Source organism: Phragmites australis, chromosome 11 (genome assembly GCF_958298935.1).
Source record: "Phragmites australis chromosome 11, lpPhrAust1.1, whole genome shotgun sequence".
In the NCBI taxonomy this organism is placed as follows: Eukaryota; Viridiplantae; Streptophyta; class Magnoliopsida; order Poales; family Poaceae; genus Phragmites; species Phragmites australis.
In genome coordinates this window covers 5,332,449-5,404,537 of record NC_084931.1, presented here as the reverse complement: position 1 = coordinate 5,404,537, position 72,089 = coordinate 5,332,449, and the positions used below count along the sequence as shown (strand labels likewise).

The following is a 72,089-nucleotide window of genomic DNA, read 5'->3' as shown; positions in this document are numbered from 1 at the left end:
AAACTCTTCTGATAATACTAATATGGAAGATGCTATGTAGGAGGATAATTCAAATGCCGAGCATGCTGCAAAAAGATGATGAGCACGTTAGAGCAATGGATGAAAATATTATCGACAAGGTCATCAATAATCTGTTATTTGTGCTTGCGGACATGATTATTGCTGAAGATAATACATATACAGTAGATGGGAAGAACAAGCTAGAATCATGTCACACCGAAGCTCTCTCTGGCTCTCTGGGGCTGGGCTCGACTGAGCTGCTTGTCTACCAATCGATGATGGCTGAAAAGGAGGTGGAATCGTCAATGTTCAATGCGGAGACAACCGATGTGCATAGGTCTTTGGCCATGGTTGATGCTCTGACTGTGGTTCCGGGCCTTGCAGTGACGGTGGAGCACGATGCGGTGGCCAACACGCTGGACCGGGGGACTGAGGTGCAGGCTACACGCATGAATGTACCATGCGTTAATGTTGCAGAGGATCAAGATGGTGTGGCCGCCTGTGGGGCAGTGGAGGCGTCCGATGCTGCTCAAGGGATGTCGGAGGGTCCGGAGCCTCTGGTGCACTGGGCGTCGGATGCTCCGATGCCACATGAACAATGGAGGCCGGTGGGTCTGGTGCTGCCAAGTGAGGAGGTGTTTGGTGATGAGTGTGACACGCTGGAGGTGGCCACGAGTGGCATGGTCGCGGAGTCCAGTGCTGCGCGAGGCGTGCGCGGATAGTGATATCACTATCTCTGGAGCGATGCTCCATGCGGCTGCGGAAGAGATGACGGTAGTAGCGATTATAGCCTTGGCCGGGAAGGAAGAGTACAGCCGGCCGGGTATGGGTGTAGCTGCTACAGGAGGCTGCCTTGCTGCGCTCGGTGTTGATGCGGAAGAGATCACGGCAGAGGCAATTATAACCTCGGCCGGGAAGCAAGAGAATGGCCAGCCAGGTGTAGGTGTGCCTGATGTGGGAGGCTGCCTTGCTGCGCTCAGAGGTGTGCATAATCCTGCACTCACGGAAGTGAATACTCATGCTGTGCCAGATCTCAGTATGCTACCTCGCTGGAGGCTGCAGGCCTTATGCAAGTGCAATGGAGTTAGAGCTAATATGACTAACAAGGCCATGGTAGCATCGTTTCAGGATCTTCCTGCGATTGATGGATTGAAGGAAATCCTTGCTAGGGCTAAGGATGGGACAGATGATGGAACTAATGACAGTACAGAGACTGTGTCGATCTTCACCACCCTGGATGATAACAAGGGAGGAGTGCGGTCAAGCAACAGAGCTGTTACTGATGAAGGTACAATGGCCAACGCTAAGAGATTTGTGGCAAAGCATAATTTGGAGGAAGGTACGCATAATTCATATTTTCTTTCTTTACCTTTGCCAGTTATTTTCTCCAATATTAAGAACCTAGGAGTTACTATGGGTAGAGATGATAGAGCTATCAATCAATCTGTTATTTCTATTAAAAACATAGAAGTGGATAGGTTATCTGTGTCAGCTAAAACTCCTAGTTCTAAGGTTACTAAGAAATACAAGGATTCATCACCACCCTCTCATAATCTTTAGGATGATTATGTGATCGACAAACTGGGCGCAACCCTTAGACAATGTCTTGATTTAACTGATGTCCTCAATGAAGAGGGTTTAGATCAAATATGGTACGATCGAAATGCAGTGACTAGAAAGAAAAAGTCCAGCATCAGTAATAGTAAGGGGAAGGTTTCTCGCCTTCTCAAGAAGCCAAACACTCCATCCAACGTAGTTATATAATGAAAGGAATTTTTGGAATAACAAAGGTCTAGGAGATTTGGCTAAGCATAATTATATTTCGAACATAGTCAAAGAACAACACCTTTATTTTCTCGCCATCATGGAATCAGGTAGAAGTAATTTTCCCACCTCTACTCTTAACCATCTAAGTAGTGGTATGGATTATCTGTGGCATACTATGCCTCGAAGGGGTAGATCAGGTGGAATGATTATGGGGGTAAACACATCAGTTTTTGATATTGGTTCCGTTGTAGAGGGAGATTTTTACTCAAAATTTCTTTTAAAAAACAAAGATGATGGGTTCACTTGGGCATTATATGCGGTTTACGGACCAACCCAAGATGAAGATAAAGCTGAATTTTTTACAGAGATGGCTCATGTGTGTAGTTTGGAATCTAACCCAATGATTATAGGGGGGATTTCAATATCATGAGACGATCTAAGGACAAGAATAATGATAACTTTGATCCTAGATGACCCCGAGTATTCAATGCAATCATCGATTCATTGGATCTAAGGAAAATTGAAATGATTGGAAGACAATATACATGGGCAAATGATTTAGTCCCCCCAAATTTTGAAAAGTTGGATCGGGTCCTAATGAGTACGGAGTGGGAATTGAAATATCCCAAGGTTAGAGTTGAGGCACTTGATAGGTCCCGATCTGATCATACTCCATTATTACTCAATGCAGGGGTTGCCTTCCATCATGGTAAACAACCTCTCTTCAAATTTGAATTAGGGTGGTTGATCTGTGAACCAATATGGCAATTAGAGCAGCGAGGAAATAATTCTATCGAAAGATGGTAGAACAAAATCAAAGCACTGCGACAATACTTGCGGGGTTGGGCTAAACATACCTTAGGCATACTAAAAAAGGAGAAGAAACAGCTTATTATGAAAATTGATGAGCTTGATAAGAAGGCGGAGCATAATCCTTTAACGCACAATAAGATAGCTTTCAAGCATTATCTTAATGAAATGTTAGCTCACATCCTAAGAGAAGAAGAGCTCAAATGGTATCAACGAGACAAGGTCCAAGAGCTACTAGAGGGAGATGATAATATTAAATATTTTCAATTAGTAGCTAGTGGAAAACATAGGAAGAAGAGAATTTATAAACTGGAACAAGATGAGGGTGTTATTATTGGAGATGCCAACCTCAAAAGATATATCACAAAGTATTATAAGGGTTTGTTTGGTAAACCTGAACAGAATAATTTTGCAATGGATGAGTCAATAAGCATGATATTCCTCAAGTTTGTGATAATGAAAATGAAATACTTACTGCACCATTCGAGGAGGAAGAGATACGAAGGGCAATTTTCCAAATGGAGCATAATAAAGCTCCAGGCCTGGATAGTTTCCTGGCTGAATTTTACTAAGTCTTTTGGGAAGTCATTAAAAACGATCTCATGGATATGTTTAGAGACTTTCACTAAGGAGATCTCCCTCTCTTCAGCCTGAATTTTGGTGTGATTACGCCTTTCCCTAAAATAAGTAATGCGTTAAAAATTCAAGAGTATCGTCCTATATGTCTCCTTAATGTCAGCTTTAAATATTTTACTAAAGCTGTCACTAATCGAATAAATATTGTGGCTGCAAAAATAATCCGTCCTACGCAAATAGCCTTCATGTCTAGTCGCAATATAATGGAAGGGGTCATAATGCTTCAGGAGACCATTCATGAATTGCATAGGAAAGAGCAAAATGGGGTGATACTTAAGATTGGCTTGGAGAAGGCATATGATAAAGTGAAATGATCCTTCCTCCAACAGACTCTGAGAATGAAAGGATTTTTAGCACAATGGTGTGACTGGATCCATAATATTGTGTCTGGGGGGTATGTAGGAATTAAGGTCAATGATGAAGTTGCACATTATTTTCAAACTCATAAAGGACTTAGACAGGGTGACCCCCTCTCACCTATTATTTTCAATATTGTGGTAAATATGCTAGCAGTAATAATATCAAGAGCTAAAGAGGATGGGGAGATCACTGGAGTTGTTCCACACCTAGTGGATGATGGATTATCAATTCTGCAATATGCGGATGATACTATCATCTTCATGGATCATGATCTCGAAAAGGCAAAAAATATGAACCTTATACTTTGTGTGTTTGAACAACTCTCGGGCTTGAAGATTACCTTTCGTAAAAGTGAACTCTCCTGTTATGGTGGCGCTAAAGAATGCGAGGACCAATACACAAAATTATTTGGTTGTGATATTAGGATACCTCAATATTCCTATGATACATAGGCAACTAAGGAATAGTGATTGGAGAGGGGTTGAAGAGAGGTTCGAGAATAAATTAAGCAGTTGGAAGGGAAAACTTATGTCTGTTGGGGGCCGATTAGTGCTCATCAACTCTGTCTTAAGTTATCTTCACATCTTCATGATGTCTTTCTTTGAGGTTTCCCTGTGGTATGCTTAAAAGATTGGACTATCTTCGATCCAGATTCTTTTGGCAAGGGAACAATCATAAGAAGAAATATAGACTAGCTAGATGGAACATTCTATGCCAGCCAAAAGACCAGGGAGGACTAGGCATCGTTGATCTCTCGGTTAAGAATATATGCCTCTTTAGTAAGTGGCTTTATCGGCTACTTAATGAGGATGTGGTTTGGCAAAAAATGCTTAGAAATAAATATCTCGGTGGTAAAATGCTTACCCAAGTGGAAGGGAAACTAGGTGATTCTCATTTCTGGTCAGAGCTCATGAAAGGTAAAAATGACTTTCTCAAATGTGGCTCCTTCTAAGTTCACAATGGCTGTTAGACTAGATTCTGGAATGATAGATAGTCAGGTAATACTCCTCTCAGTGAGCAATATCTGATATTGTATAATGTGGTTCGAAGAAAACAAGCCACTGTGGCGGATGTTATATGATCTCTACCGCTAAACCTTTCCTTTCGCAGACCGATTGTAGCGGATAAATTAATTGCTTGGCAACATATGGTGTCACAAATAGCTTCTGTTCAATTATGTAATGAACAAGACATATTTAGGTGGGACTTGCATGCACATGGACTATTCTCTGTTCATTCCATGTACAAGCAAATGATATCAAGATCTACCATTATCATTGCCAAAAGTCTATGGAAACTCAAGATTCCGCTTAAGATTAAGATTTTCTTATGGTACTTAAGTACAAGTGTTCTTTTGACCAAGGATAATCTGATCAAAAGAAAATGGGATGAAAACAAAAAGTGTTGTTTTTGCAACCAGAATGAAACCATTAATCACCTTTTCTTTCAATGCCACTTTGCTAGAACATGTTGGCAAATTATCTCTATTGCCTTAGGTATTAAAAAGCCTAGCAATACGGGTCACATTATGGGTAGTTGGCTAAGAGAAAAGGGTATGAGAACTAAAAAACAAGATGTTAGTGGGGTAGCTATCATCTTTTGATCAATATGGCTCTGCCGAAATGATATCGTATTCAATCATACTTCTAATATATCCTTATTGCACGCAATTTTCAGGGGGGGGGGGGCTATTGGTTGCAGTTCTGGAGGATCAAAGAGAAGACTTTTTGAAGACCAGTCAAGCTTTAGAGGTGGTGGCTATGGAAATATTCATCAAGAATGGGTGGCAACTTAATTATACAATATGTGGTTAATCATTATGTCAAACTTCTATTTTTTCCTTTATCCTCCGATCTTATCAATGTTCCAGGATAAGACTATGTAATAATGATCAAGAAGCTCTATGCATCGGAAGATGCAAAATGCCAAAATTAATTCCTTTATCTAAAAATAAATAAAATAAAATAGGGCTGTCAAGCGAAATAGGAAAGGAATGGAGGAGAGAGGTGCTGCCTCCTTAGGAGAAAATTCTATGGAGCAGTGCTCCACTGCTCCCTCCTGCAGCACCGCTCGGATCCTGATGCACATACCTCTAATAATTCAAACTTTCATAATGTCATTCGAGTGTCCTGCAGTCTGAAACTTCTGTCGAGGAAAAAAAAAACCCTGAGCCATCTAAACAAAGGACAAGCCATGATGACCTTGCTACAAAACTTCAGATGACAACATAGGATCATTTGTATCCATACCTCACCATCAATCTATGACACAAGTTGATTGAGTGATGCATTTCCGAAATCAATTACACTGTGTAACATATGAGAGAAACACAGATGAGTAACGAACCAGAAAATGAATAAAAATCAAAATGAAAATGTTTCAGCATGAGTCCATGAGAACAGAACATGCTTGTATGTTTCAATTTCCTATAATCACCCTACATGAGCTATTTAAGGCTATATTGCACTCTATTTTCTTTTTATCAGTGCGACATTTTAAAGCAAAGCCCAGTTACTATCAGTCTTACGAGTTACTAATTACACTGCTGTCAGCAGATTGATTTGATTTGGACATACAGATGTAGTTTCATGAATGATTGTTTAGTACTTGCCCTGTGGAGTAGCAAGCTAACCCATCTAGGTAGCATGTAGTTCTGGCTGCCCACTGTATTCCCCTCCTCTCAAACGAAGTTAAGACTAAATATTGCAGCAGAGCATGACACACAGATAACACCTCCATTTTCGTTATCACGTCGTGAAGCACAATCAAATCATGCAAACATACAAACATACAAGGATCGCACCTCCATTTTCGTTCAACGGCTATGACAAAGGGAGACTCCGTCCTCACTGCTTAGGCGTAATCACACTCTACAACAAAGTATAACAGCAGAATTGCTACCGCCCTCAAATCACCGTATTGTCACCATCCTTGAAGCCGTTCCTATTACTGAAAAGCAAAAAAATTCAGGGTGATGGCACCTGAGTAGGTGGTGATCGGCTCTTGGTAATTTCAGCGATCGCCTGACGTACCTGATTAAACTTGATTCACCATCCACCATGGAGAGACCGCTAGTCACCATGGAGGAGCCGATGGTCGAAGTTGAGGCAGGAGTCCATTGAGGGTTAGGTGCTTGCCACGTAGGGTCTGTGGCTGGCAGACCTCTCATGGAGTCATAGGCGCAAGGTGGACTGTGGATGGGAGCGGGGCGGCGGGAGGGTAGTGAACTAAGGACGGTGGCGATTGAGCAGATATACCGTGGGCGTGGCGTGGGCTGTGGTGTGGGGAGCAGCGGTGATGGCGAGGGCGATGTGTGGGTGGAGGCTGCCAGGTGAGGAGGGCACTGCCGGTGGATCCCATCCATGGAGACCCGCAGCGATTGCTCGGCACGGGCTCCCGAGGCAGTGGCGAGGGCACTTGAAGGTGGCGGCGATAGATCGGTGTTGCCTCGTCCAACACCCCGCATGACGCCCACCCGTTACAATGCCGCCATGCCACCCACACATCGGCACAATCACTCAATATGAGCTGGTGCGGCCAGCAAGGGTGGTGGTCCTCCATCTAGGGATGGCAATGGGTCATGTCGGGTGCAGGTTTAGCCAAAACTCACCCGTCATGAAACCCAAAAGTCAAAACCCCACCTGCACCCGATTTGCTAATCGAGTTAAATTGTGCCCCCACACCCGAACCCGTAGGGGACCCGAAACCTAGCGGGGACCCGTCGGGTCTTATCAGAGGAGGAGCCGAGGAGGCGGATGAATGGTAGAGGGGGCGGAAGGGCGGAGGGGCGGCTGGGAGGCGGCCGCATGGCCGGGCACGGAGGGGCGGTCGAGCAGCGGCGGCGGATTCGCGGAAGGGCGGAGGGGGCGGTGCAGCCGAGCATGGAGGGGCGGAAGGGCAGAGGGGGCGACGCGACCGGGTGCGGAGGGGCGGAGGGGTGGTGTGGCAGGGCACGGAGGGGGCACCTCGATGGCGTGAAAGTGCGGAGGGGCGGCGCCGTGTGTGGAGGGGGCGACGCACCGGCACGGAAGGGCGGAGGTGCGACACGTCGGCGTGGAAGATGCGAAGAGCGGAGGGGCGACGTCGGCGTGGAGGGGGGCAGTGCGGAAGGGTGGACCGGTGGAAGGGTGGACCGGTGGAGGGGCGACACGACCGATGGCGGCGCGGTCGATGGCGGCGTGGAGGTCGAACGGCAATCGGATTGAATGGAGTGGGCTGTTTGGGCCGTGTTTGGCTGATATTTCAAAGTGGATAGTGGCCCGTTTTGCTTTTTTTTTTTCACCGGTGGGCACCTATAGGTCAAAACTTAAACCTACCCCCGACCCACACAGTATCGTGCCCCCAACTCGTCAAACCCACGGGTGCAAATTTACACCCGCACTCGCCCCCACCGGGCGTAGAACCCACTAGGGACCTACACCCACCTGGTTCATTGCCATCCCTACCTCCATCTTGGCGACAGGGGTGGGGTGGGCAATGGAAAGAGACGTTCCAGTATGGAAGACAATTAAACAGTGATTGATATTATTTTATAAATAAAAATGGGATCTAGCTTTGCATGTAGACCATTAGGATGATGTTGATCTTCTGGATCAATCACAACTGGTGAATTATATATGAGTATAGAAGTATAGAAGCAAACATTGACATCCTAATTAACTGCAACGCTCCTTTTCTCCCCTACTGCCCTCACCACCCTTCCTTGACCTGTGGTATTGGCGGCACTACCGCTGGGCCTTCGGTTTGCCACCATATTTCCTCCTGAAAAATGCTCCGGTGTGAACATATTGCTGAGCACCAGACCATCCAGTGTGTTCTTTATTTTTTCCTTTGAGCTGAAAAATACTCTTGTGTGCATAACTTTCAGAGCACCGGACCATCCGGTGTTAACAACTTTTCTGAACTCATCCAATTCAAATTTCTTGAGTTTGGTTTTAGTGGCTTCTTCATGTATAGTATCCATGAGACCTACTAAAACATATACTTGACAAACATGTTAGTCCCATTGACTATGTTATTAATCACCAAAATCACATACATACCCTAAAAGGGCCATATTCGCTACAATGTCCCCCTTTTTGGTGATTGATGACAACACGACCAAAACAAGTGGCAAAACATAACTGATACCAAATGTAAAGTGTATAAATAATGAATGACACCAATTTATGAAGTGTGCAATGCCTTACCACTTTTCTTAGATGCATGGTAAGAACAACCAATGATACCAATTGTAAGGAAACTAATAATACCAATTGAAAGTGCACCAAAGATATCAACTGAAGATTGATCAATTGTAAAGGAAAGATCCCATCTTGTCATACCTTGTTCTTACCTTCACTTTGTCCCCCCTTTGTTGTGACTATCATGGAGACAATTCTTCCCCTTTCTCCATCATCACTATCTCCCTTGATCGACCCATGCAAGAACTCTTTGCTTTGTGCGCTTTTTGCATTGATACTTGTAATTCTTCCATGTGCACTTCTTGCATCATACTTCTCCATTTGTCAATAATCTTCAACAATCTTGCATCATGCAAACTGAACTTGCTTTGGTTATCAAAATTCTCTCCCTTTCTCAACAATCTCAAAAAGGCTACAAACACATTTTGAACTCAAGGGAAAACATTAGAGCATATGGGAGAGAGCTTCATGAACCATGATCTAATAAGAGGATACCACTTGTAGAAATCCAATTGAAAGGAATGATACCAACTATATGGTAAATGATACCAATCGTAGGTATGCATGCCAACTAGAGGGATGCAATTGAAATGAGTTACGAGGATACAATTTGAAATGAAAACACATGGATCACAATTCATGAAACTCACATAATATATGATCTAAACTCCTCCTATATGTTTGCATACATATGATAAAGGTGAAACATATGCACAACTAGACAATATGTAGAGATAGGAAGTTTAAGCCATATCATGTATGTTGGTAGCTTAAAAGATCAAATGAATTGACAATAATACCAATTAATGAATAAGCATTGCATACCTCTGGGGACTTGTAGATTTCTCCATAAGACTACAAAAGATATCACTTGAAATATATGTTAGTCTCAAAATCACAACCCATAGGATATACTCACCCTAAATGTGTGCATACAAGTGTCGACTACTTGTGAGAGACATGCACTTGTCATTGACAACAATGGGAAAATTATCCTATAGATTGGACTTATGGCACATTAAAAAAAATTGAAAATAAGTGCCATTAAAAGAACCTACAACTGATAAACCATGTAGGTTGCTCATGGGTTAGAGAGAAACACAAGCAACATACCATATGAAAAACTTATACTAGACATTGCAAGGAAATAAAATATGCACATGCAATCCTAGAAAAGACAAATGTACTAGATGCAAAACAAAAAGCATAAAAAAAAAATCTAGCTACCATTACTTCTTTTAGCTTTGAATGGGTATTTGTGTATACGATGATCAATGTTTTCATCAATGCACACAATCTTGTACACTTGGCTTTTTGCTTGAACATTCACTTCACCTTGTGCGCCAAGTCTCTAAATCCCCCGAGCCGACTCATGGACTTCAAGTTTTCTATGGAACCCAAACCGATTGGGGCCCCTTCATGTTGGTGATGACTTCCTTAGACACCCAAATGGGTTGGTTCCACCTTCAATCCTTTCTCCCAAGCATGTGTGCAACTACTTTGCCATTGTCCTTCTTCTTGAGCTTGTAATGGTTGCTCTTGGTCTTGATCTAATTGAGCTTGGTGTAGAAGTTGGAGGTCTTGTTTGAGAGGTTCATCATCTTATTCTTCTCCTTGTTCTATTTCTTGACTTGCTTGTATTGGAAGGACTTGTGGCCTTCTTGATGACACTTGAAACATATCACGGTGGACCCCTCCGCAAGCTTGTTCACCATGTTATCACGGTTATCTTGAGTAGGTTTGACATGATTCTTGCCCTTCAATCTTTCTAAGTCCTTCTTGAGCTTCTCTACTTCTTACCAAAGCTCATCATTCTTTTGTGCAATGAGATCGTTATATGATTCTACAACATTCTCAACACATGTCTCATTGTAAAAGGGTGAGCTAGATAGATCAATCAAATCATCACAAGAAGTGAAAGCATCTACCTTAGGATTAAAATCAAAGAGAGAGGTAGATTGCTTCAAAGGGACCTTAGGTTGAGATTCAATGTCCTCAAGTTTTGCTTTAAGCTCTTCATGCTCCTTGTTTAGCAATTCAAATTTACTCAACAATTGTTTATAATTACAAAACAAAATAAACATGGGTATTATTAAGGGCATTGAATTTCTTAAGTTCTTTAGCTTGTTTCTTAAAGGCTCTTTGTTGCTCATTGATCAATTCAAGTTCTTCTTGAGAGGGTGAATCCTCATCGGATTCATCATCACTTACATAGCTATCAATACCTTTGGCCATAAGGTACTTGTGTGATGACGACTTACATGATGACGACCTTGAGGAAGAGCTTCTCTTGGAGGAGTTGATGGTGAAACTCTCATCACTTGAGCTTGAATCCTTATATTCACTCACCCATCTTCCTATGCTTACAAATGCTTTGCCTCTTCCCCTTGTCTCCCTCTTGTTCTTAGTCTTCTTCTCCTTCTTGATATGATTAATTGTGTTGACCAATTTTTTCATAGAGATTGGATGATCAATCTTAGCATTGATCCTCTTGAGGTCCTTCTCCAATCTTGAGATGAGCTTGGTGATCTTGAGATCCATTTCTTCATCACTTGAGGTGTTTTGCTTATCTTTTTCATCGCTCTCTTCATCTTTATCACCATCATCTTCGATTGAGCTTGACTCTTACTCTTGCCTTATCATCTTCTCTTTCATGTGTGGGCAATACACTTTCTTGCTTGTGAGGGCATAGTTCTTGGCATCGGATGAGGATGAGCCTTTAACCTTCATGTTCATGGTCATCTCATGCGCGGTGATCTTGACGAAAAGTTGGCTTGAAGTCATCTTGCTAATATTGTTGTTGTCGTAGATGATAGAGACTATCAACTTGTATTTTGAAAGAAAAGTTTGAAGTATTCTTCTCACCACTTGATCATCTCTAATTCGCGTCAAACCTAGCCCATTGATCTCATTGGCAAAAATAGTCAAACGTGAGTACATGTCGTTAGCACTTTCATGGGCAAGTTGTTTAATGCTATTGAGTTGAGAGACTAGCACATGATATTTCTCATTGCGTACATCCTTTGTGCATTCATGTATTTCAATAAGGCTAGTCTAAATATCATGAGCATTGGTAAGAGAATAAACTCGATTAAATGCATCAATGCTTAGAGATAATAAAATAATACTCTTCGCTAAAGCATTGAATTGTCTCTCCTTGTTTATAACACGTTGCTTCATACCTTTTTCGGTGACTCTCCAAACATCTAAACCTTTAGCTTGCAACTAACAAGTTATTAGAATTGTCCAACGGAGGAAATGAGTGTCGTCAAAACATGGAGCACTACCGGTATCCATCCCCACCCTGGACGTCACAACTCACTAGGCGATGAAGCCTAACCGATCAAAATGAGAATACGACTCAAATGCCACTTGAATTGGTATATCCTTGTGAAAGGTTTGAGCCCCAGCTCTGATACCAATTGAAAAGGTCAGTGACATCCTAAGGGGGGGGGGTAAATTAGGACACCTAAAACTATTTGGCTCCAAAAACTTCACAAGATAAACCTATATCAATTTCTATCTAAATGTGATCTAGATTCATCTAGTGTGTCTACTCTACCGTTAAAAAGTTTTGCAACCTATAGCCAATCCTAGCAAACTACTTAGGAAGGTAAATATGCAATGATAGATTGCAAAAAGTTAATACGGAAATGTAAAGATGGTAGAGAGAGTAAACTCGACACAAGGGATTTTTATCCCGTGGTATCGATGGCATAAACGCCACCCCTACTCCACGTTGGAGCAGCCACATAGGCTCCCAAACAGCACCCGATCATGGCCCTTGAGCCACATAGGCCTCAAGTAGGTTAAGCCACCAAGCCACCAAGGCAATGCCTCACTACAAGCCTCTCTCCAGGTCACTTGTTGTCGTCTTCACTTTGGAGCTGGAGCTACCAAAGTAAGGGTCTCCGTGTCCCCATACAAGAGTCTTGCCACCGCTCCACACCAAGTCGGAGGGTCAACAAGTATGAGCCACCAAGGCTCACGGTGCCGGCGAGTCACCAATGCTCCAAGGTGCCAGCGTACAACTTGGTACAATGTAAGATCACTTTTTGATCCCCTCTCTACGCAGTAACACCTAGCAACAACTCTTTCTAGGCCTATTAGCACTAATCACTCCCTAATCTTGTGCTTAATTGCCTTGGATGATCATTTTTAGCACTTTGGTAGCTTGGATATCTTCTCAAGTATCTATGAGCTTCCTTGAATTCCAGCACACTCGAATGACCGAGTAGGGGGTATTTATAGCCTCAAACCCGTGTACTAGCCCCGTTGCTCCAACGGTCACAAAAGACTATGAACACCGGATGATCCGGCGTTAACAACAGTACAAACACCAAACCATCTAGTGTGTACAGTAGTAGAAAACTAGCCGTTGGAACTCCACTCAAACACATTATGAACACCGGATATTCCGGCGTTAATTTGAACTCCATCACCGAACTATCCGGTGTGTATACTTCAGCCAAACGAGCCTCTTTTTCGACACTGTTCATTGTCTGGTAGGTAGATCTTCATGACACCGAACCATCCGGCGTGTACAATTATGCCAAGCTAGCCATTGAGATCTTCTCTTGGAAAATGCTCCGGTGCAACCATCCGGCGTGTACACCTTCAAGCACCAGACCATCAGACGTGTAGATCTTTAGTCTTCAATAGTTCTCTGGAGAAATGCTTCAATGTGTGTATCCTCTCTGAGCACTGGACCATCTGGTGTGTACAAATCTTCTGCATAAAAAATTCATCCTGAAAAATGCTCCGGTGTGAACATCTTGCGGAGCACCGGACCATCCAGTGTGTTCTTCATTTTTTCCTCTGAGCTGAAAAATACTCTGGTGTGTATAACTTTCAGAGCAACGGACTTTTTGGTGTTAATAACTTTTCTGAAGTCATCCAATTCGATCTTTCTTGAGTTCGACTTTGGTGGCTTCTTCATGTATAGCATCCATGAGACCTACTAAAGCATATATTTAACAAAGATGTTAGCCCCATTGACTATGTTGTCATTAATCACCAAAATTACATACATTCCCTAAAAGGGCCATATTCGCTACAGAGGACCCACCTGAACAGGCACAACAGGTACGCCTCCAGGTGCCATCGCACTCTCCAGTCGTGTCACTCACATGTGAGGTGGTCCGCCTGGAACTGCTCGACCCAGGCCTTTGACAGACTGTGCTTCAAGTTGAAGCCCACCTGCTCAGGCTGCTAACCCTCAGGGATGACTCCATTGAACCTAGCAAGGAGCTCGTCACTCCACCCGGCGTGCTTGTTAGGCCCGTACACAACAGTCCCCAGTGCAGGCAAACCCAATAGCATGGAGACGTCCTACAACGTGACAGTCATCTCACCTACGGGCAGGTGAAAAGTGTGCATCTCCGGCCTCCAGCAGTCGACTAGTGCAGTCAGCAGTGTCTGGTCAAGGGGAATCCAGGGGGCCCGATCCCTAGTCGGGTCGAGGAGACGCACCACCGGAAGGAGACTCAATTCCCTCAACCTACGAAAAATAAAGAATGAAAAGAAAATATCGGGTGATTTATAGCAACAAACATATAATGAATAAACTTATTACCTCGGGATCCAACGCTAGTCAAGCCTCCAGAAGTGGTCCGGATTACGTAAACGCAAGGTGGGGTACAGCTTGGTGCCCTCCAAGTGTGATCGATGCATCGATCACCGGGTCAATGATCTCCATACCTAGAAGCACAAAAGATTGTAATGCATAACATAATCAATATGACAAGCACATAGTAATGCAACGCAGAATATGCAAAATAAAAATTAAACTCGGATGAAATATAACTTAAAGAGTAGTGCATAAATCAAACACAATATTACAAGAAACGTATCAGCTTGTTCGAAAAATCATATACTACAACAAATTATGTACAACAAATTAGGAATAATTACAACAGTTCATATTATTACAACAAACAGTCAAATAGTCTGAATATTACATAACACAAACAATCCAAATATTACAACATGATCCGAATATTACATAATACAACAATGTGTCAATATTTCAAGAGTTGAACACAAAGTCTAATGAATATTACAAACTTAGGGCACCATCCAATTAGGAATACAACATGCAAACAATCACGCCGTGCTTTTAATACGAGTCTTGTTCGAAGGGTTTTTCTTCTTCTTCGGCTTGCGGACCGGGACACGCCTAACCTGCTCGCCTGACGCCAGAGTGTCCATCAGATACTGATTGCACTGCCCCCTCGAATGCGGACTCTGCATACTAGGCACTTCTTGCAGGCTCATGCTCCCTCAGCATCATCCATATCGTTCCTGATACGCCGAGTCTTGCGTCGCCCCTTTGTGTCAACCTTGCTGTTTGGATCTGGAATCTAAAACGGACCATTTTCAGGCATCTTCATAATGTCCTTTACCGCTAGCCACTGAAGCAACTCGTCGACCCAAGTACTTTCTATTGCTTCCTTGCGGTAATACGACGACACGAAATACTCTGACTCTATGTTGCCCTTCACGTAACAAGCTAGCACATGAGAGCAAGGCAAATGCATCAGTGATGGCTTGTTGCATGTGCACTCACACTTGTTGTCCGCTAACCACAACCTGCATTCCATTGTAATTTCATGCCTTTCGATACCCAGTCTGCCCTTGTCATGCAACATCACCTCGAACACGTGCTGATGGTTACCAACAACATCCATGTAAGACGTTACCTTCTCCGTGTACAACCTTTACAGGTTGCCCATATGTAGCGCGGCCTTGCTGTAATGCTCTTGGAGATAGCGTTGCGTTCCACGAGTGAATTCCTCCACAATTGCGACCAATGGTAGTGACCTATTCCCCTTCATTACCCAACTGTAAACCTCAATGAGGTTAGTTATCATAATTCCATAATGTGTACCATCTGTGTCCGCAATGAGTGTCCATTTCTCCAATGGTTCCTGTTTGATCCAGTCGAAGAAACACTTAACCCTCCTTCCACCCTTTCTCCTCCTGGTCACACTCTGCGGCTCAAGTGGTAAAGGCTCTAAGCCCTTGTGCTCGTCCTCCCTTAGTACAACTAGCTTCTTAAAAACTTCATCCATGTGCCTACCAGTTAGTCTATTAAGCTCTTCCCACAGAGCATCAAACTTTCTCCTTTGGTTCTGTTTGCACAACTTCTTAAAAAGATCCATCAACATCCTACTCCAAGATGGCGCTTGCATCAACGGCTATGCAAATCTGGTCACAGCAAGACCCCGCCTGCACCACCACTCTGTAATGTGTTGATTGTGTTCAACAAGCCTGCATGCCGATTGTGAAGGACACATACGTTCGGCCTGTTACCAACAACACCGCCCTTAACCCACTGCAAGAACCACAACCAACTATCCGTAGACTTGCATTCGACATATGCAAAAGCCAAAGGCACAACTTGGTTCTCACCATCTACCCCGATAGATGTGAGTATCTGCCCCTTGTATTTGCCTGTGAGAAATGTCCCATCCACAAACATCACCGGCCTGCAATGTTGGAATGCCTCGATCATAGAGCTGAACGACCAGAACACCCACTGAAGGACTCGATCTCCATCCTAATTGACAAAATCATGAGTACCAATGTAGGTTCCTGGGTTCCTCCCCTAAATAACATCTAGCAATGAAGGTAGGTTGTGGTATGAGTCCTTATATGTGCCAAACCTCTTCTCTAACACCTTCTGTTTCGCTGTCCATGCCATGTCATACGAAATGTGGTACCCAAATCTATTGTTGATAGTATGCATAATTCTAAACGGGGACATACTACTCTTCTTCACAATCTCTAGGTACATCTCCTTTGCAACAAAATTAGCAGTCATGTTCCTGTGTGCGCAGAGATCGATTCAGGTTGCAAGTATGCGGCTCAACAATGGACGCTACCCATACAGTCTCACACCTCGGCAAGAAGCCATGGACTCACCACGTGCAACCTTCAGCTAAACATTTTATGTCGTATGTTTGAGGATTCGAAATAACCACCTTAAACTCTCTCTTCTCCGAGAAACTCCATCTCTTCACTGCATGCTACAGATGGACCTTGTCATGAAACATTTGGCCTTTGGTCACCATGATGAAATCATACTGTCATGAAGAATCGTGTCCATTGTTCACCGTCAACTTCTCCAATGCAAAATTCGGCTATTCCTCAGGAATTCCAGCACCCGAGTCCACAAAGGTGCGGAACTCATCGTCATCTGACTCTATTAGGTCTACAAGTGCCTCGCCCCACTCCCCCTGATCAGCAAGCATTGTGGCCTGATTATATTCCCCATCGTTACGTTCTTCTCTTGTGGTTTGTACCTCAACTGGTGCACTAGTCCGCAAGATTTTCACCAACAGCTTCAACGGTACTAGGGTCGGCTTCTGTCGAACCAAGATCGCTCGCTTCTACAAGGATGCAATAGGAAAAACTTTGTCTCAACCCCAGTGACACAAATTGCCACCATTTCTTCGAACATGTAAGCTCCCAGAGCTCCCACTGCCACCCGGTTTCATGACATCTAGGAATCAGAACTTTCACTGTTAGCTACTGATGTGCCGGACTAAGTTGCAACAGATTATACAGGCAACCTAACACTTGGGCTCGCCGTATCTCTCCCGGACTATTCAATTCCGTGTCCACATACTGGAAGTTACTCAAATTCACGTCACTATCACAATACATGATATATCTTGGACTGTAAAAACCCTGAACCCCACTACAGTTGACGTCCCTGATTGAACATACAATACCAATATTCCGTCAGCTAAATTTACTCTAATTACCTTACAAATTATACCAAAATCATTATAAAACGCTATAAAATCTTGTGTCCAGCTACCTAAATATTCCAACTAACAAATCCAATTTTAAATATATGGCATGTTCCTATATAGTCTCTAAGTTCTATACCTATAATTTTCACCAACATCTAATACCTACTGCAAACATTCTTCTCTAGTTTTCTAAATTCCCCTAAATATTGTAATCTAGATTTCTACTAAATCGAAATAAAGTACTATTACATCATACATTCTAAATAAAATATTTCCTTTATATTACTATATCATATAAAAATTATTCCTACTCTACAAATTATCCACTAATTTCAAATTTTTTAACCTACTCCATTACAACTTTTCTACTTTACATATTCCACATTTCCTCTACTGTAAGTCTATGTCACTATTCCTATGTTTGTATCTAAATTTCTCTAATCCTAAATTTTGTATATACATTTCCTAATCTAACCAAACCTATGAATTAATAATACATCGATGAACATTGACGTCGCATTCTAGAATCAATGCTACATAAAATTACCAAATCTAACCAAACCTATAAATTTATAATAAGCTAAACCTAATCAATAATATGCCTCAAAAATGTTTTATCAAACACTGCCAAATTTCTACCAACTCTTTAAATAAACAAACCTAATTTTCATTGTACCGAATCTTGCCTATCTTAAATGTATTGAATATTTCTACTCTAAATATGCCTCAAATCTAATCAAAATTCATATTCGACATACACTAAAATTTCCTAAATATTAAGCATACACTATTTCCTATTCTACATGTACCGCAAAATTCTAAACATTCTATTATAACATTTCTAAATATTCTACCTACAAATTCTAGTATAAATATTCTTAACATTGGAATCTAAACTTTCTAAACGTTCTATCTATATTGCGGAAATCCTACTCTAAATTTTCTATCTATACCGCGGAAATCCTAGTCTAAAATTTCTTAACACTCTAAATATCCTATTCTAAATGTACCGCGCAAATCCTACTCTAAAACTTTTAAATACTCTAAATATACCGCGCAAATCGTACTCTAAATTTTCTATCTATTATTCTACACAACTTTGGGCCTGTTTGTTTTTTTATTGTGATTCTAACAATCCAGATTATGATTCTCACATTCTAAAATCTAGATTGTTAGAATCTGGATTGTATAACCTAAAATAAATAGCACCAGATTATTATAATCTCCCTTCTCTCTCCCCCTCGCCTACAGACTCGCTCTCCACGCAGCACCACCGTCGCCATCGATTTCCGTAGCTCCGGCCATCTCTTTCAATGTCGGCAATCTCATCTTGCTCCTCTCCAACTCCCCTACCGATTTCACTCACCAGAATGCCGCACCACCGCATCATGACATAGCTCAGGCTCTTCACTCTTCCACTCCCCGTCTTCTCCTCGCTCCTCTTCATGTGGTGGACGGTGGATCTGGAGGCGGTCGCATCTCCGAGAGGCTCTTCACTGTGCACCGCCGCAATGCCGCGACCCTGTCGCCGTCCTTGGGCAGCATTGCTGCCTCCGCTACACCGGCCATACCCAATTCCATCGCCACCAAGCCCATCGCCGCTCACATCTACTCCCCACAGGTGCCGCCCCAAAATCCGGCACCCCGTCGCTGACGCTCCTCACCTTGGTCGGATCAGCCACCTCCCCACCTTGTTGAGCCCAACTGCAACTCGGGTTGGTGGGAGCTCGATCGAGCCCGCGGGAGCTCGGGCGACGGGAGCTCTGGTGGCGGGAGCTCGGATCGACATCAAGAGGGATAGAGCTTAGGCTGGTGGGAGCCCAGGCGGAGGGAGATTAGGCCGGTGGGAGCTCAGGCCACGGGAGCTCGGGCCGACTAGAGCTCGGGTGGCAGGAGCTCGGGCCAGCAGGATATGTGGCAGCGGGAGCTCGAATCAGCATCAAGAGGGAGAGAGCAAAGGGAGAGAAAAAAAAAGAGAAATGTTATGTTTGTAATGGTAAAGGTGGGTAAATATGTGTCGCAATTCACAATCCAGAAGCAACCTTTCTCTGGATTATGGATTATGGCATAATCTACCTCCAGATTGTGGAATCTGGATTGTAGAATTAACATGTTTGTTTTCAATTCTAATTTTATAATCACAATCCTGGAATCATAATAAAAAACAAATTAACAGGCCCTTTGTCTCTAACCTAATTTTATTCTACCCGAATTTATCTCTACTCTACCTACTACTATTCCTATTATAATCTAAATAAAAAAAAAGAAAAAAGTACCTGCACTTCCTCCCTTAGCGCACCGCCGCTGCTCTCCTCTGTGCACCGCCGCTTGCTCTCCTCTGTTTGTCGCTTCTCTCTCTCTCTCTCCTTCGTTCGCCGCTACTCTCTCTCTCACGAACGCTGAGTGCTCGGGGAAGAAGACAAACCGATCGACGGCCGTATAGAAAATATAGGCCTATCGGCACTCGATGTGCTGACAGGCCTGAGCTAGCACCTGTCGACACTCGATGTGCCGACAAGCCATGATGTGACACCTATCGGCACTCAGAGTGCCGACAAGTCTGCTTGGTCCACCAAAAGCCTCTATGGCACCCCCGTTTCGTCGGGCACACGATCTGTCAGTACTCTGAGTGCCGACAGGTCCCCGAGCTCACTGCCACGTAAGATGTCGGTACGCGCAGTGTCGAGAGGTCCCAAGTCGGCACTTCGCGTGCCGACAGGTACCTATTCTTGCAATTTTGTGAATTTATCTATTATTTTTGTAATTTTCTAATAAAATAATATTATTAAAAAAAATTCCTTGATGCCGTGGTCTAGCCATCAGTCTGACTATCTATCTTACAGATATTACAAATAATTTAGTATTAGCATCCTACGCCATCGATGATTTAACAAATCTAGTCTAATGCACTGAAAAAATTTATGATAAATTTAATTCGTTGCAATATAGGCAAAACATCGCATTCAAATTGAATGATAATGCATCTAGCTAGTTGTCTATCAATAGTCTTACTAAATGAGACAATATCCAAAACGTCGCAGAGTATATCCTGGAATGGAGCCATTTGTTGGTCGCATAAAATATATTCTGCATCAGCAATGCATAAAATACTCCAATGAGAGCAAATCATTGTCAAGGACCGAACTGTTCATCCATAGTTCCGCAGGATTCACAACGGTTTCCTCTGAGGAAAGGTGCAACCACGGTTTTGTTATCAGAAAAGGTAAGGCAAAATAGGGTCGCACGTCTCCTTGACCAGAAGATTACAAGGTTTTTCATGTAACAATTGAACATGTACCTTTTTCATGCTATAAAAATAATTGAACGAATCTAGTCTAGCGCATACAAAAATTGATGAGAAAATAAATATTTGGTAACCCTCTAGCAAAAAGAAAAGGTTGGTAATCCATCATGCACCAAGAACGAATGAGGCTGAGAATAACACACCTAAATTAAATGAGAACATATCCTAGCCATCTATCGCAGTTTTAAGACATGGATCATAAAATGTTATTTGAGGAACATTCCCCCTCTCCAAGATATGTTAGTGGTACGATGAGATATTTTATTCATAAATGTTGTGTTCAAATATGTGAATTATGAGTAGAAAGACACTGCGAGTTTGCAGGGTTGCTACATAAAGAACCCACACGGCGCACTAGTCCTGCGAAAAATCCATCGATTCATTGTTGTCAGTTAGAAAAAGATGACCAGTGCTAAAGCACTGTGGGTGTTCTGCCTCCTAGTCATTGTAGCCGTATGGTCATCTTCGCCTCCTTCGCACCACGCACGAGCATACCAGCTGCAGGACGACCGGAAATACCATTTGATGCACCAATGTGTGGTGTACATGGAGAGAAACATTGGTGATGTGCTGCCAGGGTATAACAGCCTCTGCTGCAAGAGAGTGAGAAGAGCAGACGTCTGTGATATCTGTGACAAATTCACAGCGGAGGAGAAGAGGAGAATCTATATATCGAAGTGGGTTAAGATTACAAGAGAGTGCAATAATCCAGTGCCCGTAGAGTTTAATTGCTCAGGTTAGTTTATATATGGGAGACCAGATTCACGCGTGTTGTAATTTAACCTTTAAATATCTTCAGAACAGTAAATCAGAGAAGCTTTTGCATGCAGGTTACATTGTTCCACCGCTGGAATCGCCCCCGTCGTAGTTGTCGTCGCCGTCGCCGCCGCCGAGCTCCTGAGCACGTCCTATAAGGCCAGTGTATTCAGTACAATAATAAACGAATAAAGGGACGATGAATGCTTCCTACAATCTGTTTTTCTATTTTTTAGATAAAGGGTTCTATTTCATCAAAATAATAAAATTATCTCATCCTCTATATACGTAGATGTATGTAGTTGATACTTATTACACGGTTTAACAAAAAACGCAACAATAATTGGTTCAACAAAAGACCCAAAGTTGCCATCACACAAGGGCAGAAAATTTTAAGCACAAATGTGATTACTAAACTTCCATCCATTTTTAGTGAAGATCTCTATTGTTATGGTCTCCAATATACTGTATGCAGCTCTCATACTCTGTAATCTTTCCGCCTTTTGAAACAAAGTCTAAGAACAAATCCAATACATTGCCCTGAAGACCACCTGCAAATAAGATTCAACATTTGCATTGTTCAAAATTACATCATACTGATAAAGCTAAATTACCCAACACATGGCAGCAGCCCCAACCAGAATCTATCCTAAGCTCCATATTGACCCCATGCAACCATGAGCCAAAAATATTGGTAACACTAGTTGGAGTTCTTAAGCCAAAGGTTATGTGAGTAACTCTCCAAATAAGCCTAGTAAAATAGTAGTCCATGAAGAGGTGTTGTATTATTTCATTGTTATGACAAAAACAATATTTTTCACTATCTTCCTAATTTCTTTTTAGAAGGTTATCCTTTGTAAGAGTTGACGAGGACATCACTCTTTCGGATACACACACCGAGTATTCCTCCAACAATAGGTCCATTGACATGAGCTCGTGCACGTCAACTAAATCATGAGGTGAGCTCGTTCCTTAGTGTTCCTTTATATTTTGATGAGAATGGGATGCTACTGAATAATTGTGATGTATTGTTACTTAGGAACACGGGAGAAGAACAGCAAGGGCGCCCAAGCCAAGGTGGAGGTCCAATCCAGTTCGAGTCCGTTTTTGAGTCCAGGACCAGTCTGGACTAAAATCGTTGCCTAGGATGCATACGGACTCCGTTTTCGACGTTCTGCACATGGTTGGAAAGCTAAGGAGATAAGCTTTCCAACGGAACTGGTCCCATGTCCAAATTCTTTCTGAGTCAACAGGAATCGTCAAAACAAGGCGACATCCAGAATCTATCAGGGTGCTGCGCCACCATCTTTTGGGCCGTTGGGCCGTGTAACGTATTGGAGTCCATTAGGGACACGTCCAGGGGTCCTTGGCCGACCCTAGTCTTTTATATATAGTAGCCGCCGCTCTAATTAGGGTTGGGTTTTGCTTAGATATTGATCTACACACAGTTGTGAGATTTTCGCTCTTGTTTCGGACCGACTAGGCCGCCGTAAGTGTTTGTGGAACCCCGACTTCGAGTGCTTGAATTCAATTCGCAATATTTCAGATTGCATCTTCTACGTTCTTGCTTGTGTTCTCGGTACGCTTGCAGGGATTGAGCCTTCTTGGCGAGGTCAACTGCGCGACACGGTTGATAACCATCGGAGCTGTGGTGTAGTGATTGCAAGGGAGACGATCTGTTTGGGTCGAAGCCTTTGGATCATCAACGTCGAGTTCTCCACCCACTGACTTATCGCTACCTATCAGAAGATCAGGCCAACATTACTCATCAACTGGTATCAGATTTTCAGGTTGCCCGTTAAGTAATTTCATTTTTCCCTTTAGATTAGTCTGTTTTTCATTACCTAGAGTCCAGAAAAAGCTAAAAAAATTCTGTCAATTTCCGCTGCTCTAGAACCCTTTGTGCCTTTGCAATTTTTGTTTTCAGTTGCGCGTTGTTGAGTTTGTATCCGTGGTCGAGTCTTGTTGCTGGTTTTAGAGTCGTGTTCTTAGTTTTTAGTCAACGCTCCGTGCTGTTTTGATCACGCCGCTATCCCATCGCCACCATCCCCACCAACAAGTCGAGCCACCACATTACTCGATTTGCCACCGCGAGCCGCCTTGTGTTACTTTCCGCCACGCCAACCCTAGATAGGTCGCAAGCCGCCTTGTATCAATTACCCTGCCACCGCTGCCATCCTTGTTCATCTCGTAATCCTATTGCTTGCAATACCTTAAAGAGGTCAATTTCTGCAAGAGTTGCTTGAAAAAAAACCTAACTCGACAGGGGTTCAGTAAAACGGCCATAACTTTCTCATATGGATTCGGAATCAGGCAAAAAAAATTTTCACGGACATCTACAGAAAAAGTTACATCCGTTGCTCCCCGGCTTTGCCGGGTTCCGCCAAATTTTTTTTCCCAAATTCGGCTCGGAAGATTGAGTATTCGAGCCGCGAAGTTTCCGCACGCTTTTCAGAGAACGTGCTTGATTTTCTATAGGCCACATTTTGCATCCGTTTGAGCTGATAATTTCTGTGGTTGTTGCTTGTGTGCTCCTAGTTCAGAAAAAAATATCAGAAAAATACGAAAAAAGAATTCGTGATTCCTACTAGTGCTAAAAGACAAAAAGAGGAGCACATAGAGAACACCAAGATCATTGTGCTATTTGCTGTGTCTTTCTCTGATCATCCTTTTTAGCTTTGTTTCAACTGTTGTGCTAGGACTAGGGACACGTGATAGACCAGCAACTGTGATTCATACTTTGGACACTTATTTAGCTTTGCTCATCTGATTACAGTTATTGCTAATCCTTTCTACCATATTGTGCCTTCCAAGCTCCACCTCCTTTGATCCAAACAGGTTCACTCTTGCAATCATCCCACGCTTCCACGGTTGTTCCTCCTTGCTGTGTTGGTAAGAACATTTGTAAGAGCGTGGTAAGACGCTTGAGTGTGTGTGATTTCACCTTCCACAACCTAGTAGTTGATAGGGATAATATTTGTTGTCCTTTGTTTTCTACTAACCATGTCAGGTGATGGCTCTCCGTCAGATTTTAAGGATTGTGTGTCCAAGGAAGAACTCAACAAAGCCTTGCAGGATCATACTAAGCTATTGACAGACATTAGAACAAGCATTGCTAACCTCGTCACGCGAGTCAACGACCTTGAGTTGCGACAGCCACCACAGGATGATGACCATTCACATGATGATGATGATGATACTAATATTGGTGACCAAGAAGATGGTGAGGTTTTTGTTGGGCAAGATGCGCGTGCTGAGCAGCATCCTCATGCTGAACAATTACGTTGCGGCCAACAACATCGTCGTCAAGGTAATGGAGGTAATAATGTTAATCGCAACGGTCGCGATGATCCTTATTCTAAGATTAAGTTTTCAATGCCTCCTTTTGATGGTGCATATGATGCTGATGCTTATTTGAATTGGGAAATAACGGTTGATCAAAAGTATAGTTCTCATATGGTTCCTGAAATGCATAGAGTTAGACTAGCCACTTGTGAGTTCACGAATTATGCTATTATTTGGTGGAATGGTCTGGTTTCTAGTGGCTTAGAACCTGAATCATGGCCTAGACTAAAGTGTGCCATGCGCAATAGATTTATTCCTCCTGATTATACACGTGAATTGAAAAAGAAATTGTAGCGCTTAAATCAAGGTTCTAAATCTGTGCATGATTACTATCAAGAGCTTCAAATTGCTATGCTTCGTTGTAGTATACAAGAGGATGATGAGGATACCATGATTCGTTTTTACTCCGGGTTGAGACGTGAAATTCAGGACCTTGTTGATTATAAAGATTACAATACTACCAATAGGTTGTTCCATTTTCCTATCTTGGCAGAAAAAGAACTGCAAGGTCGACAACAATTTTGGGAGTACATCTACTTCACGAGTACCACCGGGACAAGCACCAACATTCCCTTCTACATCTACACGATCTGCTGCCCCCTCCTCCAACACTCGGGCGCGTTCAGCAGGAGCACCACAACCATCACGTGAGGTGAGTAAATCTACTGTTTCGCAGGATCCAATGCCACGCTCTTCTTCAGGTGCAGCTACCACGGGTCATACAACGGGCATTGTGTGCCGTCGCTGCCAAGGTATTGGCCACGTCATGAAGGATTGCCCAAGCCAGCGAGCATACTCCGCAACAACAGATGGTGGATATGTTAGTCATAGTGATGTCGAGGAAGAATATGCATTTGAAGCTAATCTTGCAGCCGGTCATGACATGGATAGTGAGGGGGAGGAGATTAGTGGTACCGCTGCCACGGAGAGTTATGCAGCACGCACCTTCATTGTGAAGCGAGTTTTGAGTTCTCAAATGGGGCAAGCGGAGCAGCTACAATACCATAATCTATTCCAGACATTCCTCATTGTCAAAGATGCACGTGTTCGTACCATAATTGATGGCAAGAGTTGCAACAACCTCTTGAGCTTCGATCTTGTGAAGAATCTTTCCTTGCCAACACGTGCACATCCTCATCCATACTACATTCAGCGGTTCAATAACAGCGGTAAGGTTAAGGTAACACAATCTGCGAGAGTACATTTTTCTATTGGTTCCTACCATGATTATGCTGATTTTGATGTAGTGCCTATGCAAGCATGTTCACTTTTGTTAGGCCATCCTTGGGAATTTGATGCCGATGCTACACACCATGGTAGAAGTAATAAATACTCTCTCATGCACAAGGGAAAGAAAATCTCTTTGCTTCCTTTGACACCTGCTGAAATTGTGCAATGTGATAAAGCTTTAGCTGAAAAAGAAAAGAAACAACGTGTTTTGGAATCTGAAAATCAGCAAGTAGCTCAATCTGTTTTTCCACCTAAGAAAGAGAAGAACACACCTAGGTCCGAAGGCATTAAGTTAAAGGGTGGTGTTATGCTTGCTACTAAATCTGATCTTGCTGAAATTCAAGATAATGATACTTTGTGCTATGCTTTCGTATGCAAAGAGGTTTTATTTTCAATTGATGATATACCTAGCCCTTTGCCTGCTGCTGTCACTAACCTTTTGCAGGAGTATAAGGATGTCTTTCCAGCTGAGATACCCCCGGGGCTGCCACCATTGAGAGGGATAGAGCACCAAATAGATTTGATCCCGGGAGTGACATTGCCAAACCGCGCTGCATATAGGACCAATCCGGAGGAGACTAAGGAAATTCAGCGACAAGTCCAAGACCTTTTAGACCGTGGGTACGTACGAGAGAGCCTTAGTCCTTGTGATGTTCCTGTTCTTTTGGTTCCTAAGAAAGATGGTACATGGCGCATGTGTGTTGATTGTAGAGCCATTAATAATATCACAATAAGATATCGTCACCCTATTCCTAGGCTAGACGACATGCTTGATGAGTTGAGTGGTTCTATTATTTTCACGAAGATTGACTTGCGTAGTGGTTACCACCAAATAAGAATGAAATTGGGAGATGAATGGAAAACTGCTTTCAAAACTAAGTTTGGTCTATATGAGTGGTTAGTGATGCCTTTTGGTTTAACTAATGCACCTAGCACTTTCATGAGATTGATGAATGAGGTTTTACGTGCTTTCATAGGAAGATTTGTGGTGGTGTACTTTGATGATATTTTGATCTATAGCAAGTCACATGAAGAACATATTGATCATCTACGTGCTGTTTTTACTGCTTTGAGAGAGGCACGTTTATTTGCTAACCTTGACAAGTGCACCTTTTGCACGAATAGAGTTGTTTTTCTTGGCTATGTTGTTACTCCACAGGGAATTGAAGTGGATGAAGCTAAAATTGAAGCCATAAAGAGCTGGCCGACCCCTGGGACTATCACACAGGTGAGAAGCTTTCATGGCCTTGCAGGGTTCTATCGGCGTTTTGTGAGAGATTTCAGCACCATTGCTGCCCCACTCAATGAGTTGACAAAGAAGGGCGTTCCGTTCCAATGGGGGCCAGCACAAGAACAAGCTTTTAATACGCTGAAAGATAAGCTTACGCATGCACCTCTACTCCAACTTCCGGACTTTGGTAAGACTTTTGAGTTAGAATGTGATGCTAGCGGCATTGAAATTGGAGGAGTGCTACTACAAGGAGGTAAACCCGTTGCTTATTTTAGTGAGAAATTGAATGGACCATCTCTTAATTATTCGACTTATGATAAGGAGTTGTATGCTTTAGTGCGAGTTTTAGAAACATGGCAACATTATCTTTGGCCCAAGGAGTTTATTATTCATTCTGATCATGAAGCTTTGAAACATATTAGAAGCCAAGCCAAACTGAACAAACGTCATGCTAAATGGGTTGAATTTATAGAGTCTTTTCCTTATATCATTAAACACAAGAAAGGTAAAGACAATGTCATTGCAGATGCGTTATCTAGACGTTATACCATGTTGTCCCAACTCGATCATAAGATTTTTGGTTTAGAAACAATTAAAGGATTATATGCTACTGATTTGGACTTTAAAGATGCTTTTGAACATTGTAAAGAAGGAAGAATTTGGAATAAATATGTGCTGAATGATGGATTACTATACCGTGCTAACAGGCTATGCATCTCAACTAGCTCTATTCGCCTATTGTTCTTGCAGGAAGCGCATGGGGGTGGTTTGATGGGACATTTTGGAGTGAAGAAGACCGAGGATGTACTGGCTACTCACTTCTTTTGGCCTAAGATGAGGCGCGACGTCGAGCGCTACGTGGCACGCTGCACTACTTGCAATAAAGCTAAGTCTCGTTTGAACCCACATGGACTTTATATGCCTCTTCCTGTTCCTAGTGTGCCTTGGGAGGATATTTATATGGATTTTGTTTTAGGATTGCCTAGGACCAAGAGGGGGAGGGATAGTATATTTGTCGTTGTAGATCGTTTTTCAAAAATGGCACATTTTATACCTTGTCACAAGAGCGATGATGCTACAAACATAGCTGATTTGTTTTTCAGGGAAATCATTCGCTTACATGGAGTGCCTAACACCATTGTTTCGGATCGTGATGCAAAATTTTTGAGCCACTTTTGGAGGACACTTTGGAATAAACTTGGGACAAAGCTGCTGTTTTCGACGACATGTCACCCTCAAATCGACGGACAAACGGAGGTTGTGAACCGCACATTATCCACCATGTTGCGGGCTGTTTTGAAGAAAAATTTGAGGATGTGGGAAGAGTGTCTACCCCATATTGAGTTCGCTTACAACAGATCAGTTCACTCCACCACCAAGGTAAGTCCGTTTCAGGTAGTGTATGGTTTTAACCCCCGTGTCCCTATTGATTTACTTCCTTTACCAACATCCGAGAAATTGAATTTTGATGCTAAGACACGTGCTGATTTGATTCTGAAAATACATGAGTTGACTAAGCAAAATATTGAAAAGATGAATGAGAAGTATAGAACTTATGGTAGCCAAGGTCGGAAACATATTACTTTTGAAATTGGTGATCTTGTGTGGTTACATTTGCGCAAAGATAGGTTTCCTGATTTGAGAAAGTTTAAATTGCTGCCTCGAGCTGATGGTCCTTTTAAAATTGTGGAAAAGATCAATGATAATGCATATAAGCTTGAGTTGCCTGCAGATTATAGGGTTAGTCCCATATTTAACATTTCAGATTTAAAGCCTTACTTGGGAGAAGATGATGATATTGCGTCGAGGATGACTCCAATTCAAGAGGGGGAGGATGATGAGGACATCACTCTTTCGGATATACACACACCGAGTATTCCTCCAACAATAGGTCCATTGACACGAGCTCGTGCACGTCAACTAAATCATGAGGTGAGCTCGTTCCTTAGTGTTCTTTTATATTTTGATGAGAATGGGATGCTACTGAATAATTGTGATGTATTGTTACTTAGGAACACGGGAGAAGAACAGCAAGGGCGCCCAAGCCAAGGTGGAGGTCCAATCCAGTTCGAGTCCGTTTTTGAGTCCAGGACCAGTCTACACTAAAATCGTTGCCTAGAACGCATACGGACTCCGTTTTCGACGTTCTGCACATGGTTGGAAAGCTAAGGAGATAAGCTTTCCAACGGAACTGGTCCCATGTCCAAATTCTTTCTGAGTCAACAGGAATCGTCAAAACAAGGTGACGTCCAGAATCTGTCAGGGTGCTGCGCCACCATCTTTTGGGCCGTTGGGCCGTGTAACGTGTTGGAGTCCATTAGGGACACGTCCAGGGGTCCTTAGCCGACCCTAGTCTTTTATATATAGTAGCCACCACCCTAATTAGGATTGAGTTTTGCTTAGATATTGATCTACACACAGTTGTGAGATTTTCGCTCTTGTTCCGGACCGACTAGGCCGCCGCAAGTGTTTGTGGAACCCCGACTTCGAGTGCTTGAATTCAATTCGCAATATTTCAAATTGTATCTTCTACATTCTTGCTTGTGTTCTCGATACGCTTGCAGGGATTGAGCCTTCTTGGCGAGGTCAACCGCGTGACACGGTTGATAACCATCGGAGCTGTGGTGTAGTGATTGCAAGGGAGACGATCTGTTTGGGTCGAAGCCTTTGGATCATCAACGTTGAGTTCTCCACCCACCGACTTATCGCTACCTATCGGAAGATCATGCCAATATTACTCATCAAGAGTGACTCCCTAAAGTAAGAACTACAAAAAGATCTTGATCTTTAGGGGAAGTTTAAGCTTCCACAAATAGCGATTGTTACAGATAAGATCAATATCTATAACAACCGGATACACTGAGTGTACTAAAAAGAGTCATGTCTTATGTAATGTCTATGACAATATATCCGGTTGATCTGGAGCTATACTAAAAGGATCAGTGACGTCGTAAGAGGAGAGAGATGAATTAGGATACTTAAAACTAATCGGCTCTAAAAACTTCACAAGATCAACCTATATCAATTTCTCTTTAAATGAGCTCTAGGCTCATCTAGTGTGTCTACTCTACCATTCAAAATATTCGCAAACTAATATAAGCAAGTAAACATGCCAAGGTAGATTGCAACAATGTAAATGCGGAAACATAAATATGGTAGAGAGGGTGAACTCAAAACAAGAGATTTTTATCCCGTGGTAGCGATGGCATAAACACCACCTCTAGTCCATATTGGAGCAGCCACCTAGGCTATAGCCCTCGAACGACATCCGATCATGACCCTTGAGCCACCTAGGCCTCAAGTAGGTTGAGCCACCAAGCCACCAAGGCAATGCCTCACCACAAGTCTATTTTTGGTCACTTGCCGCCGTTTTCACTTCAAAGCTTGAGCCACTAAGGCAAGGGTCTTTGCGTCCCCGTACAAGAGTCTTGCCACCGCTCGACACTAAGTCGGAAGGTCAACAAGTATGAGCTACCAAGGCTCCTGGTGCCGGCCAGTCACCAAGACTTTAAGGTATTGGCGTACCACTTGATACAATGTAGGATTAGTCCTTGATCCTCTCTCTAAGCAAAAACACTTAACAACAACTCTCTCTCTCTCTAGTCCTATTAGCGTTAGTCACTCCCTAATCTTGTGCTTAATTACCATAGATGATTACTTTAGCACTTTAGTGGCTTGGATATATTTTGAAGTGTCTACGAGCTTCCCTGAATTATAGCACACTCAACTGGCCGAGTGTGGGAGGGTATTTATAGCCTCAAACCCGTGCATTACATGTTTCTCCAACGGTCACAAGAGACTGTGAACACCGAACTATCTGGTGTATACAATAGTAGAAAACTAGCTGTTGGAACCCCACTAAAACTCATTATGAACACCAAATATTCTGGCATTAATTTGAACTCCATCACTGGACTATCTGATGTGTATACTTCAGCTGACCGAGCCACTTCTTCTACATTGTTCATTGTTCGGTGTAGATTTTTATATACTGGACCATCCAGTGTACAACCATGCCAAACCATTCATTGAGACCTTCTCCTAGAAAATGGTCTGGTGCAACCATCCGGCTTGTACACTTCCGAGCACCGGATCATCTGGCGTGTAGATCCTCAATCTTCAACAATTCTCTGGAGTAATGCTCCATTGTGTATATCCTCTCTGAGCACTGGACCATCTGATGTGTATAAATCTTCTGCACCAAAATATTCCTTTTGGAAAATGCTCCGGTGTGCACATCTTGCTGAGCACTGGACCATTTGGTGTAGTCTTTATTTTCTCCTTTGAGCTGAAAAATACTCCGATATGTATAACTTTCAGAGCACCGGACCATCTGGTGTTAACAACTTTTTCTGAACTCATCCAATTCAAACTTTCTTGAGTTCAGCTTTGGTGGCTTCTTCATGTATAACATCCATGAGATTTACTAAAGCACATATTTGACAAACATGTTAGTCACATTGATTATATTGTTATTAATCATCAAAATCACATATATGCCACAAAAGAGTCATGTTAGCTACAATCTTCCCATTTTTGGTAATTGATGACAATACAACCAAAGCAAGTGGTAAAACATAAATGATACCAAATGTAAAGTGCACAAGCGTACAAAAAAAAATGAATGGCAACAATTGTAAAGTGCACAAAGCCTTACCACTTCACTTGAATGCATGGTAAAAACAACCTATGGTACCGATTGTAAGGAAACTAATGATACCAATTGAATATGAACCAATTGTAAGGGAAACATTCCATCTTTATTATATCTTGTTCTTACCTTCACTTTGTACCCCTTTTGTTGTGACTGTCATAGAGATAATTCTCCGACTTTCTCCATCACCACTATCTCCCTTCCGACCCATGCAAAATTCCCCCATCCGAGTAACAATCTAGCATCTTGCTTAACAATCATGCATCTTATTTTGGTCATCAAAATTCTCCTCCTTTGTCAACAATCTAAAGGCTACAAAAATATGTTGAACTCAAGGGAAATGTTAGAGCACTTGGGAGAGAACTTCATAAATTATGGTCCAATAATAAATGATACCAATTGTAGGAATCCAATTGAAAGAGTAATGTGGATACCATTTGAAATGAAACAACATTGATCATAATTCATGAAACTCACATAATATGATCTAAACTCTCCCTATATGTGTGCATACATATGATGAGGGTGAAACATATGTACAACTAGACAATTTGTAGAGATAGGAAGTTTAAGTCATATTATACATAGATGTAGCTTAAAAGATCAAATGAATTGACAACAATATCAATTGACGAATAAGTATTCTATACCTCTGGGGACTTATAGATTACTCCATGAGACTACAAAAAATACCATTTGAAACACATGTTAGTCTCAAAATCACAACCCCTAGAATATGCTCCCCCAAAATGTGTGCATACAAGTGTCGAATACTTATGAGAGATATGCACATGCTATTGATATCAATGGAAAATTTATCCTATAGATAGAAAAATATACCATGTATAGGCATACCACTTGAAAAAATATACCACAACACTTTCGATGTTGGGGTCGGAGTCCAGCATCTGTATGCCTCTTTCGATGGCTGCACAACCCTAAGTTGACCTCCTTACATCCCCTATATATACACAGTAGCCATCATACGTTAGGCTTGGGTTTAGATTAGATTATTCTGTTTTAGACAGTTTCACCATTTATCGGTTTGTTGAACCTAACTCGAGTACTTCATTGGTAATTAGCCTTAGGTTTAGCTTAGATTATTCTGTTCTTGCTTGTGTTTTCGATTCGCTTGCAGGGAAAGCCTTCTTGGCGAGGTCAACCGCGTCTTGGTACGGTTGATAACCACAGAGTAATGGTGTAGTGGTTGCGAGGGTTCTCGATCTGTTCTGTTCGGAGCCTTTAGATCATCAACGTCAAAACTCCACCAATCGACTTATCATATTATCTTTCGGAAGAGCGGGCAAACACGCATCACTTACAGATGGTAAAATGATACTTTTCGCTAAAGCATCAAATTGTCTCTCCTTGTTTGTAACACGTTGCTTTATCCCAGCTTCGATGACTCTCCAAACATCTAAACCTTTGGCTTGCAAATAACAAGTCACTAGAATTTTCCAACGGAAGAAATGAGTGTCGCCAAAATCTGAAACATTACCGGTATTCATCTCTACCCTGGACATCATTACTCACTAGGCGATGAATCCTGATTGATCAAAAATGAGAACACGACTCAAATGCCACTTGAATTGGTGTATCCTTATGAAATGTGTGAGTCCTCGATCTAATACCAATTGAAAAGATTGGTAACATCCTAAGAGGGGGTGAATTAGGATACTTAAAACAAATCGATAATATAAGCGTCACCCTTAGTCCATGTTGGAGTAACCACCTAGACTATTGCTCCCACATGACATCCGGTCACGGTCCTTAAGCCACCTAGGCCTCAAGTAGGTTGAGCCACCAAGTCACCATGACAAGGCCTCACCACAAGCCTCTCTTTCGATCAATTGCCGTCGTCTTCACTTCGGGGCTTAAGCCACCAAGGAAAGGGTCTGTGTGTCCCCATACAAGAGTCATGCCGTCGTTCCACACCAAGTCAGAGGGTTAACAAGTATGAACCACCAAGGCTCCCGATGCCAGTGAGTCACCAAGACTCTAAGGTGTTGGCGTACCACTTGATACAATATAGAATCATTCCTTGATCCCCTCTTTAGGCAACAACACCTAGCAACAACTCTCTCTAGGCCTATAGCACTAATCACACCCTAATCTTATGCTTAATTTCCTTAGATTATCACTTTTAGTACTTTGGTAGCTTGGATATCTTCTCAAGTATCTATGAGCTTCCTGGGACTCTAGCACGCTCAAATGGCTGAGTGTGTGTGTGTGGGGGGGATATTTAAAGCCTCAAACCCACGTACTAGTTGTTGCTCCAACGGTCATAAGAAACTATGAACACCGGATGATCTAGAGTTGACAACAATTCAAACAGACCATCCGGTATGTACAACAGTAAAATACTAACTGTTGGAACCCCATTCAAACTCATTATGCACACCGGATATTTTGGCGTTAATTTGAACTCCATCACTGGACTATCTGGTGTGTATACTTCAACCGACTGAGCCACTTCTTCTACATTATTCATTGTCTAGTGTAGATCTTCAGGACACCGGACCATCCAGCGTGTACAACTATGCCAAACAATCCATTGAGACCTTCTCCTAGAAAATGGTCTGGTGCAACCATCCAGCGTGTACACCTCCTAGCACTGGACCATCCGGTATGTAGATCTTCAGTCTTCAACAGTGCTCTGGAGAAATGCTCCAGTGTGTATATCATCTCTAAACACTGGACCATCCGGTGTGTAAAAATCTTCTGCACTAAAATATTCCTTTTGGAAAATGCTCTGATGTGCACATCTTTCTGAGCACCAAACCATCCGATGTAGTCTTTATTTTCTCCTCTGAGCTGAAAAATACTCTGATGTATATAAATTTTAGAGCACTGGACCATCCGGTATTAACAACTTTTTTTGAACTCGTACAATTCAAACTTTCTTGAGTTCAGCTTTGGTGGCTTCTTCATGTATAGTATCCATGAGACCTACTAAAGCATATACTTGACAAATATGTTAGTCTCATTGACTATGTTACCATTAATCACCAAAATCATATACATGTCTTACAAAGGCCATGTTCGTTACATGTACCATAGCTACCTTATCAACCAAATCCATTCACTCCTCTTGTTTGTTTCCCACTAGTGCTCGGCGAAAAGAGACATTGAGAGGGTCAGATGCAATAACATCTGTTACCGTAGCATGTTTTTGTCGAACGATATTATACAAAGTTGGATATTGATCTCTAAATGATCTATTTCCCAACAATTTGTCCTCCTAGAATCTAACTTGAGTGCCTTCTTGTAGCCTAAATCTTCCAAAACAGAGAAACAAAGGTTTGACACTCATTAGTCTTGATCAAAACTGTGAGTCGCCGTGTTTTCTTTTGACTTATGCAATTGATTTGCAACCAAGGTATTTGCTTCTTAGAATTTTTTTTGCCAAACACCATCTTCGTTTATTAGCTTGAATAACCACACACCTAGTAGATATTTATTCTAGATTTCAAGGTCCAGAATGCCCAAACCTCCTTTGTCTTTGGGTCTAAAAATAATGTTCCATTTAGCAAGCCTATACTTCTTTTTATGTTCATCTCCTTGCCAGAAAAATCTAGACCTATAGAAATCTAGCTTCTTAAAAATTCCTTTTGGAACCTCAAAGAAAGAGAGCATGAACATTGATAAGCTACTAAGAACTAAGTTGATGAGCACTAGCCTGCCCCCGTAAGATAAGTGTTTACCCTTCTAGGTGCTAAGGTTTTTTTTTCAAATTTATCATCTATCATTTTCCAGTCTTTGTTGCTTATCCTCCTATGGTGCAGTGGTATTCCAAGATATCGAATGGATATTCACCCATTTCACATCCAAACAATTGCAAGTAGAGGTGTTTACATTCTTTCGCTTCCCCATAATAGAATAATTCACTCGTATAAAAATTGATTTTAAGGCCAAATAATTGCTCAAAAGTACAAAACAAGAGTTTCATATTCTTAGCCTATTCAAAGTCATGATCCATAAAGAGAATAGTACCATATGCGTATTGTAAGATGAAAAGACCATCATCTATCAAATGTGTAACGACACTCGAAACTTGTCCATTTTCTTCTACCCTTGCTACTAGTATGGCTAACATATCTACAACCATATTAAAGAGAATAGGTGATAATGAATCACCTTGTCGGAAACCTTTCTTTGTTTGGAAGTATCAACTAATATCATCATTAACCTTCACTCCTATACTACCCCTCGTATCAAACTGTTCTATCTAGCTGCACCACTTGGGGGAGAAACACTTCATGAGAAGGATATGTTTTTTCTATAATTTTAACATTATTACTTTATATATTTTTTGAAAAGAAAAACTTTATTAACTCTTATCGTTGCATCAAGCTAATACAACTGCATAAGAGTTTACACCAACCTATGCATATCTCATATGCACACAAGCAAAATCCAAAACACAGCAAAACACTACACTACATACAAAGTATAGTAAAGTCAAACAAGATGGAAACAGATCTCCGTATACGTGGTTATTCTTCTTGGGCTTGAACGTGAAGTCTAGATTACCATCCAAACCAAGTAAAGAGCTCCCTAGCCGCTTGCTCCGGATGTGTACATGATGAAGTAACCGGCTCGCGATGCTCTTACCGTTGTAGCACTGACCACAAAATGGAGCTAGTGTATACAAGTAAAAATAATATGCAAAGGAGAACTAAATTTTGTCTTGTTAAAGATATTGTCATTCCTGCATAGTCATAGTGACCAACAAAAGGTGGGCCCCGTTGCTAGTATATTGCCTTTTCATTTTTACTAAGACCTCGAATTCAATCTCCAAAAAAAATTGTACACTTCACAGTTGGTAAAGGTTTGATGTCACTGGATTATAAACCATGCAAAACGGGCAAAACAACCATAAAAAAGATGTGCTTAATTATCTCAGATTTGTGGCAAAAGTACCACTTCTAAGCTTCAAGCCATTATCTTTTATTTAGGTTATCCTTTGTTAATAAAATACATTTGTGTGAGTATGAAAGGAAGATTTTAATTTTTAGTGAGATTTTTAGTTTCCATATTTTATTGTTCTGAATTGGATCATCCCTTTGCACAAGCGCCCTATAGAGAGAGTTAATTGTAAACCTTTCGGTTTGATTTAAGCTCCATTTAAACTCACCTTGATACTCAGACAAAGTGACGTTGTCGAGTTGTGTGTTAATTTAAGCTCTATTTAAACTCATCTTAGTCCTCCAATAAAATGATGTTATCAAGTCGTGTTATCAATTAATTCCACATGTTTAATTTTTAGCTAATTATATTCCACCTAAAAATATGTATCTACTACTAAAAAATATATAGTAATTTTCACGTCTTCTATCTCTTGTCTCCCGTCCTATCCTCGTATTTTGCCCTTGGCCCACGTATCATCCGCTCTGATCAACGGCCCAGAATATGGACCTCCACGTACCATCCTGCGTTACTTCGTCAAAATTACCCACCCGTACCATCCACTCAAGATCCACCATCCACTCCATGTAGAGTGGAGAAGGGAGCTGGATGGAGCGTGCCTTCCTCCTCCGACGTGGAGTGCGAGGTACCTCAATGGGTTGTTGTCGCAGCAAATGGCGGAGTTCAGGCTCCACCTCTAGGTGCTCGTCGGCGCCGCCATCGTGCTCCTGCTCCTCCTCATCTTCGTCTGCCTCTCCCGTGGCCACCGCCGGCGTGAAGACTTGATCGCGGCCAACCTCTGCATGGTCGCCGACGGCAGCCTCGTGCAGATGCCGGAGCACGGAGCTGGCCTGACCATGGCGACCATGGGGCGGCCGAGCATCAATGGCTGGACTCTGGAGCAGCAACCAGGCGGGAGACGAACTGCAATGTCAGAAGCTCCCGGATCCGAACAACAGACATGCCAATGGAAAATCTTGATACAGGCGATGGGGATCGAACAACAGTTGTGCACATCATGATTCAAAGTTGGATTCTTGCATCAACCTGAGGTAATATGCGTTCAGCATGCACTCTCCTTGAAATTAATAATGGCCTGGTTTGTGCTAATAAAAGGGTTGACAATAATTACAGATGCTGAAATTTATGCAATGGTTACTGAAAAATCGTATCATGCCATGCTTCCTGATGCACTTTGTTTTTCCAGGCTTTTGAAAATTGATCACTCAGTCTCCTGCCTTGGTTCATGTTATTGGTATATTCAGTCATGAGTCTCTTAGGCTAGGAACCAAAATGGTGTCTTTGATGTGTCAGGGAGTTCAAGGAGGGCAATCACGTCCAGCTCACATAGCTTTTTCAGAAGTATAGCAACAAAAGCTACAGATGGAGCGTTAGTTGATTGCTTTGTTTGTATTATTTCCTTGAATTATCTTCTTATTTCTCTCCTGCTTTTATAATCGCTACGGCTCTGACTCTGAAATTTTATAACCCTGTATGTTTTTTTGTAAGGCATCTGACTCTGAAATTATTACAACAATCCTATGTTTGTTTGTAAGGCATTACTAGCTTTAAGTCAGATGTGCAGTTCTGCTTCAAGTGGAGAGAAAAGGATACCATAGTTTTGGTGTTTTGGTCTTGGAATTCATCGAATGAAATACCAAACCTCAAATATAAATTCTCAGCCGGGAGGAATAGGCAATTTGAATCTATGGTTGACGGGAATCATGATGGCGATTCCTTAACGAAGCAAGAAGAGATTGAGGTAACAAAGCTTGCAATATTATGCTTGAAGAATGAGCAATAGTTTCTTCCCATTGTTTTGTTGTTTTATAAGTTCAAAAATATGATCTCTTTTTCTTTTTTTTTATGAAGCTTTGATTGTGTAATTAGAATCTTCTTGTAGAACAATACAACATTTGTGGGAAATGTCATTAGCTGTCATGAATTGCTGGTAGGGATGTGGTAGCATGTGAAGCTGCTTATTCAGAACCAGGATGAAATGACCAAGGCTTGTAGGCTGCCAGAGCCATACAAGGGTACTGGTGACTGATTTAAACGCACCATCAAGGATGAGGGTTTCACCTCCTTGTGGAGGAGGAACACTGCTAATGCTATTCACTATATCTCTACTCAGGTATCCCATGCCTTTCTCGAAAACTTATGCTTGGTAGCAGCTTTTCTATCCGTACTATGATAAACATAATGAAAGTTGATGCTCAGTAATCTGATGAATGATCTGCTTGTACAACAGCCCTTGATACTTGAACAATGCTTGATAGGTTAATATCACAATAGCTTGTGTAGTGATGATATGATGGCTGTCCCATTGATGTTTTTATATACCAAGTTAGCAACCCTTTCTATTGATATGCTGTACTGGTATTAGTCTAGGCATGTGCATAAGTGACAACTTATACGACATCTGATTTGAAATGTTTTTAGATTTGGTATACTTATTTCAATAAAAAGTTTCTTGTTTTTCATGAGGTGCTATGTGTTATGTGTGCGCGCCTATGGAGATAATTGTGCCAATAGTATCAAACACGTTTGAACAAAGGTACCATAGCATCGCACCGGCACAAAACTAGTTACTTTATACATAAAAACAGCAGGAGCATTTCCTATTGTTTTCAGTTTAAAAATATGTACTATGTGATTTGAATTTGTATCATTGCATCCTATCGTATTTTGATTTCATTGATGTAATTATTGAAAAAAATCAGCCCCCATCTTCACATATGTTACGCATTATCTTTAGCTGGTTACAGTACGCCGATGTACGCGCTCTCGGCTTCTGGGGCCATCGAGTGCTGTGAAGAAGGATGATGTCATTGAAGTCAATTGTGGGAGACATCCTTACATGTCTTCCTTCCAGTGGGGATCATTCTAACGGGTTCTCTCTTGCTAGAAGGGATGTGTACAATTTCACTTATCAAGTTCCATTCTTGTTTCAAATCTGTATATATGGTTGACACTAAAAATTCTTTTATTTTGATCTGTATCCTTCGTTATCTTGAACTATGTTGTCGAAGATTAGTGCCTGATAATATATCTGTAATTAAACAGGATACTTTCGAGATCAAGGATTGAGCAGAAAATAAGACACACGATGTAGACTGATTCGGGCCCTCGGTATGTAGTAATATCATACGTCATGTGTGGATGATACTGTATATGGATTATATCGAGTACAAATAATGTGGTTAGATCTATTGCAATGGAGCGGATTGGATCTAGATTAATCTATGGTTGAAGTCGCCGAATATCTCTAATTGTTATGGTCTTGAAGTCGCTTGCATTGAGTTGTGTATGCATTCGTCCTCTCCTTTGGAGTCTGAGTCGAGTCTGAGTCCTTGTCTTATATGGATTCTAGTACCGTTTTAATTCTAGCCGTAGTCAATAGAGAGTCATTCATCTTGTTAGTTAAGGCAAAATAACTAAATTTAGTCCAAATATTAGTCGTACTCGAGTCAGATAACTCGATTGAGACTTTCCTATATATATCTTTGTGATCCTTGAGTATATCGGGTCCTGTAGATTCGGTTTCGTAATATCTGGAGTTGTTAATCAGGTGTACGATGTACGTTGTCCGAATACCGAATATAGTGTACTCCTTTTATATATATATATATATATATATATATATATATATATATATATATATATATATATATATATATATATATATATATATATTCGATAGTACACACACACCTTGTAGTTAGATATTCGATAGTAGCCTACTACTCTACTCAGAAAGGAGGGATTTCACAAGCGCGCACTCAAATACTGTCAAGTCTAGGATCGAGTAAGGTGGACCAAACTTGTAATCAAAAGAATCGAGCAAGAAAAGGTCATGTTCCGAGTGTCGAGTGGAAACACAGTTGGATCGAGCGTCCTATCGTTGCCCGTATTTGAGAATCAAGAAAGGTATGAAACTCGGCTTATCGACACCCGACTCTGAGTAGAGTTAAAAAAGAAATTTCTAAAATTTGAACCATTAGGTATAGGCGTATTTAATACTGGCGGATGGGCGTGCAAAGATTTACACGTGTAGCGAACATGACCCTCTTAGGGCATGTATGTGATTTTGGTATTTAATAACAATATAGTCAATAAGATTAACATGTTTATCAAGTATGCTTTAGTAGATCTCATGGGTGCAATATATGAAGAAGCCACCATAGTCGGGACAAAGATTGATTAGATTAGAGAAGTCTTAGGAAAAATAACCTCATTGGATGCTCTGGTGTTTAGTATAGTGCACACACCGAAGCATTTTGTATCTAAAGTGATTCTGCAGTTCAACACACCGGATAGTCTGGTGTTCAGGCATTTGTACACATCAGAGTGTTTTACTCAGAACATGTATTTCAGCAGAACACATCGGATGTTCAAGTGTTAAGGTGTTGTGCACACTGCAGTGTTTTATAGGAGATGTCACTGGATAGTCAGTGCAATTTGTAGAAGAATGGATTTGAACTCACCAGATGGTCCGGTGCTAAGAAGGAGTATACACCGGAGTATTGTCAAGGAGGTGCTCAGAAGGAGTATACGTCATCACCCCGCCTTTCGCACTGAATGAAGCGCCATAGTGACAGGAGCGGTTACCAAAGAGACGTTAAATACTAGGCTATTTATTCGTAAGAACATGGACTGTAGCCATTCTTTCACCCTCTTGCCATCAGTCTTCTCCCGCAAGCTCTTGTCTTTATCTGCTCAAACACACGCCGTCGTACAGAAACTCAACTCCATGGCTTCGAAAACCTCTATGAATGCCGCCACTCCTTCCTCGCCTGAGAAGAAGTCCGATGCAATGGCCACCGACACGTCTCTGAAGAAGTTGGATGAGATGAGGCTCCTAACGGATGTCTGGTCAATCTTGACGATGAAAGAACCAAAGCTCTAGGAACTTGAGGCTGAAGGAATCATCCCTCCTCGCGAACTGGCCAACTGGAGGCTAGCGTCAGGTGAGGAGTTCCTCTCCTGTCAATTTGATCATGAAATTGCAGTGTTTGAGTCATTTTTCCGATATGGTTTCAATGTTCCTCCTTCCAAGTTCCTTCTCACCATACTTGATTGCTACCAAATCGAGCTTCACCATCTGAACTCGAACTTGATTACCATGCTCAGTGTGTTTGTCCACCTGTTTGAAGCCTTCTGCTTGAATTTGTTTTAGTATTTGTATCATCTGAAAAAGGAATACCAAGGACAAAAGTGTCGGAGGCTGTGGGTTCTAGCTGCGGAATGGAATGAAAAATCCCTATATCTTACTTTCGCTAACTGTGGGGAACCATCCAAATATTATTCTAATTAATTATTAAGTCAATCATTTTCTTAATCACGACTTCAACGATTAATCAGAAATAGTGCTCTGGTAGTCCCAGCATGTGTTTTGTGCCCAAGATCGGGATACATGCCTTTTCAACATGGAATATCATGAAGGTGGTATGCCCTAGAGGCAATCATAGAGATGATTGTATCACACGTTTATATTCATGTACTACCGAATAATGTGTTATTCTAAGAATGACTATCGTTTATATTAATTGGCAAGTATGTGACTTGTTCATGAAACTCTTTGTTTATTTCATGATGTTATTCTTAGTTGATCTCTGGTCGCATATCATTGTGATGATACATAAGACCAGCACATGTATTGATTGATGATCATGTTTCATGGATCATAGGTATAAAGATACCAGGTCAATAATGTGGATATTTATGTTAGAAAATATGATGTTGGATAGACCCACCTTGAGATACTGTTGGGATTGTTATTTATTATGTGCCATCAGTTGTTATCTCAAATGGTGTACCTGCAGGATCCTTAGACTTGAGATCGTCATTGATTCCCAGAATGTGTAGTGGCATACTTTGAGGCTGCCAAACGCTATTTCGTAACTGGGTAGTTATAAAGGTAGTTTTCGGATTTGTCATGAAACATGTTGTGGGGTATGAGCGATCAAGATGGAATTTACCCCTCCTTAATAACGGGAGAGATATCTCTGGACCCTTCGAGGTAGTTGGATTGAGAAAGTGCATGGCCATACCAATATGATTAAAGAGTTAATGATCGAGCTATCACAAGGGTAGCACGTATCTCGCCTTGAGCTTGACTGGTATCGTGAGGCGAAGGGATCGGTGCATGTGTATATCAAGGTTCAGCTGATATGATCTTTTATGTATACTCGGGGGTCAACATGTCCTGCTAAGGACCGGTATTGATTTTGGTTTGGAAAGGGTTTCCGAGTCGTAGCCATTTGTACATGAACCTAACGGGTCACACAATTAATGGGTTGGAACAAAACATGCGAATTGGATTCGTATATGGGTTTTGATTGGATTGTGATCCATGAGAAGTTAGAGTCCTAAAGGTCTTCCAACGTGGAAGCCCATTGGCGAGCTCTATATAAGAAGAGACGTGGGTAGGGCGTGCGGGGGGTTGAGCCACTCCGAATCCCTAGCCGCAGCCTTCCACACGATCTCCCAAAACCCTAGCCTCGCGTGCGGTGCTAGCACATCGGCGCTCGGCATTTCTGCCCAGTACGTGTGGATACCATAGAGCCGCTACTGCTATTATGGCGCTGATATCCTCAGCGAGTTGAACACGACATATTTAGGACTGGTTGCCAACCGTGACGAATTGGTCGAGGAGCATGACCACCTGCTCAGAGTTGGTTGAGGAGCATGACCACCTGCTCGGTGTTGGTTGAGGAGCACGACCACCTGCTCGGAGTTGATCGATGAGCATGACCACATGCTCAAAGTTGGTCGAGGAGCATGACCACTTTTGTAGGGCTGGTCGCATATCTGATCGAGGAGCTGCTCGAGGAGTTTGACGCGCACGATGTTAGATTGGTCTACTCCAACTCTTCTTCCACTGCACTGCGTGTCGAGCGGCAACGATCTATGATCTCCTACTAGCATGATTTCTTTGGTGAATGCGGTAAAAAAATTTTATTTTAGGCTAGCGTAGACTACCCGTTCCTCAACACATCATAACAGAGCTTAAGAAAGAGCGAGTAATTAACATTATATTACAATTTCTTCAGCATGCACCAAGTTAAAGCAGTTTACAATAAAAGAGAGTTAGGAGGAGACTAAAACCTGCTCAACTCCTAACCAACAAAAGAAACTATGTAGTGGAAACAAAAGCTAAAGACAACAAAAGATGGGTGAAGCCATATGCCTTTAGGCTTCACCCCGAACGTGTGACCTCCAAGAGTAGGATGCACTACTCATTCCCGCCGCTCGCATCGGCTGGCGTGAAGTAGCCAAAAACCAACTCGTCACCTGCAAAACCTGTAGAGCAGCTGGGTACAAAGATACTCGTAAGACTTAATCAATAATGGACACTTATAAATTTCCCAACTCTAAGGATTATGCATTGAGATGTTAGCAAGAATACGGCCACATAGTTAAGTAAATTCATATGCGCAAATTTGACATAAAAATGTGTGAGCATCTATACTTGACCAAAGCAACAAACTAGCCCATAAACATCAACTGAACATAATGTAGAAAGAACCATAGTAGTAACATCTATAACGAACCATCTCAACATCTCAACCATACCAAACAACATTCGTAACTCTACGACTGTTGCAAATGGATAAAAGCATGCTCATGGTTGAGAGCGCGGCATTTCAAAATGTTTTTATTCCCTGCAAGGTTACTCCTTTACTTACACGACTTGAAGACCATACGGCTTGCATGACCACACAGGTCCATACAAGGGGTAATCATGTCAACCTCTTCCAATAAGCCCTGACCGTTTGATCATGCGCCGCTAGGTGCAGGGGTCATACAGAACTACTCTCGAAGCAAACTAGATACCCCAACCGGCCACATGCCCGACACCATCGACCCGCATGCCAAAAAGTCACAGCTACAAATTTAATCGGCTTATCGTTCCTATATACGACATGTAATAAGCACGGAAAGTGCTAAAGTCAACTGCAACAACAATCGGTGCTTAAACGATGCAAGCGATCTACAGTGTCCATGTCCTTCTCCCGATCTACCCAGGGGAACTCTACATCCGGGCAGGACAAACACCCCTAAGACCGTCCACATCTTGCCTTATCCACCCCACTCACCCAACCGACACCATCAACCCATCATTGTGATCATTATACAAGTAGTTAAAGCCTATGCTCGCGAACGATGAAATATTTCACTACTCGACTTCTACCGAGGACCTAAGCACTTACTAAGCATCGTAAATAACATTTTAAGTTAGACGACATCATATTAAACCTAGGCTACAAGGATACGAATCAACAATTATTTAAGATAGGAGAATTAGTGCATCAACATAGGCCCTACCCATCATACATCCGAATCGACTCGAACTCATGCATAACATACATAAAGCGTAATTTATCACATCATATCATACGAGATCCAAAGTATTGGGAGAAATATGTTTAGATGCTTGCCTTACTGATCAAGTGTTTGGCTTATCCTACCCGCGCAACACTCATAAAACTCTAGCAGACTGGCATCGCCTTCAACCATGGTCGCGACACGCTCCGGTTCTTCGTTCACTAAAGAAGGTGCAATGATGAGCATGAATGAAATACACGATGTATGTCATAATATGCATAAGAACAAGATAAAAGTGTAAGACATACGGGGGAATAACGAAACTTGCGATCTAAACAACGCTAGAAAAGTTAACAGGAGGCCGAAAACTCCGGTTTGAACTTGGAATATCTGGGTTCTGGAACCTCCGGGTGAACCTCCGGGTGAGGGATCTTGGGTAGCCATTTTTGAAATAATCTAGAACCTCCGGGTGAGTCTGGATACTCCGTGTTTGGCCGGACACTCTGGGTTCTGGCCGAGTTGAGTTCTAAAGTATTTTCCCCAGCCAATTCAACTCGCATGCTAAATCTATTCCACCAAAACATGGATATACACTATAAAGGGTTCTAGACTCAAATTGCACCCTAAAACGCCATAGTTCCCAAGGATAATTCAAAGGTGTTTCTCCAGGTTTACCCAGAGTATCCGGGTAAATCCGGATTATCTAGGTTGTCTAGAGAGGCTGCTTCAAGGGGGAAATCTCGGCTGATTTGATTTGCGAGTTTCTCCAAACCAAAGGGAAACATGATTGAGAGAGTTTATAGAGTCTAGAACTCACTCAACAACCTAGCAACACGATTCATAACTTAAAACTCACCCAAATCCTCATTTTAGCTCCAAAGCTCAAGAACTCAAGAACGTTGCAACTGAAGCTTCAAACTTGGGATTCATCCAACCAAAACGTGCATCTATGCCATGGGAACCTAAGAGACTCATCCAAGATGTTTTGTCGAGCTTGGGGACCGTCGGTTGAAGGAGGAAAAGCAACCGAAGCTTCAAACTCGGGATTCATCCAACTAAAACATGCATCTATGCCATGGGAGCCTAGGAGACTCATCCAAGATGCTTTGTTGAGCTTGGGGACCGTCGGTTGAAGGAGGAAAAGCTTGGAAAGACGAAGAACGCTGGTGCTCCTTGTGCTTCAACCAAAAACAGCAACAGATATCAAAATTGGCTCGAATCCTTTGGAAAACAAAAATAAATTGGATGGAGGGGTAGCTCATGAGCTCATGATTGCATGAGTACCACATGCATACCTCGATTCCTTCTCTTGAAGTGGGATTTTGGGAGAGAAGGAGAGAGGGAGCTTGAGAGGGAAGTGAGAGGGGGAGCTCCTCTCTTTGTCTTGGCCGGTTGAGGGAGAGAGGGAGCACAGGAGTGGAGTGAGGGAGCTGAGGGAGTTGTTGGGCTGCTTCCCATAGAGAGGGAGAGATGGGTGGTGGGGCCGGCCAAGTGGGTCCACGTGTTAGAGAAAAGGATCCATTTTAACAGCGAATTCCATTCTTTTCTCTCCCTAAATTCTTTCTCTCGCCCGATTGACTTTAAACGAATTGCACTAGTGTTCCAAAATAAATTGCCTCAAAACTGATCATGATGCTAAAAATGCATAATTAGACTTAATCATACGATTATAAATTTGGGACGTGACACTAACCTCGTTTTGGCAGAAGGATTGGAAAAAACATTGGTTTTACGCCTCCAACCCTGACCCAGTCAATTCTCCCTTGGTTTATAAGGGCCTCCATCCCCACCCAAATTTGTCCTGGTCGAAGAAGCACAGCAAGTCAGATCGCATTGCCCATTACGTCAAGAGAATCAGTGAACTTAGGTAGAGTGGTTTAACGGGTGGTATGTGGCCAAAGACTTCATTAGTTGGAGGTTGAGCTCCTTAAAAGCACGAGATCACATTGCTTGGGATTATTCTGGAGACGACGATAGCACCCGGGACATGACAGGATATAAGATTTAGCTAGCATTCTACTACTTCTATTGCTTTAGTTGAGCTTTTTTGAGTGACTCTTTCTTCGCTTTCTTCAGCCCTGTCCCTACAAGATATTGTTGCTCGGTTGAGCAAACTATTTGCTGAAGAGGCACAACCATGGTCTATCCAACCCTACTCTCTTATGAATCCTCGACCACCGATGAGAATTTTTTTGAGTAAGAAAATAGTGCTGACTATTACTTGTCCAGCTTGACTTGCCTGCTTGATTCCAGATTCCAGTCTTCCACCAAGAGGACAACATCCCCTCGACTAGGGTCCATGTTCTCAAGGATACCTCCTCCTCCGGTGCCAGCAACAAGCAAGGCCCTCACCCCACAACCAGTGTTGCTACAAAAGAGGCTGAGGCCAAGGGGAAAACGCATACCGATCGAGAAGCCAAGGGTCTCCTCAATCCAGGAGAGCATCTTCGCCATCTGATCCATCACCCCTCAAGCGCACATGGAAAAGAAGTCAACTGATATTTAAATTGAGTCCTTAGGTAATCATTTATCTAGCCACTACTTTGGTTATCGAGTATATACCAATTGATCCCTGGTCAGTGTGGGTGTCCTTTCTTATAGGAGACAGCTAGAGCTCCTGCTCGATTGCCTCCTCGAACAATCGACGCACCTGTCGACTCGGTAAGAGAGGTAACTCGTATCAAGTTGCACCCCTTATACTGGTCATTCTTCTAAAGATTTGTTCAATAAGTCCAAAATGATGATGAGTCATTGTGAGCAATTTTTTTTTGTTTTTGCAGGCAATGGCTTCTCTGGCTTCATCTGACCCCCAGGTCATCCCTTCGACACAACCGGTCCTAGCTGTTAGCATGATGAAGAAGAAAATATTGATCAAGAGAAAGAAATCAGACGTCCTTTCGAGCATCCCGGTTACCAAAAGGTTGGTCTTGAACATTTGTCCTAACTTGCGGCCTTCTTTTCTGTTCTTGATCCTATCGATTGCAGGTCGTCACGTATGAAGGAATTAAAGGAGTAGACACCAAGAGGTTTGGCTAGTGAGTTGGTTCCAACTTCCTCCGTTGTGCCACCTTCATCTTCTTGAGCAGGTCAACCTCCTACGGATGCACCTAAACCAAGCTCAAAGCTCAACACTATAGAAGCCCTAGTGACGGCGCCTACTAATGACCTATGAGTAGTGATAGAAGCTCACATCAAGGTTGTATGCGTCCAGGTAGCAGTAGCAAAAGCTCAGTATTCGGTGATCAACCATACTAACTGCCAAAGGGCCCTCGAGGAGAAGGATGTTCTCCTTGCTGCTAGCCAAGAGAAGATCACCAATTAGTTTAACTGTAGATCAATAGTGTATGATTCGAACATTAAACCACCGATGCTGAATTGTTTTTGGTTTACTTTCCTAGCGCTTGAAGCTGACTTGAAGATTAAACTCGAGGCTATTGATGAGGCAATAAAGATTATAAAGAAGAAGGATACAGTGCTAAAAGAGCTCAGAGAAGCTTTAAAGAAAGTAGAAATTGATCGGGACACCATGGCTTCTAGTCAAGACATTGCGGTTACAACGCTTCAAAAGCTGAGGGATTAGATCCTCGACCGCATGAACTAGTCGGCTTCCATCAACGCTGAGACAATACTTGGTCTCCTCAAGAACTATAACCCCAACCTTGATACATCGGTGGTGATGAAGGGGTTTGAGTGCTCTGCAGAGGAGGCAACAAATATTATTCTAAGCATCGGGCCTTTGATCCCTGCTTTCGTCGGATCTTTAGCACTTAGGCTACCTGACGACAAGAGCAAGGGTAGTCCTTCTAGCTGATTTCCTGTAATTTTCAACTTGAAACATTTGGTGATGTTTGTAACATTACTTCTATTTTGCTTGTCTATTATGCTATTGCCTACTATTTCCTTGTCGATGAAATAGAGTTAGCATAAGTAGATGCAATACTGATTAGTACATATTATGACAATCCTCAGAACTGGCTGACTGCAAATCCGTTGATACTTGAAAGCTCAACTAGACACATTATTAAATACATCGGTCCTCAAGTAAGCACTCGAAGTAGCCGAAAGAGTAAAAGAAAAACACTAATGCAAAACTAGAAAAAGGAGATAACATGCTGATTTTTGCAAACTTTCACCAACTTGTGTATTTAACTAGCATGCAAACATGAACTCGATAGAGAAACACATACGGGACCGACTAGAACTTGATAACCTTGTGGGCAGTTAGGTGTGAGATGTCTGACAATCTATAATACCATTATTCCTATGAGGTGTAGTTGCTCATCATCAACCCAACACATACCTCCATTGGTTATATCCACTATAGTCGACACATAACCAGATAAACTTTTGTAAAAAAATATGTATTTACAAAATATGGCATTACTATGTAGCACCCGACTCTCTGTTCGAGGAGAAAATTTTCTGATCAGAGAGTAAGAAAGAACATACATGTACCATTGAATATATGATGCAGTCCCTGACTCTCTGCTCGATGACTAGATCGAGTGGAGAGTAAAACCATATCATCAAATATGCGATGTAGCCCCTGACTCTCTGCTCGATGACTGGATAGAGTGGAGAGTAAAGCCATAGCATCGAAAGTATGTGATGTAGCCCCCGACCCTCTGCTCAATGTTATAACCAAGACAGAGAGTAGAGCTATAGAATTAGAAAGAATACCCGATGTGGCCCCTGATTCTTCACTCAATGACTGGATTGAACAGAAAGTGGAGCATAAGTACTGACATTATGCGATGCAGCCCCTGGCTCTTTGATTGATGTGATAATCAAAATAGAAAGTAAATCACAAGCATAAAAAATGTATGATGTAGTCCCAGAATCTCTACTCGATGACTAGATTGAGTGGAGAGTAGAGCTTAAGCATCGAATCACTACCTTCAACCGTATGCTCGAAGATGTAAACATACGAGCCTATGGCTGTAATTATGTTATGGCCATCAAATGAATTCGAACAGTCGGGTAGGTGAACATTAAAAATCCACTCCCATTCGTACTTGTTTTCATCGCAACCCTTGATTTGACATTCCATAATGACACAGCATCACACCACAAAGGGATTGGATGCACCATAATTTCCCAGTGATGCCTCAGCTTCCACCTGACGTGCAACTGAGGCAACCTAAAAATCGCAACCAATGTTATCGGATCTTGATGGTTTTGTTTCCACAATTTGACCCGTTCCCACTACTATAAATACTGGGGACCCAAGGTTGTCTGTTTTTCACCCCTTTTCCTCCCATCTTCCTTATGCATTGCTTAGTAGTGTCTGTAGATCCTGAGACCATGACCTCCACTCCACTAACATCTCCCAAGCAATACCAAGAAAATAAGGAAGTAAGATCTCTCTCCACAAAGCCTCTCATCATGGTTCCGATGGGAATCATCATCGTCTCCTCTGACGAGGAGTCGAGTGAGGGGCATAGGAGAAGAGAGTGCAAAATGTCCATCAGAGGTCGTCAACCCTTCACCTGGAACCTCCAGCACTTCCTCGACACCGATGCCACAGAGCAAGGAACACAGGAGTAGATGACGTGGGCTACACAGGAGGAGGATGAAGATGGTGATGATCTCGACAAGATCACTGACCAAGTCACCGATGAGGTCTTCAGTGATGGAGCTCCCAAGTTCGGTGGTGAAGAGAGTGCGGTCATCATCTCTGTCGATAGCTGCCAGATCGTCTCGGTGTCCCGCGGAGGGTCCTTTGGTGCCGGTCAATAGCTCTAGCACGGGCAGGGTCTTTGCCTTGACCATTTTCCCTAGCCCTTTTGCCAGTCGGCGGTCGATCCCCAGGGCAATTAACTGCCGCCCCAAGGAGGAGCGAAAGAAGTTCATCGACTCGTTCGAGGGTAAGTTGGACCTTCCCTTTTTGCAAGAGCTAGGAAAATCCTTTCTGTCAATTTTGCACTAGCCACACAGGTCGGAAGGAGAAGAAAAAAATGTAATAGAATAGTTAGTCTGATTAAATGTAATGGACTAACCTTAAATTTACCTTATCTATGAATGAAACTGTCGGAGTTGATCGACATGCCACAAGTTTTCGAGTACCTCACTATTCATAGTAGATAATCACATTGATCCAGGTCGAGTAATTTTTACTACTATATAGGGTCCTTCCCACTTAGGTGATAACTTGTTGCAGCTAGCCTGTTTCTGTACCTTTCATAGAACAAGGTCCCTAGTAGTGAGTTTCCTAGGTTGGATCTTCTGACCGTGATATCTACCCAACGCTTGCTGATACTTAGCCACTCGTATGGACGCTCGATCATGATACACCTCGAGGAGGTTGATATCGTCCGCTCACAACTGCTTTACCCTTCTTTCGAGTAACTTTCCACTTGTGGCAATCTAAACTTCAACTCAATCGGGAGCACTGCTTCTGCTCCATATACTCAGAAGAAAGGAGTTTCATAGGTGGCTCTGTTAGCCAAGGTGTAAACGGCCCATGGTACTGAGGGAAGTTCCTCCACCCACCATTTCGAGTTGGCTTTCAACCTATCGAAGACCCAAGTTTTGATACCCTGCAAGACTATACCATTTGCACGCTCAACCTAACCATTACTTTGAGGATGAGCTACTGAAGCGAAACAAGTTTTGATGCCAAATTCTTCATAGAACACAGTAAAGGTTCTTCTTCGGAACTGCCTACTGTTGTCTATAATTATTCAATGTGGGATGCCGTATCGAGTAATTATGCTACTCATGAACTAAGTGCTTTTGCGGTTATCTTTCATACGGGTTCGGTCTCGATCCACTTAATGAATGTGTCGATAGCCACGAATAGGAACTTATAGGCACCATGGGCTCTTGGGAACGGTTCCAGGATATCCAAGACCTAGACAGAGAAAGACCAAGAAAGAGGAATTATTTACAGAGTTTGGGCTGGTCGAGTGGTCTGCCTTCAGAAAAATTGGTAGCTTTCACACTTTTTGACCAGCTCGGAAGCATCCTGGAGGGCAGTCGGCTAAAAGAACCCTTGGCCGAAAACCTTTCCGACCAAGGTGCGATAAGACTCATGATTACCACACATGCCTCCATGGGTATTGAGCAATATTCTATTGCCTTCTTCCTAAGTGATGCACTTCATTAAGATTCTGTTACTCCCCTTTCAGTAGAGCTTATCGTCTACTAGAATGTATAGCTTGGACTTACGAGAATTTTCTCTACAGACACATCATCATTAGGGATCTCTAGACCTTCGAGATAGGCTCGGAGTGGGGTCATCCAAGTCAGTTCGCGTTCGAGTAGCGCAACTTCTGTGTCTGTGGGTTTTGCCTCGCTGACTTGACTAGATTGCTGGTCGAGTTGGGTAGTGTCTGAACTTAAGACTATCGAGACATACGGTTTGAGAAGTTTCTCAACGAAGACTTCCACATGTGTTAGCGAACGAGAGGAAGCGAGCCTAACAAATTCATCAGCAGTGGAGTTGTCATCTCTCAAGATGTGCGTCTCTCTAGCCCTTCAAACTTTTGCTCAGGCTTTCGTACCTCATTCAGATAAGCCGTCATGTTGTCGTCCAAGCTCTGGTACTCCTTTTACACTTTGTTTATGACTAGCTGTGAGTCCCCTTTCATGAGTAGCCGTCTGATTCCAAGTGAAGCAGCTATGTGGAGCCTGTTTAATAGCCCCTCGTACTCTACAACATTGTTAGAAGCTTTAAAATATAATTGACGTACCTAAATTCATCACCTGTTAGAGACTTGAGTACAATGCCAGCCCCAGAGCCTTGGAGCGTGAGCGATCCATCGAAGAAAAGAGTCTAGTGGTTCTCGACCACGTTTGGTTTTATTTCTTTAACGTTTGTCCACTAAGGGATGAACTCAGCTAGTATTCCCAACTTAACACTCGTATGTGGCGTATAGCACACGTCGAATAGGTTGAGTTCAACCGTTATAACACCCTAACTTTCAAATTTTCTCAATAGTTAAAATTTTGTAAGAATTAAATAGGGGTTGTAGGTTTTTTGTTCAATTAGAAAGAAAATTAATTTATAAATTTAATTTTCCATAGGTTATAATCATGCTTGATGCATTCATGCTGCTGTAGTTTGCAATAGGTTTTTATGGGTGAAAAATGTTTGCAAAAGTTCGCTAGAAGGCGCTTGTTTTGAACCCTTTGCAAAAATGGTTCAAAAGCAAATAGAAAAGCTTATCCAAATTCTAAAATCCTAACCGAGCCATTTTCCCTCTCAAATCCGGCCTAAAACCCCCTTTACCCTCTCCCTTTCTCTTCCTTGGGTCGTAGCCCGCTCGCCCTCCCTTCCTCTCTCAATTTGGGCTGAGCCCAAACCGGCCAAGCCGGCCTACTTCCCCTTCCCCACCTGCTCCCTCTCTCTGGCCAGCGGGCCCGCACTAAGCCGAGCCACCGCACCAGCCAAGCCGAGCCGCCGACCCTCGGTTCATTTTCTTCCTCCTCCAACCCGCGCCCGAGCTCCCTCCGCCGTCAGCCATTTCTCCTTCCCCGTGCCCTCTCCTCTCCCAGTAACGGTCAAGTTCAAAACTTTGAGCACCATCAAGGCACCCTCGCCTGTTTCCCCCTTCTTTGATTCCCTCTCCATTACGCATTCAAGGCAGAAAACCACCAGCCATAAAGGCCATGGCCGCCGTCCCTTCCCCTTCAGATTCTGGCAGCTCCGCTCCCCTTTCCTCTTTTTAAGCCGCCCTCCTTCTCAGTGAAGTTCCACAACATTTCGACCCACTCACGCCCTTTTTCCCCGCTCAAATCGCCGTCGCCACTCGCTTCTTCTTCGGCTCCAATGAGATGCGCCACCACCGTCGTTCTTCACATGTGTGCCATCTCCAGCCGAACTAATCCCCTCCTCGACACTGCAGGACCATCCAGAGTCGAATCTGTGGACCTTCATCGATGTTTGGCCCCCGGACCACCCCTCCTGCCGCCTCACCGATTGCCGTCGCGGTCCTCACCGTCGCCCAGCCACCCTGACGCTACTCCAGCCTCCTTTTTGCTTGGGGTAAAGATCGCTGGCCCTCCCTCTCTCTTTTTTTCCACTCGCCAGTGAAGCCTGGCCACCAGAGCCTCCATTCCGGCCAACTCCAGCCACCCGCCTCTACGTCGTGCCTCTCTCGTGCCTTCGATCCACGGTGGACCAATGGACCAAGCCTCTAACAGTGGTCCAGGAGCCCCATAAACTAGTTCCATAGACTTTTCAATAGAAAAATAAAAGTTTGAATTTTCAAAAATTAGGTAAATTTTGCAGAAAGGCCCCTTGAACTTCAATCAACCATAACTTTTCGCTCGTAACTCTGATTTAGGTGATCATTGCGCTCAAATTCTCGTAGCAACATGTAGAATCTTTTTATAGGTTTTTTTTACCAAGCTTAAGTATTGTTTGGTGTACTGTTATTATATTTGATTGTGTGCTTGTGTAGATAATTCAGTCCAAGAGCGATTCGGAATTTCTAGGAAGAAGACTTTGAAGGAACCATGCATCATCTTGATGAAGGAAAGTGTCTTGACCATGTTGTGAGCCTAGTTTTATTATAAAGTCAGACTTTACAAAACAGGCATGCTGCTTTTGTGGTGAAATAGGTAGTATAGCAAACACTAGTTTTATATACAGGCTTTACACTTGTAGATGCTTATTTCTCAGTAATATCATGTTTTTGCTTAGCCATGCTTTTAGATGAACATGTAGTATGTAGGTGATGAATCATGAGCTATGAAATGAAAAGTTGAGATAAAAGTGTGTTAACATAATTGATGTTGTTAAGGGAATAAGCAACAAGGAATCTAGGGTTTGGGTAAGAAGGGAATGTTGGTGTGTGCCTGTTGATGTGTTCTAGGCATGGTTATCTTGGATGTATATATTTGGTGATTACCTTCGTTGGATGGTTGGTGGTCTTTCTCAGACCATGTTAAAGACCGGTTCATGGAGCGACCACCCATGAAACTAGTACAACCACAAGACCTATATGGTACAACTTGGCTAAATAACTAGATGTTCTCCCAGTGGTGTATGAGCCAGATGGATGTGTAGAGAAGGAAGGGGTACTTCCCGATTCTACCTAGCACAAGAGGGGGCTTCTGAGGTGGAGGGTTACTCCACTTATGTACGGCGGTGAAACCTCAGTGGGCGAGTACATACTGGGAGAATCTTTAGAAAAGCCTCTTAGAATTCTCTTGGCGCACACCTCAGAAGTGTGTAAGGTACCGACGGGTACCAGTAAAAGAGTTGGTCACGATTCGTGGGTAAAGTATACCAACTCTGCAGAATGTCAAACTGAATATTCACTCGTGCTCACGGTTATGAGTGGCATGGACCCTCACATGACTAGTCAGGTGGATGTTTTCCATGGTTAAGAATTGGTTGAATTCTCGGAGGTTAAAGGATATATTTTGCACTTTTGTACCTTTTTAAAATAAAACTGCTTTTCCATAGTTAGTGCTAAAATTGGCTCTTATGCAAATAAAACCCTAGAGAATAGGAAACCTTGGTTTAAATCTCCATGTCATACTTTCCCCCACTTGCTGAGTATTGGAAATACTCACACTTGCTTTTCAGAAGGTGAAGCTTATGAAGAATATCCTGAAGACGGTGCAGAGTTCTAGGTTTGTGGAGCTTCCAGTCAACTGCTTGTGGTGTGGAGCTACGCTGTATTTTCTGTTCCGCTGCTATGTAATTTTTTTCTTTAGACCCATGTGGTCATTTTATAATAAATAACATTGTAATAATGAGCATTGTGTCTGTTATCCACTAATAACCTTGCTATATGTATGTGTAAACTGATCCTGCCATACATATAGTTTACATTTGGTTTTGGTCTTAAAACCAGGTGTGACAACCATCTATTGCGTGATTCGTCCAGTTGCCTCCCTATTACGTATAACATCCTTCAGCGAGTACATCATCACAACAGGTGACCTTGTACACTTGGAAATAATATCGTAGCTTTCGAGAAGTCATCAGGACTTCATGTATCATAGCTTGGCATCGTGTAGGACTTCGCTCACGTAGTAAACGGGTTTCTAGATCTTGGCTTTCATATCAGGACAATCCCGTTCGACCACCAAGACCGTACTTACAACTTGTGGAGTAGCTACAATGTAAAAAAGAGCTCTTCTTTGTCGTTAGACAGGGTTAGACTCAACGTAGACAATAAATACACTTTCAAGTCTTGGAAAACCTTCTCCGCTACTTCCGTCCACTCGAACCGATCATGTTTCTTCAGTAGCTTGAACAAAGACATTCCTCGTTCGCCCATCTTGGAGATGAATCAACTAAGGGTGGCTATGCATCCTATCAACTTTTGAACTTCCTTCAATGTTCGAGGTAACTGCATTAGGTCAAGAGCCTCTATTTTATGCAGATTGGCCTCAATGCCTCGACTTGGCAATAGGAAATCGAGAAGCTTGCCAAACGGAACGTCGAACCTACATTTCTTGGGGTTAAGCATCATACGATACTTCCTGAGGCTGTCGAATGTTTCCTTGAGATCATCGATCAATGCATCTTTGGTTCTAGATTTGATTACGATATCTTTGACATAAGCTTCAACATTGCTCCAAATCTGAGGTTATAAAAAAATTTAAATACATTGTTGATAAATAGCACCAACATTCTTCAAACAAATGGCATCTTTTCTCCTCTCTCGCATTGACCAGATTATCAATTTTACGATGGGTTGTGCATTGCTGTGTTTTCTAGATACCTATTCAAGGTATCACCAAATTAGCATGGAGGTAGAGGATAAAGAAAAAACTGGTTTTATTACTCTTTTTGGTGTATTTTGCTATTGAAGTGTGCACACCGGAGTATATGCCGGAGCATTTGTTGCAGAGAAGATATCAAAGTCCGGTTTGGTGTAGTTTAACACGTCGAATGGTCTGGCAATGAAGCAAAGCAACGCCAGAGTATTTTGCACTAAGGAAGAAGGGGGATGGCTAAGTTGAACACGTCGGAAGGTCCGACGATGAAGCTGGTGAACACATCAAAGCATCCGGTGTTCACATTGGTTTTGAGTGGAGTTTTAACAACTAGTTTTTGGAAGGTGTACACACCGAAAGTTTCGATGAGTACAATCTATCTACACCGGAACATCTGACATATACAGAGAATTTGAGCCATTGGGGCAACGGCTAGTCCATAGGTTTGAGGCTATAAATACCACTCCACTCAGTCATTTGAAGGTGCTAGAGTCCAGAGAAGCCCATATACTCTTGAGAAGACATCCAAGCCATCAAAGTGCTAAAAGTGGCCATCCAAGGTGATTAGTCATAAGATTAGAGAGTAATTAGTGCTTATAGGCCTAGAGAGAAGTATTGCTAGGTGTTTCAACCTAAAAAGTGAATCAAGGAGTGATTCAACATTGTACCGAGAGGTACGTCGGCACCTTGAGCCTTGGTGACTCGCCGGCACCTTGAGCCTTGTTGGCTCAAGCCTGTTGACCCTCCGACTTAGTGTGGAGTGGCGACAAGAAACGTGTACGGGGACGCGGATGCACATGCCTTAGTGGCTAAAACTCTTAAGTGAAGACGATGTACAAGTGACCAGAAGATAGGTTAGTAGTGAGATCTTGTTTTGGTGGCTTGGTTTCTCATCGTGCTTTAGGTCTTACCTTAGTGGCTTGGTAGCTCAGGAGCCTTAACCGGAAGATTCTTAGCGACCGGGAGCATATCCTTTGTGGAGCTCCAACGTGGACTAGGGTGGCTTGTGTGCCACTGATACCATGGGATAAAAATCTCTTATGCCGAGTTTACTCTCTCTACCTTATTTATATTTTCGTATTTACATACTTGCAATTTACCTTTTTAGAGTAGGTTACAAACCTCATGAACAATAGAATAGACACACTAGATAAATTTAGAGCATATTTAGATAGAAATTGATATAGGTTTATCTTGTTTAGTTTTTAGAGCTATTAATTTTTAAGTGTCCTGATTCATCTCCTCACTCTTAGAACGTCACTGTTCCTTACACCTTCACTGTTTTCTAACCTCCACTAGCACTTACACACCAGTGCACAATTCATCTTTACAACCTCTTTGATGCCCAACCCCCTCCTCCCCCACCCCAAAACAATCTTTGGTCTGCAAATTTTTTTTGAGGCAATTAGATGGTTCTTTTCCCTCCCCCTTCTAAAAGAACTTTCTTCTAGCCATATCTATCTTTTCTAGAACTATCTTAGGGAGTAGATAAATTGGCATATGGTAGATTGGTACATTGAAGAGATTTGCATTTATCAAAGTAACTCCCCCTGACCCCTAACAATAAACCTCCCTTCCAAACATCTAGTTTTTTAATGATCTTCTCTTCCACAGGATCGGAATCCAGTCAGAGACATGAAGTCTACTAGGGCTCACATGTACACCTAAGAAATGAACAATTTAGCACTGAAATAAATCTGCGTACTCAGCAGCTATTAGGTCATCTCCACCCAAACAATTTACTTCACTTTTCTGAAAGTTAAATTTCAAACAAGACATCATCTCATACAAATAGAGCAACATCTTGAGATTATTAACTATAGCTAAATCATGTTGAATACATAGGATGGTATCATCACTATATTATAAAATTGCAATTCCACTCTCAAACAAATGAGAAGCCAACCCAATAATCTCCCCTTTGGCTTGAGCTAAGAGGATCATTTTAGCTAGACAATCAGCAGCTAGATTGAATAAGAAGGGTGACAAAAGGTCTCCTTATCTCACCCCTTGTGACTGATAAAATATGGCCCAATTTGATTATTTAGCTTAACACTCAGAATTCCACCACTTACCATATTTTTTATCCACTTCTTCCATTTATCACTAAAGCCCTATCAATAACATTAATAAATGAGACCATATCCAAAGCTTCATGGAATATACTATCTCGCATCATCGATCCCAGTGAGAACATATCCTAGTGTTTTTTATGGAACATAACATATCCTACTTATATATCAATTGTCTTCATAAATGCATCGTTGCAAGTATCTTATCCTCTCTTCAGGATACGTCGCTTCTACCATGGGATACAATGATAAGAAATAAACAAATAAATGTTGAAATAAGTGAACAATGACCGGCTAAGGAGGGGCAGCAAATCTAGCCGCTATATATAGAACCAGTGCAGTGCCCAACTCCTGCATCACACACCCATCTCGATCGAGAAAGTGAGAGAGGCAAACGTCACAAACTCACACACATCTGCGAATAAATAATCGAATAAAGAAAGGATGCTGTGATTTGGATGTGTATCAGGGCATCTGCGTAATGTATCTTGATTTCATTAACGCAAACAGTGATTTAAAAAAGAATTCAGTAATTGCCTCTTGTTTATGTTAGGAATGATTTTCAGCTGGTTACATAAGTGGCCTCCATCGGCACCATTTGTTGTGCTGCTATGATTCCGGGAACTTCCATTGCTCGACCATCCATAGCAAAACAATAACGGCGGACAGTTATTCCCTTTTTCTGTGAACTTATGAATCAGTTATTCTCCTCTTGTCAATATCAATCCAATGAATGAACAAAAGGGACATCTAAAGAAAACCTACAACCAGAACCACATTTGAGCCCTTAATTTTACATTAACAATTGCAGTAACTAAGCCTGCACCCTGTATATCAGGCGGCCCCATTGCAGAGGTGGCCGTTGCCGTTGCAGGACGCGCTCTTGACCAGCAGCGAATCCTCGCCCTCGACGAGCGGCACAAGTGGCTCTTCCTCGTCCTGCCCCACCTTCTCGACGTCCTCCTGGCTCAGGAAGCACGGCTGGTTCGTCGAGCAGAGCACCCGCGCCCACATCCGATCGGTGATCACCACCTTGTTCTGCTTCTCAGTGATCCTCTGCACGTTTTAATCGGTGGCCAAGGTTAAGTCAGTGCGAGTTGAGGGCTTAAGAATTCATGGTGACTGGAGTTTGGGTGGGAGAGACTTACATAGAAGGGTATGTAGGCGTGCCTGCCGTTTACCGGGGCGACGGTGAAGCCGGTATACCCTGCCATGGCGCCGTGGAGGGCGCTGTGGGCCAGCAGCGTGCAGTAGACGTTGTCGGAGGCGTTCGACGGCACGGCGCGGATCATGTACGTCGGGTCGATGTACTTTAGGGTGATGGGGAAGTTGGGCTTCCTCTTGAAATGCTCCTTGATCTTGTGGGAGAGCCAGAGGCCGACGTCGAGGAGCAGCTTGTTGCCGGAGGCGTCGTGGATGTCGGCGAAGTTCATGCTCTTGGCGATGAGGTCCTGACCGGCGCCCTCGGCGACGACGATGACCATGTGGCCGTTGTCGCGGAGGCGCTTTTCGACGAACTCGAGGAAGCCGCCCTTGCCGTCGAGGTAAAAGGGCGACTCCGGGATGAGGCAGCAGTCGACGTCGCGGCTCGCGAGGGTGGCGTACATGGCGATGAACCCGCTGTTCCGGCCCATGAGCTTGACGACGCCGATGCCGTTCTCGGCGCTCTCGGCCTCGACGTGCGCGGCGTTGATGGCGCGCTGCGCCTCCTCGACGGCGGTGTCGAACCCGAACGACTTGTCGATCACGGCGATGTCGTTGTCGATGGTCTTGGGCACGCCGACCACCGCGCACTTGAGCCCGCGGCGCTGCACCTCCTCGTGGATCGACGCCGCGCCCTTCTGCGTGCCGTCGCCGCCGATGATGTACACCTGGTTGATGCCGCGGTCCTGGATGCTGTCCACGATCTTAGCCGTGTCCTGGCCGCCGCGGGACGTGCCGAGCACCGTGCCGCCGCGCTTGTGGATGTCGTTGACGGAGCGCGGCGTGAGCTCCACGGTGTTGCGCGCGTAGAAACCCTTGTAGCCGCCCTCGATGCCAAAGACGCTGGTGAGGCCATACATGTCATGGAGGCCGCAGACGAGCTCGCGGATGACGGTGTTGAGGCCCGGGCAGAGCCCGCCGCAGGTGACGATGGCCGCCGTCACCTCGCCCGGCTGGAAGTAGACGCGCTGCCGCGGGCCGGCGCGCCGGAAGTGCGTCCCCCGCGCGCTGCTCTTGTGCACCACGATCTTCTTCGCCACCGTGTCATCGGGGTTCACGAAGTACTGCCTGCGCGATCGGAACAGCACAGTTGAGCAAAACCATCGGTTGGAATCGGATTTGATGCAAGAATCGAAGACGAAGAAGAGAAGGGGATATTCGGATTCAAGAATCGAAAACGAAGAAGAGAAGGGGATATTCAGATCCGGATGACTCACTTGACTACAGAGTAGGCAGGGTTGTCTTGCAGGGGATTCGGGTAGCTCTGCAGAGGAACAAAAAAATCAACCACATGAGCAAAAGCAACAAATTTGTTAAAGAAATATTTTTTCGAAGATGAATCAGAAACCGATTCTGGAACGAGAAGAATTTGAGACTCACCTTTAGCTCTGGAAGGTAGTCGGTGAGGTGCGGGACGTCCTCGAGGACGTACCCGCCGCAGCCGCCGGCGAGCTTCTTCTTGGCCGGCTTGGCCTTCTTTACCGGCGACGACTTCGCCGCGGGGGCAAAGGAAGACTCCAGCTCAAGAAGCTTGTGCTGCAGCGGCGGCGTGGTGGCCACCGGAGCCGGCGCGACGACGACGGTGGCAGCCTCCATCGATCGCAGCACGCTAAGCAAACAAGACTGGGATGTTTGATCGATGGATTGACCGATCGATTGGAGGAGTGATTGATTAGCTGATGAGTGAATTCGTAGGGGGAGGGGAGTGCTCCGCTGAATTCTTGTTCTTGTGGGACCTGGGAGAGTGCGAGTTGATGTCGGAAGGCGGGTAATCGAGTGCTAGATTATATAGCCGGGGCAGGGGTGCGGTTGTGCCGAGCGCGCGCAGGACAAGACTGAGGACCGGTGTTTTCGATACCGGAGCCGGAGAGCGCGTGGGTTTCAGCCCTCGGATTCTCCGTTTCTTTTCTCTCCTGTTATTCTTTTTTTTCTTGAAGATAGGGAAAATTGGATCCTTCAAGCTTCTTTTTGAAACAATTTGACAAGTTAGATAAAAAAATTGATTCATCAACCCCTTTCATTGGTGACCATTCTAAAAAACAATTTCATTGGTGGTAACTAGAAAATGTGAAATTGATGATAAGGGAAGATCTACATGTCAATTGCCTAAAAATAAGGGTGATTTTAGGCGGTGAGCCCTTCTCTACTACTTAAAAAGCATCTAAATCGTCATATTCCACCTCATCGCGTTCCGCTCCCGGTTTCTCCACGCGTGCCGACAAATGGGCTCCTGCGAAATGAGCTCGTTCCGCTCCTCATTCCAAAAACCGCCCCCATGCTCATCTCTTGTGCACGCCCCACCCTACCAAAATCGTCGCCCTGGGGGCGCCCCCCACCCCGCTGCTACCAGCCTTGCCACCCCACTCCCCTGCCCTCCGCCTGCCCTCCGGCTTCCCCCCCCCCCCCCCCCTTGAGGGCACAGATCGGGCCAACCCGCCCCCGCACCGGTAACGTGCTAGGACTGTGGCGAAGCCTGGAGCGGCAGCAGGGATCTCGCAGCAGGAGGTGTCGTTGCTCGAGGAGGTGGTGGAGGGAGGGGGCTGCGGCGGGGAGGAACCAGGGACGTCAGCACCTTCACCGACCTTGGGATTGGGCTTGATGAGTGCCCCGCCCGCCTCCATTCTCCAGCCCTAGCGTGTCAAGTTCGGATCTTGGCGTTTTCTTGATTTTTAAAGCTTGCTTCTTGCTATGGCTGCTTGGTTCTTCTTCATTCGTTCTATTCGATCCGGTGCAGGGTTCAGCGTCAGCTGCGGGTTCGGCGTCGAAGGGGGGTTCGGAGGTGCAAGGTTACTTATTTCTCCCTTCACTGTTTTCTTGGTGGGAGGATTTGCCAGTTAATCTTTGGTAAAGTTGTAGGCGTGACGGCGAGAATTAAGAATCTTGACTTGACGAATTGAATGCTCAAGGCACTCCTTGTTTCGGGTACTTTGTTGTGTGTCTCGTTATAGTCTTGGCTATACTCAGCGTGATTTCGGCGGTTGGAATGGCTATCTTGTTGTGGACTGGACTGGAGTTGCTTCAGTTCAGTCCTAACTCACGAGTAATCTCATTCAACGATGGCTTCTCATTGGTGTAATGGCTAGGAGAATGATGTTTTATTTGTACTGGTGTATGCGACTTGGTTAGTATCTGTTTACCGCTAATAAGTTACAAAAGGGGTTACGAATTACCTGATGCAAAACCAGCATTGTGCATACATATTGGTCTTGGACTATATAGTGTACAGTCATGACTCACGAATGAACTATTAAGCAGTTGCGAAGTAATGTGGAACTAATTCCCTAGAACAACATGCTCTTAAAGTTGTTGATTATACGGAGCCGCGTCTTAACATATAAAAAAGATTATAGTTTGTTGGTACTGAGCAACAAACTAATGTGGAACCATCAGCCTCCTGAGCTAGGAGCAGAGAGTGATAGAATATCCTCTGTTCTGCCGAGTTTCATTGATGTATTCGCATCTTTTTGCACCAAAACAGTAGATGCATACAATATGAATTATGCATTAAATTTCAGAGAGAATAAAGTCATTCACCAGCTACTACTAATCTTCCCAAGTTCTATGAGTTGAATTTTGAAAGCTATAGTCAAGTAGTCCTAGATGATAGAGGTCTTTGTAAATGCTTTCTTGACACAAAATTTACGGAGAACAGAAAATTTCTTTAGCGAATTTACATATTATGCACTTGTTGTTTGTGCACTTATGGTCCCATCATACCTTACTTATCATTATTTGTTTGTAGTATTAATTGATTATGTTCATTCTTGATCAGAAAATAGCATGCATTTGTTTTGCTTTTCTACTGCAGGAATGCCTCTGAACATGTTTGGCTTGGGCATCGGTACTACTACTAAGATTATCAATTAATTTATTGATCTATGTTACTTAGAGTTACTTGGTATAATCTGTCTTTCTTAATAGATGGTGGATGTGGAGTTGGCCTTGGGTTAGGATGGGGCTTCGGCAATGCTTATGGCTGTAAGTATCGATCTTCAAGAGTCCAGTTTCAGGGCATTGCATTTCAGAAGAAGGCTGAAGGCGATGAGGCAACGAAACTTGTTTCACTAGGGAGGGGGCTGCAGCAGGGAGCCCCTTTACCTGTTGCCTGGGAACGCAATGTATTATCATGATCTTCCTGAAATCAAGGTCGTTATGTTAGGAAACAAATCAGAGATCACAGCTTGGTAATTAATTAATTAGTAAAGAGAGACTGACAGACATAGAGCACAAATCAGCAAAAAAGTAAAAGCTTATGTAGGTTCTGCATTAGTTGGTCTACGTGGATACTTGTGGATTAGACACATTACTTATCTATGACTGTGAGTCTGTGATCTTGCTTGGTTAGTTTTTGTTAAAGCACAACTCTAGAGTGCTCCTTACTTGCAAAATTACACAATGTAATGGAAAAAGATCTCACTATGGTTTTGTTATGTTGATGAATTTCATTTGGTGAAATAAACTGATGGTGCTCTGATAATTTGTGTGTCCTATTCAAAGATTCTGCAATTTATGATTTGCCATTTTGCATTATAGATAGCCTTGGAGGAGTGTGGTATGCATCAAGTGAAAATTTTCTGTGTAACTGACCATCATAGACCACCAAGATCAACCTCTACAAGATGATCCTCTCGCTATGTGCTCACTTTCATTAATCTTTTTTCTAAATAATCTATACATATGTTTGATGTCATCTTGTGTAAATTTTGTTTCCATTGCAACACACGTGCACTCAACTAGTAAAATAAAACAACAGCAATCCAGATAACTAACACGTGTCCATCCACGTTTCCTCTAGCATTTCCTCGATACAAAGGGAATCGATGGACTCGTCGTCACTCTTCGCCCTTCGCCACGCACCATCGCCCAGTAGCCTCGCCGGCATCGCCCAACGCCTTCACGACTTGCCCATAACCGCCGCCACCTTCCCTCATGCCTCTAATTATGAGTTTTTTTAAGTGTTCATAAAATATGCCGAAGAATCATTCCCGACTAGTGTTGCCCTCCTTTGCACCTCCTTTTTTAGTGTGACACCCCACGCTGTCATCCCCCCCCCCCCCCCCGGTCTTCGGATCCACTATCACGTCTTGTTGCCTCCTAATGACACATCTTCTCCTTGGTCCCATCGCTAGCCACGCCCACCGCCCAGGCCCTCCTCCAACCCCTAGCCAACGACACCACCGTTGCCTCGCTGCACCTTTGTTGCCATTGCCCACCACCCGACTGCCGCCTCCTCTGTAGCCCTCAAGATTGGAGGCAAAGGTGAACCCCCAAAACCGTAATCCGGTGACTCGCCAGCCAGTGTACGTCGAACGGCAACGCCAGAGTGGAGATGAAGACAAGCAAGAGGTACATCACCGAAATGCTTGTAGTTTTATAGATTGAAATATAGCAAATGTGTACTGATAATTCCAAAATTACACCCCTACGACTATCCCCACACATGTGAGACCGACGATCAGATATAACAGTGGTATTTTTCGAATGCATCTCGTCAATCCCCCTATACACCTATCACCTATGTTACCTCCAACAAATCTGCATGCTACGGCATGTCTGTCATATGATATCCTTCCCCTTGGGTGCCTACTAAACTCCAAAAAGAACCCGACATTCTTTGACCCAGGTAACAATTACTCACATGGACAAACCCAAGAGAGGAAGCCAGGCGGGTGGCGGGAAGATGCGGCCATGGGGGACGCACAGGGCCTCATTGGTCAATCACGCAGCCATCGAACTAGACGCCTGTGGAGGCTCCGAAGCCGTCGCCACCACCAAAGAACCGAAACAGGCTCGATCTGCCGGTCGTCCAATGACTCCAATAGTCCAATGCCGTTCTGGCGTCAACTTGGACCGGACTCGAGAGACAAAAATAAAAGAGTAGGGACTTTAGAGTATATTGCTTCCATGTCCTTAATTTACATTTTGCTCTTTAGTTCTTCAAACATGAATATTATTGTGGCAGGTTCTCAAAAGTTGCCCTGACCTCTTATTTAGTTCCAAAAACTTGATAGTGTCGCTAAGCAACTGCTCAATGTAGATCATTAGTCTTCTCAACTATTCTCTAAATATAAGTTATTTTTAAATAGCTATGTATTTTTTCTCTTTTGTTATGTTCTTATCCTTATTTAATAAATGCTATCACTTTTACAAATAAATAAGTTATTTTTTTAATGCGGAATAAATAAAGAGCAGCAGAGTCATTTGATCTACTTTCTTAATCTTTATGTATAAATCTAAAACGATATACATTTACAATCGAATGGAGTATAATATATTAATGGGAACCACTTAATGACGTGGTGGTACAGACGTAAGGATATAACTTCATCAACTAGGGTTCAAATATTGGTATCTACTGTTTACGTACACGCGAGTACATTCAACATGCATTCAGCAGTGGAGTGTGTGCTTGTGGGTCACCTTGTAATAAAAAAAACTATAATATATTAATTTACCACAAAAAAAATACAAAATCATGTTATTCTAGTATTTCAAGCGTATGTGAGTCCTACGCATGGAATGTTTTTGCATGTTTAGAACTCCCCCTATTTAGAAATAGTATGCATATTTTATTTTGAAAAGTCAAATTTTAAGTACTTTGACTAATATTTAATCAAATTACAAGAATTTCTGGTGTATAAAAATTATACAACTAGATTTATAATTCAAAATGATTTCACACTATATAAGTTATGTAGCTATAAATGATATATTTTACGAGAAAATTTTAATCAAAATCTAACTTAGAAGACCCAATAAAAAATATATCTATTATTTCTGAACAAAAGGAATAACATTACATACTTAGAATCTTCGTCTACTGATACCGCTGCACAGGAATATAGTTATTTCACTGCACAGGAAAAGAAATGTACTTCAAATTTGTCGACTGGATCCATCGTTTCTTTGGTTGTATCCATGTAAATTTAGGTGTAACCAATAACTCCAAGACCACTTGTTTGATTTTGGCTATACACTATCAAGCACCAAAGAAAGGTTATCAAATGGGGCAAGTAGGTAAACTGTCATCGATCTATGCCCAGTAACTACATATTAAGTAAATTATTTGCAATTCTCAACATTTTAATAAAATATACATCTTGCAGCTTGCCTATTCTGCAAGTATTTAGAAATTGCTAACACACGATCTGTGTTAAATAACAAATATATAGCTTGTTTAGGAAGAAATGAGTAATGAAATAAGGGGTGTAGACACCGAGACGTACCAGCACACAGTCTCAAAAGGTCTTCTAACGTGCACTCTCCTCTGTGACGCGACCAAGAAAAATCATTTTGGTCGGCTGTTACATGTTGCGCTCTACCATCTAATGGTAAACGTAGTAACTGTTTCTTTCAAAGGCATTAAAAAAAGAAAAAAGAAGTCTCATTTGTCATTTTTTTTCCATTCAGGACTTGAGACAAAATCAAAGTTTGTTCAAAGCGGGCCACATCGTCATTTGTAGGAAATTTAGGTTTGTATATCTTTTCCCTATAATTAACTGGTCATCAACAGTAATTTTAATGTACTCTTATTTCTTTATATTTCCTCATGCAATTAAGCACATCAGAGTACTGTAGACGAACGTTTTAAAGAAAAACCTTACACGCTCTAGTTTTATCATATACATGATGGTTGTATCATATTAGGTTGACATTACCTCAAGGTCAACCTCAAAAATTTTCATCTTGTATTCATCTATTGATAGTTTTTTTTTCTAAAGGACAACACCCGTGATACCAATATTATTATAGAAAAAAAGAGTTGGTCCTATTTATAAGGAAAATTAGGCTCAAAAATCTTAACAACTGCTCACTACTACAGAACACCACATATGTAACGTCTTATTAGTGTCATTCGACAGTAATCGGCACTGAAGACGTATTAGTATCGGTTCTTAAATTTCTACGCACGAACAACAGCTGAAGAGATAAGAACCGACACTGATAGCGGTTCTGGACACAAACCGGCACTGTAATGATTACCAGTGCCGGTTTTATTTACGAACCGACACTGATAATTGTTACTGTCATAGCTCATCTTAAAAAATTCATAACTTTTTCACACGAAGTTGGATAAGGAAAAAATTTATACGAAAATTATAGTTCTCAATGAGATCTACAACTTTCTAGTTGAAAACCTTTTAATTTGAGGTCATTTAAATACCCAAATAATTATAATAAATTTGCAGCAGTGGTCGATGACAGCTCACATTAAAAAATTCATAACATTTTCACATGAAGTCGGATGGAAAAACTTTATATAAAAATTGTAGCTCTCAATGAGATCTATAACTTTGTAGTTGATCACTTTTTTATTTAATATCATTTAGATATCTAAATAGTTGTTCAAACGTTCAATCAGAAGATGTCAAAATGATTTATTTTGCTACTATACTCACGAACGAACGATATATGAGATGGTTAGAGGGTTCATGTGTGTGCATAGGAGGTCTTGAGTTCGAGTCTTGGTTGCCGCATGTGAGCGGATATCACGTGAGTTTGTGAATATTAGGCGCGGTCGGGTGGGCAGCCTCTGGTCGCGAAAAAAATATTTTGAAATGTTTTTCAGGCTGAGACCGACTATCAGTGATGATTAGTAGTTTCACCTAGCACTAATAGTCAGTGACTATCAGTGCCGTGTAATCAGTGTTGGTTCAAACCCCGTCACTGATGACGATTTTGAACTGACACTGATGAGGTGTTTTGATGTAGTGCTAGTTGAAACAGGGCCAACCGGCAAAAAACCCAATGACATGAGTGCCAACAAAAGGCAAACAACACTACACTCTCGAAATAACACACGCAGAGTCTACCAACGGATCAATATTGACAAGCTCGTCACACTGTGTCCAAGCAGCTCCAGCTTCCCGAAACAGACCTCGGCCTTTGTCTTGATGTCCTCGTGCCCCGATTCACGGCCACTACGTGTCATCGTTTTTAAGCTCGTCGAACGCCCCAACGCAGCAGCTTCGACTCCACATAGCCCACCCACGGACAAAACAATGCAGAACCAAAAGAACAGAGGCCTCGCTGCAACTTGCTCCTTGTAGAGGCCCGGAGTGTTCACAACCGTTGCGGAAGAAGGGTCCCGCCACGATATCGGCCACAAGAACAAGGTGTGGGATCTTCTAAAGTGATGCCTCCAGGGAGGAAACGACACCCCAAGCGCCGTCATCGCCCATCTAGGCATAGATAAGGTTTTCACCCGAATAATCCCACGACGAAGGGGGGGGGGGGACACCTTCGACAAATGCCTCCAAGGAGGAAGTGGCTCCCAAGGGCGTTGCCATTATTAGCCCTAGTCAAACACCGAGCAAGGCTTTTTTCTTGGGGCACCCAACACCACAGCCAGCACGAGCACGCATCACCCTAAAACCACCCCACACCATAAGACTCCCCGGGGGCCGATCAGAGATAATGAAGAAATTCGACAAGGAGAGGAACCACCATGGCACAAGGGGACTGAGGGAAACCGCACCATCCACACCGCGCCGCACCGCACTTATCGTGACAGCATAGGACTCGGCCTGCAAGTGCAACGGCACGCATGCGCACATTCAGACACGCTCACACCGACACGCACAGATGCGCGCGCACAAGCACACACACATGCGCATGCGAGACCGCGCCAAGCAGCTACCAGACGAATGTCGGACATCAGGCGAGCATGGCATAGTCGTCACGAGCAAGCCGACCGACGAACCCTCCACCTGCAAAAAATGGGGCGCACACGAAAATGCGCACAACACAGCACACTAGGCATGAAGACCCGCCCCCGCGTTGCTGTGCCGTGCCAATGGGATGCTCGGTGCATGGATCTAGCATGTAGAACCGATGGCCGCACGGATCTAGTCGTTGCACCACCAGGCCACGTGCTGTCAGGCGCGCTGATCCGGCCACCACACCATGACACACGTGGAGCCAGCTGTCGCGACGTCGAGCCACCACACCACGTTGCTGGGGGCGCGGATCCAGCCACCGCGCCGCTCGAACACCGCAACGAATCGTCGAGCATGCAGATCTGGCCTTTGCGTCGCGCCACCATACGCACCATGACGTGGATCCGACTACCGAGCTCACCACGGAAGTTGGGCACAACAACATGGAACCACGATCATGAGAGGAGGAGAAGAGAGGGAGAAAGGAAGAGAGGAGGGGAAGGAAGCCAGCGAAGGCTGCGAAAAAGCTCCGCCACCATCGTTCTTGTAGCCGTGTGGGCTTCTGGGAGCCTGCTCAGGCGGTGGCGAGGTGGGAGGGAGGGCTGTGTCTTTTCTTTTAACTGGAAAAAAAATGCACCGTATCTAGGACTCACCAAATTCAGTTTTCCTTCAGAATTTTATACGTCCTACGCTGTTTACCGAATGTGTCCTTGTGCCATCCGGACTATTATATCAGTTCATGTATTCTTTTGAAAGAAATGTTGTTTCAGGAATCTTTTTCTTGTGACGTGATCACTTTGATTGGTTTCATTAGTTTCATTTTCATGCTTGCCGCTAAACGCCGCCGTGCAGTGAGAACGCAAAATTCTTGTAAAATTGTTCAACTAGGAGACGAATCGGAGTAGATTATTAAAGGACAACTAAAAACTTCTTGTTTGTACATGTTTTCCTATGAACGATTCCAGCTTGCAACAAACGCCGTTGCTTGGACTATATATGCTAGTACGTGGTCTTATTTATTAAAGGAGTTATTTTTCATATTAGAAAATTAGAGATAGCCGAGGAGAGCAAACTTGCCTCTTTGCGGTTCTTGCTCATTGGAAGGCACATAAAATGTCAACGATGTTTCCCATCTAAGAATTCGACCCAGTGATCAGTTGATGTTAACAAGTAATCTTGAAAGGGAGGTGCTAGTAAACTACGTAAAAAGAGAGAAACGAATAGAATCTCTCATTCATGCTTGAATGCTATTTACAGTGCAGCAAATCAGGACAACCTGTATACCTGTGCTTTGAAACCAGTGAATCATGAGAGGTTGTCTGGTGGGCCATGATTAATAAAAAATCAAGCGGGCATCTCAAAGTATCAACCTCGTCAAATTTCAACCTTTTTTTCCCTCTGCTGAGTAAATATTATCTACTTTTGAACGGCTCACTGACAAAACGCACGGACGCGACCTTACCGGTTCAAGATTTGACCATCGAGCGTACACCCCTATTTAAGGCCTTCAATGTAGACCCTGTGAAGGGGATATGGCTGTAAAAAAAAATCTACTTTGTTCAGTAATTGACAGATTGAATTTTCAATCCCCACATGAGAGAAAAATATAAAAGATAAAAAGGCTAGAGAAACCACATAATTTTTTTTTCTTTTTCAGGGCACGTTTTTCAACAACACTGATCAGTGCACCTACTTTTTGCTCAAACCAAATGTCAAGACTCACCAACCCTTTGTATTCCCAAATGTATGGCGATAAGCGTAGCCATGTATCAAAAATTCCTGTGATGCTTTGACCCGCAAGAAAGCAACCATCGCCCACTGAACCAAGCAAAGATACGAGAAATTTCTAAACCCATGGGACTCTGCTCCGCCGCTGCAGCAAAACGCCGGCGCCTCGCTCGCCAACCACCCACTGAACCAAGGCGAAGACCAGCCAGCTCCTGCCCTGGTGTCGTCTTCAAGAAACCACCATCCGCAAGCCACCACCAACCTTCCCATGTTACTTCCTCCTCCCTGGGTTGTCACAGGGTCATGACATGTGATACAAACCATATATTATTTAACACAAAACAGAGTCATCGCATATTTCTGTCGTCACAGTTGAACTAGATGCAAAACAAGCGCATGGCTTTCCGGTAAAACGCAAAGGCGCGTCTTCACCAGTCTAGGACTCGAACCCCGGGTTTGCACCCCCAT

At 43.0% G+C, this 72,089-nt stretch overlaps 1 protein-coding gene and 2 long non-coding RNA genes across 4 annotated transcripts; 2 read left to right on the top strand and 1 right to left on the bottom strand.

The window, feature by feature from the left end:
• Positions 1-37,529: 37,529 nt before the first annotated feature.
• On the top strand, positions 37,530-40,014 carry LOC133885437 (uncharacterized). Of its 2 annotated transcripts, XR_009903224.1 has the most exons (4): positions 37,530-37,998; positions 38,154-38,708; positions 38,850-39,080; positions 39,705-40,014. It is a non-coding gene; the product is annotated as an uncharacterized LOC133885437 (long non-coding RNA). The 2 variants fall into 2 exon arrangements; XR_009903225.1 differs by lacking the exon at positions 37,530-37,998 and having other exon boundaries at positions 38,017-38,708.
• A 19,587-nt stretch (positions 40,015-59,601) lies between these two features.
• Positions 59,602-62,006, bottom strand: LOC133885309 (ATP-dependent 6-phosphofructokinase 6-like). The gene is made up of 4 exons (XM_062325002.1): positions 61,615-62,006; positions 61,452-61,498; positions 60,180-61,302; positions 59,602-60,087 (listed from the first exon to the last, which is right to left on the bottom strand). Exons 1-4 carry the CDS (start codon positions 61,828-61,830, stop codon positions 59,866-59,868), a joined length of 1,608 nt encoding a protein of 535 aa, XP_062180986.1. The 5' UTR covers positions 61,831-62,006; the 3' UTR covers positions 59,602-59,865.
• Positions 62,007-62,439: 433 nt separating this feature from the next.
• Positions 62,440-64,711, top strand: LOC133885946 (uncharacterized). The gene is made up of 2 exons (XR_009903286.1): positions 62,440-62,876; positions 62,969-64,711. It is a non-coding gene; the product is annotated as an uncharacterized LOC133885946 (long non-coding RNA).
• The last annotated feature ends 7,378 nt before the right edge of the window (positions 64,712-72,089 follow it).

Coding starts and splice junctions, on each gene's coding strand:
- LOC133885309 (XM_062325002.1), bottom strand. CDS start 61,830: ATGGAGGCTGCCACCGTCGTCGTCGCGCCGGCTCCGGTGGCCACCACG. Junction 61,499..61,614: donor ACTACCTTCCAGAGCTAAAG/GTGAGTCTCAAA, acceptor GTTCCTCTGCAG/AGCTACCCGAATCCCCTGCA. Junction 60,088..60,179: donor ACGCCTACATACCCTTCTAT/GTAAGTCTCTCC, acceptor TAAAACGTGCAG/AGGATCACTGAGAAGCAGAA.